Here is a 72,089-nt window from a genome sequence, read left to right as displayed (position 1 = left end):
GATTTAAGTGCCAGGATAACAGCTTTAGAAAAACCTGTTAATTTTAACAGTGAAGTTGGTTCAAGTTTGGATCATAAGGTTACAGAAAGAAAGCCTGTTTTCACACAATCATCCTTAATTTATCCTGTAACCGTACAGCAGATGCCTGATCAAATGGCTACACAAAATATCTGGGCTCCAATTGAACTGATGGATTTTAAAAGGTTTAAGGAGGCAATAGTATCTTATGGCATGCATTCCCCATATGTAAAGCAAATGTTAAACTCTTGGTCAACATATAATAGGATTATACCACAGGACTGGCGGGACCTTGCACAAGCTGTTCTGGAACCCAGCCAGAGAATTCAATTTCTGACTTGGTTTAAGGAGGAAGCTAGAAACGTAGAAACACAATGGAGGGATAAAGGAATACAAGTTTGTCAGGATCAGCTTATTGGAGAAGGCCAATATGCTTCAATACAAACACAATGTTTATATGATGTTCAAACCGTAATTTTATGTCGAATGGCAGCCTTGAATGCATGGGACAGAGTTGATGAACCAGGAAAAAAACATGAGTCATTCACAAAGGTTATGCAAGGCCCTAAAGAATCTTTCACAGATTTTTTAGAAAGACTGGCTTCAGCAGTAAACAGAATGGTCTCAGGATCAGAAGCTAGTAAGGCAATAATTGAAGCTTTGGCATTTGAGAATGCGAATGCAGCATGCAAAAGAATAATCAGGCCGTTAAGGGCAAGATCTGCACCTTTGGAAGATTGGATTAGAGAAACAATTAATGTTGAGGTTGATGAGCATGATACGTGGGTAGGAGAAGTAATTTCAAAAGGTTTGAGGAGTGTTAGATGTTTTGGGTGTGGAAAGCAAGGACATTTTAAAAGGGACTGTAAACAGGTCAATCCTAGAAGCAATGTTTCTTCAAGGAACAATGGCAACAGAATGCCCCTTCCTTCTGGAGTATGCAGAAGGTGTGGTAAGGGAAAACACTGGACCAACGAATGTAGATCAACAAAGGACAGACAGGGTAATCCTTTGCCTCAGTTTTCGGGAAACTCCCGGAGGGGCCTCATGCAGGCCCCCATAGCAAAACCAGTTCAAACCTTTCCTGCAGCTGTAGAGGAAATCCCTGCTCTGAGCGATTAAATAACCAAATGACTATTGGAATAAATCAGGCTGGTCAGGATGATGAAAAAGAGAGAATAGAAAATTCAGGAGAAAACATAAAGAAAATTTTTTGGCAAACTTCTATTAATGAACAGAGACCAAAATTGACGATAAAAATAAATGGTGTTTTGTTGTCTGGTCTGGTAGACACAGGTGCGGACATTACCATAATTGCACCAGAATTTTGGCATCCAGCTTGGCCTCTTCAGGAGGTAAACGTTCAACTGTTAGGAATTGGGACATTATCTGGAGTGAAACAGAGTGCAAGATGGCTGGAATGTATAGGTCCAGAAGGACAGAGAGGAAAATTAAAACCATATGTCGCTAACATAGCTATGAACCTGTGGGGTCGAGACTTGTTGCAACAATGGAATACTCAGATTAAAATCCCTCCAATCTCAGAAACAAATCATAAACTAGCACATGTTTCTGAGAGAAATATTAGAAGGCATTATTTTGAGTGGTCACCAGCCATCCATATTATACAGGAACAGGGCACAACAACTGATAATCTTCCAAAAATACCAACAGCTCTACCTTTAAAATGGTTAACAGACAAGCCTGTATGGGTTCAGCAATGGCCTTTAACAACAGAGAAACTCCAGGCTTTAGAAGAGCTGGTAGAAGAACAGCTAAATGCTCAGCATATTGAACAGTCAACCAGCCCTTGGAATTCTCCTGTATTTGTTATTAAAAAGAAATCTGGTAAATGGAGAATGGTAACAGACCTTAGAGCAATTAACAAAGTAATTCAGCCGATGGGCTCTCTACAATCTGGAATTCCTTTGCCTACTCTGTTACCAAAAGGATGGCCTCTCATAGTTATTGATTTAAAAGACTGTTTCTTTTCAATACCCTTACAAGAAAAAGACAAAGAAAGATTTGCTTTCACAGTGCCTACTTATAATAATTCTCAACCGGTTAAAAGATTTCAATGGAGGGTCCTCCCACAGGGAATGTTAAATAGCCCAACTCTGTGCCAATATTTTGTACAACAGCCATTGGAAGTGATACGTAAAAAATTTCCTAAATCTATAATTTATCATTATATGGATGATATTTTACTAGCTGACTCAAATGCAGATACTTTAGAAAGAATGTTTGAAGAAGTAAAGAAAATTTTGCCTTGCTGGGGATTACAAATTGCTCCTGAAAAAATACAAAGAGGAGATTCTATTAATTATTTAGGATATAAAATAGAGCTACAAAAAATTAGACCCCAAAAGGTGCAAATTCGAAGAGATAGACTACAGACTCTTAATGACTTTCAAAGATTATTTGGAGATATTTCTCATCTACGAACTATTGTTGGGGTAAAAAATGATGAACTGACTAATTTGTTCAAAACCTTAGAAGGTGACAAGGACTTAAATAGTCCAAGAGAATTATCACCTGAAGCTGAGAAAGAATTGGCCTTGGTAGAAAAGAAAGTACATGAAGGGCACGTGGATCGTATTGATCCAAAGCTGGATTGCATTTTGGTTATTTTACCTTCTAGGCATTCCCCTACTGGAATATTAATGCAGAGGGAAGATATTATATTGGAATGGATATTTTTACCAAATAAACCAAATAAAAAATTAAAAACTTATGGGGAAAAAATCTCTGACTTGATTTGGAAAGGAAAATTGAGACTTCGTCAATTAGCAGGAATAGACCCAGCAGAAATTGTCGTACCTTTAACTAAGGAGGACATTGAAAAATTATGGACAGAAAGCGAACCTTGGCAAAGAGCTTGCAGTAATTTTTTGGGAGAAATTAACAGCAAATATCCCAAAAGCAACAGAATTGATTTTATAAAGAGAGCTGATTGGATCTTGCCTCGAATTGTACGGCAAAAACCCATATCTGGAGTTCGTACATTTTATACAGATGCCAACAAACAAGGAAAGGCAGGTTACAAATCAGAAAATTTAAGTAAAGTGGTACAAAGTCCTTATAATTCAGTGCAAAAATCAGAATTGTATGCTATTCTGTTGGTATTAATGGATTTTTCAGAACCTCTCAACATAGTAACTGACTCTCAGTATGCTGAAAGAGTGGTATTACATATTGAGACTGCAGAATTTATCCCTGATGCTTCAGAATTAACTTCACTATTTATTCAATTACAAGATACAATCAGGAAAAGGAGTCATCCTTTATATATAACTCACATCCGATCTCATACTGGTCTGCCAGGCCCTCTAGCACAAGGCAATGATGAGATTGATAAATTATTGATAGGAAATGTGCTGGAGGCCTCAGAATTTCATAAAAAACATCATGTCAATAGTAAAGGTTTAAAAAAGGATTTTCCCATAACCTGGCAACAAGCCAAAGAAATAGTAAAGAAATGTCCTACTTGTTCCTTCTATAATCAAACACCATTACCAGCAGGATGTAACCCAAAGGGTACTCAGAGGAATGAAATCTGGCAGATGGACGTGTTTCACTTTGCAGAATTTGGAAAACTGAAATATGTACACCACACTATTGATACTTATTCAGGATTTCAATGGGCAACTGCTTTGAGTTCTGAAAAAGCTGATTCTGTAATCACTCATTTGCTAGAAGTTATGGCCATTATGGGTATACCTGCACAAATCAAAACTGACAATGCTCCATCATATGTCTCTGTTAAAATGAAACAGTTTTTTGCTTATTACAATATAAAGCATATTACAGGTATACCACATAATCCTACAGGTCAAGCAGTTATAGAAAGGTCAAACAGAACTCTAAAGGATATGCTAAATAAACAGAAAGGAGTAACAAAAACCCCCAGAAATAGACTGCATAATGCTCTATTAACTTTGAATTTTCTGAATGCCAATGAGAAAGGAACAACAGCTGCAGAGAGACATTGGGTAATAGAAAAAACTACAGAATTAAATCAGCCTATATACTTTAAGGATGTGCTGACCTCAGAATGGAAACCAGGGTATGTATTACGTTGGGGACGAGGTTTTGCTTTTGTTTCTATAGGAGAAGATAAGCTGTGGGTACCATCAAAATTGATAAAGGTTCGATTTGAACAAGAGAAACCTCTTAATTAGAGGAGGTGATAGTTCATCAACCAGCATGAACATCCAATTTAAACTAACTTGTACCTGTAACACATGTCTTTTCATTTAATCAGATAATAACTTGCCAAAAAGGAACATCCCCAAAATTAGTCTTGGGGGAAGGTTTTTGTTTTTGTCTTTTAGGAGAATGAAGGTTAAGGAATCTGAAGGACACAAGACAAATGAGACAACTGAAGAAAAGGGACAAATCATCTATCCCAGGAAACAGAGTATATTGGAGTATATGGCATATGGGTATATATTATCTAAAAAATTTTATGTCTTCTTAAATGTTTGTTTCTGCTTTTCTCTAAAGATTTAACACTATTGGTTTTCTAATAGTCCCAGTTCAATTAAAATTTAAAGCTGACTTTGGAGTTGGAGAATGGCTCTCTCCTTCTTTAAACTCAAGCATGTTGTTAAAATGAAAATACAAACTCCCTGTATCATGACAGAATAAAAGAGCCATTTTCTGCTATGGGACAGGACAAAAGCCAAATTAATTAAGGGACTATTCTATTACTAATCTCAACTCTTTGATTCTATTCTGATTCTTTAAACTTTTCTTAAAGTATAAATTTTATATCAAAATTTACAAGATTAATATATATATACATTTTAAACTTTGTTAAGATATGAATGGTCATATAGAGTACTAACTAATTCTAGAAAAAAGGCTTCAGTTAGCTGCATATATATGTCTTTGTGTTCGAGTCTCTTATCAGTTTTCTGCAGGAAATCACGGCCAGGCCTAACATCAACTGAAGTCTCCGGAAAGAAGATGGGGCCCCACAACAACAACAACAACAACAATTCCACGTGGACAATAATAATATCACTAAGCTGACAAACATCATCTACAGATCAGCTTTGAACTACAAGGTGCTCAGAACAATTTTGAGATGACTAGCTGAGATGATCCAGTCTCAGAGACTACTTGAATAAGGACTTGAGATAAACCCTGAACTTTGGCTTTATACACAGACTGGATAATAATGAAGGATATAGTTACCTTTCCTAGAATTTGACAATTAACCTAAATTTTTCTTTCAGGATAAAGATAACTTCACCCATACCCAGCAGGAAGCAATTTTAAGAATATGACACCCACATTGCCAAAGAAGTGGTGTGGGGCGGGTGGTTTTTTGGTTCTTTTAATGGGTTTTGGGTCTGGGATAATTTTCAATTGTTTAGGGGGGTTGGTTACAAGTTGTCAAGGGTTAGGAAAAAGGCTAAGCAAAGGAGATTAGATTTAAGGTTCTTGTTTAAAAAAAAAAAAAAAAAGAAAGAAAAGAAAAAGACAATTACTAGTTTTAAATACTTTACATTATTACCAACTATTAGGATATAAAGAAATGAAAGTTAGTAGTTAGACATTACAATAGAAATTGTAGTCATATTAGATATGTTTTAAAAATTGAGCAGATATATTTTAGACAGGTCATCTTCAAACCCTTCAGAGATCTAACGAATATGGCATTTAAAATGTTTTTTTTTTTTTTTTTTTTTTTTTTTTTTTTTTTTTTTGGTTTTTCGAGACAGGGTTTCTCTGTGTAGCTTTGCACCTTTCCTGGAACTCACTTGGTAGACCAGGCTGGCCTCGAACTCACAGAGATCCGCCTGGCTCTGCCTCCCGAGTGCTGGGATTAAAGGCGTGCGCCACCACCGCCCGGCTTAAAATGTTTTAATAACTTAGAAATTTTTCTTTTTTGAGACATGTCGGCTCCTGGCAGTACCAATCTACTTCAGAGAAAATATGGGCATTGAAGAAACTGCATATGGAGTTAATTTTCATTGTGGCAAAAGTTAGCCACTGGACAACAAAGTATCCTCAAATCAACAGAAAAAATGGACAGACAGAACACGAAACAAAGGACTACTGATTCCTGCCAAAACAAGTGTGGTTATGGCTTTATCAAAAGGCATCTTCTGAGGCCAGGACAATATGGCACCATCCCTGAAGTCGCCTTCACAATCTGGAAAAGGTACAGTACCCTTTTCTTAGAAGGCAGCTGAACAGGCAGTGGGCCGATGGCTTCTGTTGTGCAATGGAACAGCAACTGAAAGCTCACGCCTCTCAATAGTAGACTGGCATCTAATAGAGGGATGTGGAGAAGGGCATGCTTAAATGAAGCCATATATACACAGCCAAGAAGAATGGACAGCTGAATTCAAAAACCATCAACAATTTCCAGAATTTAAAATCCTGAATCATGACATGACACTAGTGGAATTCAGGTGTTTCTGGTACATGGACTGCTCTCACCCAGTGTGAGGTTGAACTGTTGACCTTGTGTACAACCTACTTCACAAATGAGTCTGTCAGATACGCTAAGCCTATAGGCTGAAGATGATGCCCCAACACTGCAGAGAAACCTCAGGTGACTGTCCAGGCAGCTGGCTGTTTCTGTCAACTCACAAAATTTTTGGAAGTTGCTTTTGTGCACTTCCTGTTTTTATTTTTGTTAGCTAATATTATTTCCTTCTTGGGTCTCTGAGGGAGTTGAAGATTAGTTAGTTATAGTTGAAGATTAATTAGGATAGAAAGTGAATTAGATACATTTTGGACTTACTAAAATAGGATAGATAAGGGAATTATTTTCTCTGATTTGTCAAATACAAATGGACTAGACATCGTTTAGGTATTTGTTACTTGTATATATTGTATATAGTTATTGTACTTTTGTATATAGTTTTTCTTTTGTTAGTTATAACCTTTTGCCTTTTTTCTTTTTATTAAAATAGAAAAGGGGAAATGTGGTGATATTTTATTTGTACTGAAATGTTGTTTTAATTTTATGTTAATAAATAAAGTTGCCCTGGGGTCAGAGCTATTAGAGCCATAGTAAGAGCGTGGTGGTTAGAAGAGCTAGGTAGATTTCTGTGTGTTCAGGGATACAGCCAGTATTGGAGACATACGCCTTTAAGACCTGGAGGGCGGTACTTACAGGCAGTGATGAGGCAGTCATGTGGTTGGGTTTACAACCAATGAGAAGGCAGAACAGAAAGATTATTTAAACAGGGACACAGGAAGTACCTCCCTCTCTCGGGGAAGCTAGGAGCACTGCAGGAGGTAAGATTTTATCTCTGAGCTCTGACCTCTCGGCTTTTCTCTTTTACCTTGGCTCTGTGTTTCTTATTTTAATAATACGATTGGTTACATCTACATCTGAGAAAATCAGTGCAGAATGTCACCATTACTTATGCTAAAGCAGATCGAGAGGAGTGCGTTTGTTGTCCTTCAGAATCATGCAGGGCTGAAGTAAAGAGACCAGAAGTGGCAAGCGTGTTCTAGTAGACGCAAACTCCTGGTCAAGAGAATAGAATCTCTGGCCTGGGTAAGACTGATGTTTTTTTTTTTTTTTTTTTTTTGTTTTGCTCTTGCCCCAAAGGAAAAGACAGAATCCACTAACAAGAGTTTTATCAAGACAAAGAAAAAGGGACAGATGTGATCAGGCCTGTGGAAGGACATGTGCGAGAAAGAGACTGAGGGAACATGGCACCCGCCTTATAAAGGCCAGGACACACCTGAGTTTACACAGGCCCATGTGCAGAGATCACTCGGTCATGTCCACATGGGTCATGCAGGACCTATGACCTGGAAATGACTAGGCAGAGGTGACTAAGTGTCCCGCGGGGCATGCCTGACCATGGGGCATGATTAGAATTCCTATCAAAGACCTCACACTGCAACTAGGCTGGTTCCGTTTCCAGGGACCGTCCCTGGAAAGGTGGGCTCACCTTAAGCCATGCTAAAGAGATGGGTGAAATAATTAGTTCTTCAATGGAATGCTGACTTTTCCTTCCCATGATACTCAGCCTTACAGCTTACCCAGACATGAAAGGCCCTTACGTCAGCCCCCTTTTCAAAGTTACCGAGAAAAGGATAACTTACCTTTTTCTATCTATCTTCCAAGCATGCCACTTTGGGCTTTCCCTCAACATTTCAGGACTCCTTACTCTTTCTCTGAAGCCCCTCGCCCTGCCATGTGGCTGTCTGTCAGCCTTGTGTTTGACCTCCACGTCAGCCAAACGGCAGAGCTTTGCCCTTCTCTCCTGCGTTGTTCTCCTCCGGGCAGCAGCTGAGCTTTTACAGCTTGCCTCTCTGGTTTTCCTGTTAAGTTGTAAGAAAGTTGCCCTGTGCTTCCGTTTGAGTCCATTCTTAAATTCTTTTCTTAATGAGACTGAGAATCCCAACAGGGGACCTCAGTTTCCCCTTACTAGCTGGAGTACCAGAGTTTGAATTGTGGCATGAGCTCTTCTTATTAAGTCATGGGATTTGGGAAAAATTATTTTGTGGCATAGTTCCCTGGTTCCTAAACAGATGATAATTGCAGTGCTGTATAATAGGGGTGATGTGATGCTTAAAGCTTTGACAAGTTCTGGTATAAAATAAAGCAGAGTAAGTGATGCATAAATATTTGGCATAAATGTTATTACATAGGTTAGCAAATTGAAAGCATAACTTCCTGGTGTTGACTGAACTCCAACTCCAAATTAGTAAGCAGCCAACCACTTGAGAAAAGGAGGAAAAATTTTAATGTAGAAAATGGGTATGTAAGAAAGAGTTTTTAGGAGAAAAACCAAACAGCAGAAGAAAGGGTTTTTGCACTTGCCTCCTTCTCATGTCATGTCTATATAACTGATTAAACATGCTTGGGGAAAGAGATGAGATGCCTGCATTTACCTTTGGAGACTTACAGTTAAGAAGTTGTAAGCGAAGTAGCTTCACTATTCAGTTGCTAAGGTTGTTAGCATGGGGTGATTGCACTTTTCTGTCCTGAGTTGCAAGACATACAGTTTCTTGTGATCGAAGAATGGAAAGGATGACTGAAGGATTGCTAGCCAGAACCAGAAGTGTGAGGCAATGATGGGAAGAGTGGCTAGCTGAGGACCACCTTGAGGATAGGACCACCTTGAGGATCGGGGGCTCAGTGAGAGAGATCCTAGGAAAAATTCCATGGATGATTAGTGTGATGACTGACATTTGGGACTTAGCAAGGACAGCCAATCAGGATTTCCAGATGGTGCACCTAGCTGGCTGGTGATGCAGAGGCACTAAACCTACTCCAGGAAAGGTTCTGTTTGCATCAGGAGGATCCAGATTAAGACTTGGGCTGTTGGCATTGGCTAATGTATCTTGAGGTTTCTCATCTTGACCTCAGAAACAAATCAATAATTAATCAATATGATTAGCATTTCCTCTTCAAAACTAAGGGGATATTTTTTTCTTTTTTCTATTTTCTTTCTTTTTTTGTTTGTTGTTTGTTTGTTTTTTAAGACAGGGTTTCTCTGTGTAGCCCTCACTGTCCTGGAACTCACTCTGTAGACCAGGTTGGCCTTGTACTTAGAGATCCACCTGCCTCTGCCTCCCAAATGCTGGGATTAAATGCATGTGCCATCACTGCCAGCCTTTTTTCCACAGAAATCTTAAGTATCTCTTTTCTAGATTAAAAAAATCTGATGGATTTAGTATTGGATATAAGTGCCAACTCTGTGGATTCATGTTTTCATTTTCACATATGTTTCATGTTTCAGATATGTTTCATTTTCAGGGTAGCAAATTCAAGGAACCTGAGAAACAGCTGTTACTGCTTCTTAGTGATTGTTTTGTGGATTTCAAGGTATTCAAGAGATCATTTTATGGCTATTTTCTAACTTGACTGTCACAGTTAATTGTTTACAGTATAACAACCCCAAACCCCATGTTAGAATGAACTCTAGACTACTGGCTTTCTCCTCTGTCACTATAAGATAAATCAAAGATAAAATAAGTCCCTTAAATAGTGAGAAGAAAGAGGTAACAAAATGTGTGTGTGTCTATTTAGAGTAAGAGCATGCCAGAGCCTATCTGTAATCTTATTTTGTCAAAGGGTTTCAGATTATTGCAGTGCACACCTATAACCCCAGCTCTCAAGAAGATGAGACAGGTGGGTCAGGTAGTCAAGTGCAGCCTTAGCTACACAATAGGTCATGGGTCATCCTGGGCTACTTGAGATCCTATCACACACACACACACACACACACACACACACACACACACACACACATCCAACAACAACAAAAAATAATAAACAAAGACAGAGAAAGGAAGGAAAGAAAGAAAAAGAAAAAGAGAAGCAGAGTAGGAAGGTTTTGGGTTTAGCTGACATTAGGTGTAGGGAAACATGTCTTGGTTGTGCTTGAACCCCCAAATGCTTTGCGACTGTTTGGAAGCTTGGATAATGTTAAGGAATTGTATGACAGAATGTTCTGTATTTTATTTCAGCTACATCTAAGTGGTACGTGGTGTTTCTAACTGTGTAAAAACATACAAATACTTAGCATTCTGAAGCAGAATGGCATAGACAGAACATTAACTGGGATGCATAGTGAACTATCATTGGACTTCATTTGTGGACTTTAATTTCTTTGTGTCTTCTCTTCATGTAGGTATGAAACTTCAGGAAGGGCTGAAACTTTAGGGAGAAGGGTGGGTGACTTAGTTGGTTGATTTTCATTCTACCAAGACATTGAATGGGAGTGGGGGTTTGTGCTATGACCCCTTAGGAAGGTACATGAAGTCCTGAGTGCAACATGATTTTAATACTTAGGCACATTAATGCTGTTATTATGGCTTTTGAAGAAGTGACAGAAATAGACAGGCCTTCCTTTAGTCTTCTTTTTAGATTCCTTTATGATAACTTGTACTTCCAATTTCTCAGTTAAAAAAAAAACATCAAAATCATAAGATTTTTTTTATGAAATTTCAATAAGATGGAAAGAATTGACTAAGGATACATGAAAGCTTATTAGTTTGTTTAAAAGGATGATTCTCTTCTGTATGTATATGTGTGGTGTGTTATGTGTTCCTGTAGGCATGTGTGTGCAGGTACAATGTGGAGGCCAGAGGTCAATGTCAGCTATCTTTCTCAGTTGCTTTTCACTTTATTTTTGAGACAAGGTCTCTCACTAAATCTAGAGCTCACTGACTAGCCCAGACTGGCTGGCCAATGAGCTCCAGGGATCCTCCTATCTCTCTACCACAGAACTGGGGTCACAGATGTGGCTGCTGAGCTGGCTTTTTATGTGGCACCAAGGGTCAGAACTCAGGTCCTTAGGCTTGCACAGCAGGGACTTTGCCAACTTAGCCATCACCTCAGCCTGACCAGGGTGATTCTCTAAGTTCCCTCAGGCAGCAGCAGCAGGACTAACCGAGAGCCTCTTAGAAATGCAAACCCTCACACCCCAACTAAACCCACCCTTCAGAAAGCCTAAAAGGGGTGCTGCTCAGTCTTGATCTGTTTTCTGAGGTCCTCCAGAGGATCCTGATTCGTGCCATGGGTTGAGAGTCACTCCCTTAACACTGCGGTGGCCAATAGGAGGGAAGCTTTTATTGAAAGACTGAGACCTTCCTAAAGTGGAACTCAAAGGAGTTAGTAGGTCTGTAGACCATCTTAAGTGGAGGCTATGTTATATGACACTATTCCTAGAGGGATATGAACAAACATCAACTCATCTCAGATAGGGAACTGATAGCAGACCACAGTATGGCTATCACTAAATTTTTACAGGAATATGGATGAGTGGTTACTTACAGGAGCAGAAATGACTCGAAGACAGCCGCATCACGGAATCCCACCCCAGCATGAGTGACAGCTCACAAAGCTGGGAACCCGGAGCACACAGCAGGGTCTGCAATGTGGGAGGGTGTCCTTACTACTGGTAGCTTAGCCAGTCTGTGCTTCTTTTAGGCAGCGGGGCTTTTCAGGGAACGGGCTTCGGCTGCCATGTGAGCCTATCGTGACAGGCTCTGCCGCACAGATCACACGGTGAAAACTCTGAAAGTAAGAACCAAACCAACTCCTACTTTTAAGTTATCTCAGGTATTTGTGACTGTGACAAGAAGCAAACATGTCTGGATTCTACTAGTTATCTTCATATCAGCTCTGCTTATAGGCATAAACACATTTCTTTCTCTCTCTCTCCTTTTGGTTTTAATTGATAACATTGATAAATAAAAACTGTATATTGGACTTTTTTTCTTTTTGGCTGTGCTGGTAATAGCACTAGAGAATGAACCTAAGTGCTCATACATGTTAAATGTATGCTCTACTGTGAGCTGTATCCTCATACACAACACTTACGTCTTTAAAAACGTTATTGTATGTGTGCAGGTGTTCTGCCTGCCATATGTTTGGACATCACCTGTGTGCCTGGTTCCCACACAGGCCAGAAGAGGGCATCTGATCCCCTAGGGCTGGGGTTACAGACAGTTGTGAGCTGCCATGTGAGTGCTTCAAATTGAATCAGGGTCCTCTGGAAAAGCAGCCACTGCTCTTAATCATTGAGCTACCACTTGAGCCCTTACAACACACTTCTTAGAGGAAAGATATGGCTAGTCTTATGCACACAGAGCTAGGGTAAGTTTCAAGTTTTTTTCTAGGTAGATGAAAAGTTGTTTGCATTAATTAACATTAATTTTGAAAATCATGACATTACTTAAATTATTGACAAAGCATGACATTGCAACTTTGAAGAGGACTGGGAAACTGTTGAGCTCCACAAGGTTGTGGAAGACACTGATGCAGCATCACAGATGTCCATGTGACCTCACTCTTTGAAGACACATAAAGAATATGCCTAGCAGAGTCCTCAGAGATTCTGAAATATGATCTCCATAGAATTTTTTTTTAAGCAGTGTGTTGGTACATCAACAATTTGCATGTGCCACATTGACAATTTTTTTTCAAACACCAAATATATTGCTTAAAACTTTGACTTGTGTCCTTAATTCTATAGTATGAGTTCCTATGCCCGTGAGATATCAAAACAACAATGTCAAACCCACACTCAATTCTCCAGGCCCCTTTTTATGCAAACACAAGTAGTTAGATGTTGGGCTAATGAGATGGCTTAGCCATGAAAGGGGCTTGCTGGGAAGCTGGACAACCTCAGTCTGATCACTAGGTTCCATATGGGAGTACTGACTTCTGTAAGTTGTCCTGTGATCTCCACATACATGCTATGACATGTTTGAACACACATGCATGCAAACACACACACACTTAAAAATTTAAAGATATTCCAGAAGGTGTGAGGAAATGTCTATAGCAAGGAGCTATTTTGTGTATAGTCCTAATACAGTCTTAATTTTAGATTGTGTGTGCGTGCACGCACGCACGTGCGTGAATACAGTGTCCTCAGAGGCCAGAAAAACAATCAGATCCCTTGAAGGTGGAGTTAAAGGCTATTGATGTGGATGCTATGAACCAAATTCTGATCCTCTGGAAGAACAGCAAATGTTCTTAACTGATGAGCCATCTCTCTAGACCCTCAGATTTATACAAAGATTACTGACAGTTAAATCATGCTTAAATAAAGCCATATAAAATAAACTGTAATGGAAACAGATGATTTATGCCCTGTTTTCTGTAAGATATCAGGTTTCAGTGTTCTTGAATTTTTCTGAATTTTGGGCTTGTTGAAGGTATTTATTTTGGGGATACAGCTTACCTGTTAGTAGAAAATGCTCATGGTGTGGAACTTGTGTTTCCTTTTTGACCACACAGCCTCTTTTTTTTTTTTTTTTTCAGAATTAACACTTTCTTCTCAAGTTGTTTATCTCTTTAAGACATTTACATTTCAATATTTAAAACATTGCATGCCAAATTCCATCAGTCATTTTCCCACTGCCTACTTCAAAAGAAGTAGAAGATAGATTCTCTGTTGTGTGATATTTTGATTGCATTCTGAAAATAAAGTTTGTTTTGAATCAGAGGGCAGAGCTAGCTACTAGCTGACCAAAATTAACCATAGAGGTTTGGGAGGACTGAGGAAGTAGTAAGGCAGGGCTTAGAGAGTATCTCGACTCTTTTTTGGAGGAAGGAATGGAAGAGATAGGAAGTCACTGGTGTCTGATCCTCTGCTTCTCCGATCTTTCAGGTTCTTACCATGATATCTGACTCCTGATTTTTTATTGATAAAGAATAATTAGATAAATGCATCACGTAGTATCCAGCTCAGGGCACAAAAGCACAGGATAGATGCTCGCCCCTGGCTCTGCAGCCAACACCACTGCCTAAGCTGCCACCAGCCGCCACCACCAGTAGCCACAGCTATAGCCACAGCCACCAGAGTCAGCTGGATTTTCCTCCCTTGCCCCAAGCCCCCTGAGCAACTCTGGGATTTTTCTGTTGCAGCCTTCCTACAACAGCTCCAGCTGCCATCCAAATTCCACAGCCCCAAACGCCACAGGCTCCTGAGCTGCCTTCAGCTCTGTGTTCTCACTTCCTGCCTGCCACTTGTGCTTCTTCCACATATTCCCCATGTCCACTTTTCAGACAGCTGGCTCCAGGGCTTCTTTTCTCCTGGGTGGAGGGTTTCCATGAAACCCCTCCTCAGGCTGCTGTCATAGGTCAGCTGCTGTGGGATGTTCTGTATGTTAAATGTGTTACTCTGATTGGTTAATAAATAAAACACTGGTTGACCAGTAGCCAGGCAGGAAGTACAGGTGGGACAAGGAGAGAGGAGAATTCTGGGAAGTGGAAGGCTGAGGCAGGAGATGCTGCTAACTGCCACCATGAGAAGCAGATGTTAAGACACCAGTAAGCCAAGAGCTACATGGCAACTTATAGATTAATAGAAATGGGTTAACTTAAGATATAAGAACAGTTAGTAAGAAGCCTGCCATGGCCATACAGTTTATAAGAAATATAAGTCTCTGTGTGTTTATTTGGTTGGGTCTGAGCAGTTGTGGGACTGGTGGGTGAGAGAGATTTGTCCTGACCTTGGGCCAGGCTGAACCAGAAAAACTCTAGCTACAGTCAGCTGCCTCAACACCTGCTCAGACTTCTATTCTTGTTGCAACCACCACACACTCTCAGCTCACAGCTATATATGAGCAGCTGTAGCTGCCTTGGCCAGGCTGTGCACTGTCTATGTTTTCTGCCCAACTGTGCTACACAGTGACAGCCAGCCTCACACTTCACTGCCATCAGCAGCAGATTGGTTGAGATAACTGGGAATTCTTAAAGGGGGAATTAGTTTTTTTAAAAAAAGGAGAGGGGAGAGGTTTTTTCCCCCATGTTAAAAATGGGAAACATTATGATGCACAGTTAGGTCTCTGTATAATTCCACAATGGATGGTTTGAAAATGGAACAATTAAATGTTTGGGATTGACAGAATGTCAATTATCATTTTGGTAATTCTTGTTTTATCCCTAAAACATAATTATTATTTTGATAATTCTTGTTTTATCCCTAAAAAAGATGTTTGATATCAATGCCAAATGTGAAAATTTGACTGGTAAGATAAAATACTTAGAAAGATATACTAATGGAACTAAGAGAAATAGTCACATGCAGACAGAGGAGTTTAGAGCAGAAGTTACAACACCATTGCATTATGAAACAGAAGAGGAGCAGCCCAAGGTTATTAGAAAACCAACCTTAATTTATCCAGCTACTGTTCAGGAATGATCACTGGATGATAGGTATCCCCAAGGCTATTCAGAACTTAACTGGGATTCTATAGAAATGTTAGATTTGAAGAAATTTAAGGAAGCAATAGTTTCATATGGTATGCATTCACCTTTTGTGAGGCAGATGTTAAGTTCATGGTCCACTCAGGACAGAATTATTCCATAAGACTGGAAAGATTTAATTACAGCAGTATTGGAAGCTGGTGCTCAGTTACAGTGGAGAACCCGGTGGAGAGATGAAGCTAGAGCCATCAAACAGCATGGTAGGATTAGAGATTATGAGATTTCCCAAGATTAAATGTTTGGTGAGATCTATTATGCTGCTGTGGAAATATGGGTTACATTTGATAATTACACCTTGCCCCTATGCCATACAGCAGCTTTGAATGCTTGGGACAAGTTTGAAGAATCAGGAAAGAGGACTGAGCCATTTACTAAAACTATACAAGGCCCAAAAGAAGCCTTCACTGATTATTTACAAAGATATACTTCAGCTGTAAATAGAATATCAGATCCAGAAGTTAGATGAATACTAATTGAATCTTTGGCTTTTGAAAATGCTGATTCAGAAGCCAGGTGGTGGAGGAGCACGCCTTTAATCTCAGCACTTGCGAGGCAGAGGCAGACAGATCTCTGTGAGTTCAAGGCCTGCCTGGTCTACAAAGGGAGTTAAGGACAGAAAGGACTACACAGAGAAACCCTGTCTTGAAACAAACAAACAAACAAACAAAAAACAAATAAATGGCATTTTAGTTAAGGGTTTGATAGACACAGGGGCAGATGTAACAATACTTGCACCAAAATCTTGGCATCCAAATTGGCCTCTTCATGAGGTAAATGTTCAGCTTATAGGGATTGGAACTTTATTTCAGGTAAAACAAAGCACAAAATGAGTCAAATGTATAGGGAGAGAAGGACAGAGAGGAAAATTAAAGCCATATGTGGCTAACATAGCAATGAATTTATGGGGACATGATTTGTTATAGCAATGGAATACCCAGATTAACATTCCTCCAATCTCACAAACAAACCATAAACTGATGTAAGTTTCTGGAAAAAATATTAAGAGGTGTTATAAAAAACAGTCACTGACCATTCAGATTGTACATAACCAGGGCACAAAAGCTGCTGATCTTTCAAAAGTATCAACAGCACTACCTTTAAAATGGTTGACTAACAAACCTGTCTGGGCGGAACAATGGCCTTTGACATCAGAAAAATTACATGCCTTAAAATAGTTGTTCCGGGAGCAGCTACATGTTCAACATATTGAAGAATTGACCAGTCCTTGGAGCTCTCCTATATTTGTTATTAAGAAGAAATCTGGAAAATGGAGAGTAGTAACAGATCTAAGAGCTCTTAATAAGGTGATTAAGCCAATGGGCTCTTTATAGCCTGGAATTCTGTTGCCTTCTTTATTATCTAAAGGATGGTCTATTATAGTGTTGATTTAAAAGACTACTTTTTACTATACCTTTACAAGAACAGGATAGAGAAAATTTGCCTTCACAATGCCTACTCATAATAATTCCCAGTCTTTTAAAAGATATCAGTGGAAAATTCTTCCCCAAGGAATGTTAAACAGCCCTATCTTATGTCAATATTCTGTATAACAGTCATTGGTAATAATCTGTAATTAGTTTCCTCCATTTACAATTTACCATTATATGAATGATATCATACTAGCTGATTCAGATACAAATACTTTAGAGAAAATGTTTGAAGAGGTAAAGAAAAATTTGCTTTGTTGGGAATTACAAATAGCTCCTGAAAAAATACAAAGAAGAAATTCCAGTAATTATCTAGGATATAAAATAGGTTTACAAAAAATTCAACCATAGAAAGTAGAAATTGGGAAAGATCAATTATGAACTCTTAATGATTTTCAAAAATTGATGGGAGATAGTAACTGGCTACAGTCCACAATTGGATTGACAACTAAAGAACTATGTAATTTATTTCAAACATTACAAGATGATAAGGACTTAAATAGTCCAAGAAAATTATCAGGTGAGGCTGAGAGAGAATTGGCTTTAATAGAAAAGAAATTACAGGATGCACACATGGATTCTTTGGATCCATAGCTTGATTGTATTCTGGTTATTTTACCTTCCATGCATTCTTCTAATGGAATTCTAATGCAGATAGAAGATAATATCTTATAATGGATATTTTTGCCACATAAACAGAGTAAAAAATTAAAGACCTATGTAAAAAAGGTTTCTCAATTGATCCCGAAAGGAAAATTAAGACTTTGTCAATTGACAGGAATGGACTCAGCAGAGATTATGATACCTTTTACTGATGCTGAAATTTCCTCATTATGAACCAAAAAATGAACAATGGCAAAGAGCTTGCAATAATTTTTTGGGAGAGATTAGAAACAAATATTCCAAAAGCAAAAGACTTCATTTTTATAAAAAGAACTCATTGGATCCTTCCTCACATGGTGTGGGGAACACCAATTTCTGGAGCCCCTACATCCTATACTTTTGCAAACAAGTCAGGAAAGGTAGATTATAAGTCATGAAGTTTAAGTAAACTGAGTCAAAGCCCTTATGATTCTGCTCAAAAGTCAGAATTATATGCTATTCTATAGTTACTGACTCCCAATATACAGAAAGAGTTATTTTACACATTGAAACTGCTGAACTTATGCCAGATGATTCAGAATTGACTTTGTTATTTATTCAATTACAAGAAATAATCAGAAATAGAAATTATCCCTTGTATATAACACATATCAGATCCCATACAGATCTACCAGACACTCTAGCCCAAGGTAATGGTGAAAATGATCAACATTGGTAGGAAATGTACTAGAAGTGTCAGAATTTCATAAGAAGCACCAGTTGATAGCAAGGGTTTGAAAAAAGATTTTTCTATCACTTGACAACAAGCCAAGGAAATTATAAGGAAATGTCTTACTTGTTCGTTTTATAACCAAACTCCACTACCTGTAGGAAGTAGCCCAAAGGGTACTCAAAGAAATTAAATTTGTCAAATGGATGTGTTTCACTTTCCAGAGTTTGGAATTAAATATGTATACCATACCATTGATATATATTCAGGATTTCAATGGGCAACTGCTTTGAGTTCTAAAAAGGCTGATTATGTAATTACATGTTTATTAGAAGTTATGGCCATCATGGGGATAACTATACATATTAAGACTGACAATGCTCCAGTTTAGTGGGTAGCTGTTCCAGCTTTGACCTTGAAACACTGCTCCTCGTGTGGCAGCAAGTAACTGTCATTACTGCCTATGACTTTCCCCTTGGGTGTGGCCAAGAGGAGACCCCTTAAGACTCAAGATGCATACATGTTCACTTTCTTAACTCCTCATGTCCTAGAGGCTGGATTTGTAGACCAAGTCAGAGTTTCCCAGAGAACTGCACTGGACTGTACCTCATCTCTCCCAGATCCTTTAATCAACCCTTTATTGGTTGTAAGTTACCCCTGAAATAAATCTCTTTTAATTACCAGATAAACTACATGGAATTGCCTTGTTAATTATAGCAAAACTCCAGCATATGTTTCTAGTAAAATAAAAAAGTTTTTTTTTTTGCATATTACAACATAAAGCATATTACAGGTATACCACACAGTCCTACAGGGAAAGCAGTTGTAGGAAGACCTAATCACACTCTAAAAGATATGCTTAATAAATAGGAAAAAGTAACAAAGACCCCTAAAGATAGATTATACAATGCTTCATTAACTTTAAATTTTTTAAATGCCAATGAGAAAGGAACAACAGCTGCAAAGGGACATTGGATAACAGAAAAGGCTGCTGAATTAAATTAGCCTGTATACTTTAAAGATGTGTTGACTTCAGAATGGAAACCAGGATATGTGTTACATTGAGGAAGAGATTTTGCTTTTTTTCCACAGAAGAGAAAAAGCTCTGGATACCATCAAAACTGATAAAGATTACATTAAAACAGGAAAGATCTCTTGATTACAGTTTTACCAGCATGACCATTCAATCTAAACTAACATAAAACTGACAAATGCTTTTAATTTGATCAGATAAAATCTACCAAAAAGGAAGCTCCCCAAAGTTAGGGTTGAGGACAGGGTTTTGTTTTTGTCTTTCCAGGAGAATGAAGGCATCCAACTAAGGAATCTAAAGAACACTGGACAAATGAGACAGCTGAAGAAAAAGAACGAATCATCCAGAGAAAATGTCCCAAGAAAAAGAGTAAATTGGCCTAATTGTCTAGCACATTTTCAATAGGACAAAATTTCATAAATCTTCCTAAATGTTTGTTTTTGCTGTTCTCTACAGACATATAAAGCAAATGGTCTTTTTGTAGTGCCAGGTAAATCTGGCTTTGGAGTTGGAGCGTGTCTCTCTTCTTCTCTAAACCCAAACATGTTTGTCAAAGGAAAAATCCAAAATTTCTTTCTCATATCAGAAGAGCAACCTGATGTGGGACAAAAAACAAAACAAAATTAAGAGATTATTCTATTGCCACTAATCTCATAATCTTTTATTTTGACTCTTTAAAAGTTTTCCTAAGGTATAAATATTATCTCAAAATTTATAAGATATATATTCATATATGTATATATATACATATATATATTCTGTTGTGATATTAATGGTCACATAGAGTAATAATTCTAGAAAAAAGCTTAATCTAGCTTCTTGTACATCATTTGGGTTTGAGTGTCAGGTAACTAGGAATTAAATTTTTGTACTCTGGATGTATTTAACAAATTGTGGTCCTTAATCCTCTCCAAGATCTGCTGCACGTGACATTTAAAATGTTTAAGTTTTCTACAACAAATCATGACCATTTCTAACAGTGACCTTTGAAGTCTCCAAGAGGATGATGGGGCCCCATAACAATAATTCCACCTGGATTGTGGTAATGTCACTGAGCTGACAGACACCACCCAAGGATCAATTTTGGACTACAAACTGCTCAGGACAAGTTCAAGATGGCTAACTGAGATGGTCCAGCCTCATGCACTACAATAGCCAGGACTTCAGAGAAGCCCTACACTTCCCCATTGCACAAAGACTGGCAACAAATGACACAGCTAGCTCTCCCCAGACTTCACCATTATTTCAATTTTATCAGAGTCTCCTAGAGATGCAGTCATACCCACAGACAGCAGGAAGCAGTCTGGAGAATACAATACCCACATTCCCAAGAGGTGGGTTGGATGGTGTTTGGTAATTCAGTGGGTTATGAACCTTTGTCATTGTTTAGGGAAGTTTGGTTACAAGCTGTTATTGAGAATAGTCAGGGAAAAAGCTGAACACAGAAGATTAGATTCAGGGATCTTGTTTTGAAAAGAAAAAAGGGGAATATAGAAATGATGAGAAAAAAGCATGGATTATTAAATCTACCTTCAAACCAAAAAAGCAACACTAGTCAAATACTTTCCATTGGTATGGATTTTTGTATATTGATACAAATTTGAGGTTATTTTTGCTATACTGTATATATGTTTCTACTCTTGTTTAAAATATTTTTGTATATTGATACAAATTTAAGGTTATTTTTATTAGAATATACTGTACATACATTTTAACTCTTGTTTAAGGTATTGTACTTAGGCAGTTCATTTAATAATGTAATGTAAATTTCTAGCCCTTGAAAGTTATTATTACAAACTATTTAAGATAATAAAGAAACTCGGGTTAGTAGCTAGTCACCTATTACAACCAAATTTGTAGTCATGCTAAGTATGTTTTCAAGGTCAAACAGATATATTTTAGATTGACAGGTGGCCTTCAAACACTTCAGAGATCTATAGAATATGGCACTTAAAATGTTTTATAATATAATGTCATAAAAAATATGACAATCAGACATGTCTGCTCCTGGCAATACTAATCTACTAAAGAGAGGATGGTAGGCATCAAAGAACATCTATATGGAGTTTGCTCTCTTTGTGGCAAAAGTTAGGCACTGGGTAAGAAACTGCCCTTGCCTTGACTGCTGATAAAGTACTGTCCAGGTTGGACAAGCAGGACGCAAAAGAAAGCAACTACTGAAATTTGCCAAGACTAAATTCTGCTTCACATAAATGTCTGTCAGATGTTCTAGGCTTGTAGGACAAAGATGGATACCCCAACATTTCAGAGAAATCTTGGGTGACTGTTCGGGTAGCCAGCTGTTTCTGTAATTTCTTAGTTTTGGAAGTGGTTTGCTCTGCACTTCCTGTTTACTCAACTAATATTATATCCTTCTCAGGTCTCTGATGGAGCTGAAGAGTAGATAGTTATAGTTTTCCTTGTTACCAAATTCAGAAAAGAAATTCACAAAAGAGGTATAAAGTGTATAAAGTTGAGAGACATGAAAGGATAGTTTTGGGTTAGAGTAATACAAATCAGGATGGAAAGTGAATTAGGTACAATACTTTGGACTCATCAAGATAGGATGGATAATGGAATATTTTCTCTGAACTTGCCAAATACAAATGGACTGGACATTTGTTAATGTAATTCTTATATGTTTATATTCATATATATATTTATTATACTTTATATATATACTATATATATATAGTTTTACTATGTTAGAGTTAAAATCTTCATTTTTTTATTTAGACAAAAAGGGGAAATGTGATATTTTGATTGCATTCTGACAATCAAGTTTGTTTGGATCAGAGGGCAGAGCTAGCCACTAGCTGACAAAAATTAACCATAGAGGTTTTGGAGGACTGAGGAAGTAGTAAGGCGGGGCTTAGAGAGGATCTTGACCCTTTTTTGGAGGAAGGAATGGAAGAGGTAGGTAGAAAGTCACTGGCGTCTGCTCTGTTGCTTCTCCGATCTTTCAGGTTCTTACCCCTAATAGCTGACCCCTGATTTTTTATTGATAAAGATTAATTAGAAAAAATGCATCAATTATCTTCTTTTGAAAATTGTATATGCCATTTAGGAAAGTAGAAAGAAAATAAAGTAATGCACTGGCAGGTGCTGAAGAATAGTTTGTACACATGAAGAATGTTTAAGAGAAACAATAGAGGGCCCGGGGAGATGGCTCAGTGCTTGGGAGCGATGTCTGCGTTTCCAGACGTGATTCAGTTCCCAGCACCCACATGGCAACTCACACCTGTCTGTAACTCTAGTTTCAGGGGACTTGACACCCATGGCAAAACACACCAATGCACATAAAAATAAAAAAAATTGCAGAGAGAGAGGGAGAAAGAGAAGAGAAGGCACAGATTCAACAGATTCAGATAAGTGCATACAAGGAAAGGAAATTCATCTTTGGTTTTAGTAAAGACAAATGTGGACTTAAAAAAAAATTGTGAGTGTCAGGTATTTTGGCGAATGCCTTTGATCCTAGCACTTGGGAGGCAGAGCCAGGCGGATCCCTGTGAGTTCAAGGCTAGCTTGGTCTGTATAGTGAGTTCTAGGACAGCCAGAGCTATATAGTGAGACCCTGTTTCCAAAACCAAAACAGAGAGAGAGAGAGAGAGAGAGAGAGAGAGAGAGAGAGAGAGAGAGAGAGAGAGAGAGAGAGAGAGAGAGAGAGAGAGAGAGAGATTGATTGTAGGAGGATTTGCTGGACAAAGGGATGGCTGACTGAAGCAAAGGAGCACAGACCTTGTGTCAGTGTGGATCATTCAAACACTCGGCTCATTTCTTCTCCCAAGAGATTTGAGATGAACAGAAACCATGTTTAACAACCTATCATGTTCACCATTCACCTTCAAATTTATCACAAATTCCTCCTATATTTTCTTTACCCAGTAAAGCCCCCAAATATTCTAATGTTGACTGTTTATAAACCTCTCCCCCACCCAAATGTTTTGTTTGTGCTTCTTCATTTTTTATTGAAATCATTTTATATAACTTTTGGCTCTTTTTTATATGACACCAAAATAATTGCCAACCAGGAGTAATTTATTTATTAATTAAATGGTGCCCTAGCTGCCATCTGTTGTTGATTTCCTATGAAGTGGACACACTTCCTCCTGAAAACACTGAAGTCACAGACCGCTGTTAATGATCATTTTTAGAGATAAAAATTCCATAAACTCAAGTCTGCCACACTGACTGACGTTCCCTAAGTGCCATTGGGCCAGTGCAGGGGTTAATTCCGTCTCCCACTGTGTGCTCTCAGAAGTGGAGGCCGACTTTCTCTGCCTAATATTGACAGCGGAGAAAGGCTGTCGGACTGTGTTGTAGGTTTTGCCTCAGCACCCGCTGTCTTCCTACACTGCAGTCCCTCTGCTCAAGGATTTCCCTCTGAAGGGGCACAGTGGTTGGGCCTCCGCAGGACTTCCCACATACAATGCTGTGAAAGCCAAGGGGGGCAGCCAGGGTGGAAACGGGAGACTTCTGGAAGGCGTAGCTTGTGGGGGATCTGTTTTCTATTTTCTCCTCCGGATTCAACTCATCTGGATGAGAACCATTTTCCTGTTTACTATTATTATTACCTGTGTGGGGTAGTTTGTCTGCACCGTTTATTTCCTGTTATATGAAACGCCCGTGAGAAGACTTAGATAATAAATGCATTTTTCAGTGAGAAAACTCGGGGCGCGGGGGATGGGGGGGAGGGCGAGGGCGGGATCCAAGTGCTTTAAAGCAGTCTCCACTCTTATGCTTTAAAAAAGAAAAATTCACAAGTTCCGATGCTACAGGGCAAAGAAAAACTCGGAAGGAAGGAAGAAAATTCCGGGTTTTTTTCCTGTGGGTTTATTTGTATTCGTGCACATTTTCTCCCCTTTTTGAGAGTCAATTTCTTCACAGTTACTCCAATCACAGACCCCTGGAGTCACTAGCTCTCGCTGGATGGGGCCCCACCACAGCTCTCAGGGGGCTGCGGTCTCTGCGACCGGGACATTTAAAGTGACTCTGCTCGCGCCTTCCGGACTCGGGGCAGGCGGAGATAGTCTCGGGTTTTCAGTGAGAAAATAGCTGCAAGGAGAGAAGGGCAGAGTGGGGTCCCGGGCCAAGGCAGAGGGGACTCATCCGTGGGTGCATTGAGACCGATTCTCCCGTGGGGACCAAAGGGTTCGTCTCTGGAGCCAGAGCCCGGAGTGGAGTGGCAAAGGTTCGCGGCTCCTGTCGGGAGCTGCCTAGGATTACAGCATCCTCACTGTTAGGCAAGGTCCCACCCATCGGCCAGTCCCCTGAAAACTCACTGCCTTCCGGGAAGGAGGAGCCGGAGGGCAGGGGACCACGGGGTGGAGCTCTTGTCAGCCGAGGTTGGAAGGAGCAGCTGCAAGCCAAGACGCACTGACCTCCCCTGAGCTCCTCCGGCGGCTTGCAGGATCTTCCCGACCCTGCAAGACTTGGCAAACTCCTACCTCCGCTCCCCATTAGTGTCTCCCCCCCCCCCCCCCCGCAACCCCAGGCTCCTCCCTCCGGGTCTCTCATCCTTCTCACTTTGCAGAATTCATCGCTTCTTCCAACACCTTTTTGTAACACCCCAGAGCTCCGAGTCCCTTAGCTGAATTCGACTTTTGTTTTTATTTCTCTCTCGCTTCCTTTTTCTGCCTCTCTCATCTGATTGATGTGCGGAGGTTGATGCCTCTGCCAGAGTGAGAGGAATAAATAGATGCTGCCTCGCCCAGAGGCTTAGACGCCTGGGAAGAGCAGCCAGCGCAGCAAAGCACCGGGCTCCGCCAAGTGTGTGGACCGGACCGGAGGACTCGGATCCAAGAGAGCTGTGATTGATTGTCGGAGGGGACAGCTCCCAGGTCGTTGTGCTCACCCCCGGAGTGCAGGAGACCGCGGAACGCGCCTTTCGCGTCCGCCGCCCGGCTGCGCCCTATCCCACCCTCCCGGGATCATGGTTTGCAGCGGCCCGGGACCGATGCTGCTGTTACGGGCTGGGCTGCTAGTCCTGGCTGCTCTCTGCCTGCTCCAGATCCCCGGAGCCCGGGCAGCAGCCTGTGAGCCCGTCCGCATCCCCTTGTGCAAGTCCTTGCCCTGGAACATGACCAAGATGCCCAACCACCTGCACCACAGCACCCAGGCTAACGCCATCCTGGCCATCGAACAATTCGAAGGTCTGCTGGGCACCCATTGCAGCCCGGATCTGCTCTTCTTCCTCTGCGCCATGTATGCACCCATCTGCACCATCGACTTCCAGCACGAGCCCATCAAGCCCTGCAAGTCTGTGTGTGAGCGCGCCCGGCAGGGCTGCGAGCCTATCCTCATCAAGTACCGTCACTCGTGGCCAGAGAGCCTGGCCTGCGAGGAGTTGCCTGTGTACGACCGTGGCGTGTGCATCTCTCCCGAGGCCATCGTCACCGCTGACGGAGCGGGTGAGTCCTGAACTCTGCCCGACCTCTGAGGAGGAGTTAATTAGTTGCCTTTATCTTCTAGCTCGCTCTTTGCTCTTCAGATCACTTAATCTGCCCTTTACCACTGAATCCTGTTGTTTTACTTAAAAAGAAAACAAAAAATTCACTTTATCATCTTTCCAAACAAACTCTTCCAACAGATGATCTGAATCATCCATTCGTCCCCTGCTCTTCACATTGAACCTCCAAAAGCTACACTTAATTTTCTTTGTTTCTTGGTGGATTCTTTGCAATCTCAATCAAGGTTGCTTTATCATTAGTGTTTTCACCGCTTAAAACTGTATGGAGACCTCAGAAAAAAAGGAAACCTTTGTTTTTTCCTAATCGTTAAAAATGCTAAGATAATGCTAATAAACTTCTTCTAACACAGAGATCTGTTAGTGACATGTATTTACGCAAAATCCAACTTCATCAATACTACCACCTTAAATTTTCCCTTCCTTTCGACGAAATAAATGATAATTCCAGTCAGACACAGCGATGAAATGTTATTGCTATGCACTGCTTATGAGCTTCTGTGGCTCACTTCAGCCAGACAGCCAGGGAACTGAAATAACAGGTCCTTTTCACATGCCCACATGTCTTCAAGTCATTTTGTAAATGGCATGTGGACAAATGGAGTTACATTTTAAGCATGTTATCTTCTTAGCCTTGTATAACTCTATTTTTAACCTCACCCTTTATCCCATCCATACTCTGTGTATTCACTACCCACACATTCACACTTTCCCCACTATAAAACTGAATTATAGTTCTATGTTTAATGGGTTTAATCACCATTTGTTTCATCACTGATGTTTGGTCTCATCGTGGCATTCACCATTTTAAGGCCCCCAACTCAGTCTAGTTCAGTATGGTCTATTTTCAGTAAAGTCAATATTTCTCTACCGATTAGCCGGAATCTCCGCTTTTCCCCTTCATGTACTTTAAAGATAAAGCTTTAGCAAACCAGTGGTCCTTCTCAGAATCTCCTAGGACCAGCTGTTGTCAGATGTGTTTCATTTGGTTGTATCATCTCCGTTCACTTCTTCAACATCAGCGTTTCCTTCTGCTTTTCAGCTTGCTCAGGCTGGGCTCACATCCTCAGTTCATAGTTAATGAATCAGTTATTAGGGGGCTGATTCAGAAAAATTACGTTCACTAAGAGAGGGTGAAAGGGAGAAAAAAGTACAGAGAGCTGAAAATCGAAGACAGAACAGAAAGATCTCACAGCTTTCTGGCGATTACTTTACTTAGCTTAGCACCATGAATATAGGAACTGTCTTCTGAAGGTCAATTAACAATCGAGAGCTAGTCGCATAAGGTAATCCAAAAGAAACATTCTTTTTACTGTTTGGCTAAAGGAGAACTCTTGAGCCCCTGCACTGACTGAAGTCGCAGGCTTGCAGACACTGTTAGAGCTCAATGCAGTTGCTATCCTGGCTGGACAAACACTGTTAAAGTCGGTTAAAGGATAGCACTCTTCTCAGGCCAACTACTAGGAATGATGTGTTTCACTCTGAAATGCATGCTCCCCTGAGAAGACAAACTTTGCTCCTAAGCCTAAGCCTAGAGAAGGACCTGGAAGGAGTGAGGTTTGGCAAGTCTACATGCTCTCAAAGGCCATGGTCAGTGCGGATGAGAAGCAGTTTCATTAAGCGTTCAGAGTTACCTATCACCAAAGACCAGACATGGCACAATGGCCACACTGAAACACTCACACGGGTCATGCATAGGGACAATTTGTCAGTCCAGGAGATATGATTGTTGAAATGCTTTAAAGTTCCATAGTATTTGTTTTACTGACAGCATCTTTGGAGGGCAGGGGGTACAGTTATGATGCTCCCATGCCTCAATTTCCATATGAAGCAGTGACCAGGAGATGAGGACAGGGTTAGAGAGATACATGCTGGCCTGAAGGGGCCCCTGGCTTCCAGTCTGTTGAAAATTACACAGTTCCTCTGTTGGGTGAAACTGTCAGATGCCTGGCATTATTTAATACTGCCGCATGGAGCTGGAGAGATGGTACTATGATTAAGAGCACTGTGGTTAACCAGCTCCTCCAGAGGACCTGGGTTTGACTCCTAGTACCCACATGGTAGCTTAACGGTCTGTAACTCTAGTTCTGGGAGACTTAATGCCCTCTTCTGGCCTCCATGAGTACTGCATACAAATGGTGTGTAGACATACATACATACAAGCTTACAGTGCAGAACCAGGTGCTGAATATGGGCACTGCACACATGTGGTGCGCAGACATACATGCAGGCAAAACACCCATATACATAAAATAAAAAAAAACTACCAAATGTCACAATTTTAATTAATTTATTCTTTGGTTTATTGGGATACAATAGTTTACAATTTTTTTTTTTATTTTCCTTCCTTCAGGAATAAGCAGAATCCCTGTGTTTTAGGACTAGATCCTATCTAACCAGATATGAAAATGAGATCTCTCTTTAAGGAGTTGTACAAACCTTCACATTCCTGTATCAAGAGGATTTTGGTTCATTCATACCATTCATGATTCTCTGTTTATACCTAACATATCGTGACTCAACAAATAAGCTTAGGGCATTCAACAAAAAAAATGAAATCTGAATGGAGCAGACTGATGCTTCAAACTACTTTCACTTCCAAAACACTATGAATGAGCGTTTTTTGTTTGTTTGTTTGTTTTTTGTTTTTTTGTTTTGTTTTGTTTTATAAAGAACATGAGACTTGTTGGCCATAGCTAATAATTTCATGTTAAGTTTATTGTATATTTCAGGTTAACTGTAAAGTAGGACTTAACACTACTATTTGAGAGCTCAGCTCAGTTTGTCCATTCTACTTGTTATTTGAGACATTTAGGCAAATCTTCAAGATGGCACAATGAGTGAGGCTTAGGAACCAGGTACACGGGCCCATGACATTCTGGCTATAGGGAAATGATATGATATTTCTTTAACCCTTACATGTCATTAAAGGTAAATGTGTCTGTATCCTAAGGGCAAGGTGGGGACTAGACAGCATGTGAGCCGTTGAGTCTTGAACCTGGTGCCAAGAGATCACTGAACACATCGCTGCTGCTGTTTTTCTGTTTTTATGGCTGTTGTATCAAGTGGACTCACTTTTCCTTTTCATTGGTTTATTTGAACTTGATCAATGCACACAACAGTCTCGAATTCTTAGCAGGATTTACTCTGGGGTCCGATTGGAGAAGCAGGTTTTACTTCTTCTGAATACAGAAAATTAATGTTTCCTTTCATACAAATCAAGCTAGAACTCAGGCTAAGGAGTAAATTCCTAGGGGAATAATAGGAAAAATAAAGAGTGAGTTTGACTGATGTCTGTTAACTAGAAATAGTTTATTGGAGGAGAGACTTACAAGCCTCTGCCCCTCCCTGAGGAGCTACAAGCAGTTAACAGTTGCGGGGAGCCGGGGTAGGGGTGAGGGGTGGAGGTTGACCTGGAGGCTCCGCCCCTTCTTGTGTATCTATAGGCAGGTTGTGGTTGCAGGGAATAGAAAGACATTTTCTTCAGTAGTGTGGCCACTGGTGAGTGGCCCATCCTCATGTGAGTAATGCTCACCCATGCTCCTATAACTAACTAATCCTGATCAAAGTCACTAGGTCACCAAAAAGAAAAAGAGAATGAACTTATGTAAAAACACGTGAATGATAGGGTATTGCACACCTCTTTCTAAACCACCAATGGCTTTGCTGTGCCAAGAGCTTCATAATCACCCTTTGCAAACATCTGGTTATTGCTGCCTTCCAGCGTGCTCCCCCAGCTCTTGCACAATGTATTCTTCAGGCCCTGGCCTGGCAGCGCCCCGCCACCTTTCCCATGCGATGACGGCTGTTAATCATCTCTTCACTTTCCGAGGAACAGGCAGCCTTTTCTTCAGCGTTCGCCCTGGTCTACAAATATTTGAGGGGCCAAATACCAAGAAGGAAGGATGTGAACAAGAACATGGGATGGAAAGAAGTAAAAATTTTAAATTAGGACTAGAAAGGAAAAAACATGATTCGAAGGCTCCTTCATCATGTTGATACCAAAAGGCATTCTGCCTGGCTTGGGGAGAGAGTCTGTACTGTTAATTTTATTTAGCCATAACCTAATTGTCAGTGCTAGTGGAACCCTAGGTTGTCCCTAACTTATTTTAATCAGTCACCTTTTGTCTCCCTTTTTACCAAACTTTGAAATAATTGTTGGAAGAGAAAAACTGACCATGTTGTCTTTGGCCTTTGTCTTTCTGCTAGGTGTTTAGAAAGCACGTAAGAGCTACTGCGTAGATGTGTAATTTTGAGTAATGAAGCACCAGCTTCGGTCTAGACCTTTAGAGACAATCACAGTTTCACAGATGCAAACCCTTAGCTGAGTGTCATTCATTTTCAGCAAGTCACCTGACTGACATTGGTCAGCATTGGTGTCTAAGAAGGGGAATGAATGATTGGTAAAGCACAGAATGCATGCTGAACGACAACCACACCAGGGAGAGGACCCGCTGTCTCAGGACAAGGATCCTTAGTGGTGACCGAATAAAAGCTGATGACACATACTGTGTTCTAGGCTTTGTCACAGGCATTGTGCGTATGAGTTTTCACAACAGCTCCATGTTGCTCCGAGTTTACTGGAAAGACTGCAAGGTACGTAGAGAAGTGACTCGTCAAGTTAATTGAGTGTGTGAGAAAGCAAAGGTTCAGACCAGAAGCTGTTCAACACTACCCATCTTCCCTTGCTAAGAAAAACAATTTTTGATCTTTTTGGAGAACCTGTGTCTTTTGTTCTTTAGGTTAAAGTTCAAGGAGCAAAGTATTTCCATTGTGTTGACTTATGGCTTAAAAGGATAAAAGGGCGCCCAGGACAGTGGGTTCCGAGAGATAAGGAATGACTGTTTGGCCACGTTGTTGAGATAGGAGAGAATGTCCATGCCACACTCTTCTAACCAAGTCCCTCAGGCTCAGCGTGCTGCGGAACTCACGCTTCCCTGTCCTCCCCACTTATTCTCCAGCATGCTTTGTGCTGTTTCCAGGCTTTAATACTGTAGTCATTTAGGCTTAGGATTCTGCCTTGCCTCAGCCTGGTGTTCCATAGGTATCAAGTACTACTCCTCTATTCAGAATCAGATTTCTTGCCTTCTCTCCGGGCTCACCAGGGACAGGGATTATGATCCTGCACCCATGACCGTCTCTTTTATCTGCAGTATTCCTCATTCATCTTCTGGTAAGAGGATTTTTCTGAAATGTCTGTCTATTGCTCCCATCCTTTGCGTCTCCTCCTTAGATTCACTCCCTTCTTCCCCTCTGTTTAGAGTCACCCTTTGCTTGCCCCAGTCTCTCTCTATCCATGCCGGGGGACATTCGAGTCCCATAAAGAGTGCTGGATCTGCCACCTTTGTGGCACTGTTCTCACACAGGCAGGCTCTTTTTCACAGGAATCCCTCAAGATACAAAATCTAGCAATCACACAGTATTGACAATTTCAATTCAGGATAATTTTGATGGTAGAATTTCAAATTTTGACTATCTGGAAAAAATGATCAGGAAGTTCTGGTTTTCTCTAACAGTTCTAACAGCTGAATCCTTCAAATTTTAAAAAGCATAGAAACATCTCTGGTGATGAGAATATGAAATAAGGAAAACATTAACCTTGGCTTAACTGTTTCAAAGGAGCACCCCACCCCCAGAAGCTTTATTTTTTTCATCTCATATAAACAGTAAATGCTAAATGTTTTAAATGTAGACCGATACAATTCATTCATCTACAGGGAGATTATTTTATATAAACCATATGCATTGTATCTCATCATTCTTCAGGAATAGAAACATTGGCATTTTACCTTAAAATTTGGGTACATTATCACGAATAAAGTTTGAATAGCATGAAAGTCATTAAGTTAATGGTTTATGTCAAATGCTTGTAAAACTAGTATTTGTTGTTTATTCATGTATCTGGAGACCTCTCTCTTTCCTTCGATACAGCTTTTTGCATGTTAGTTATGGCCATGTGTGTAGCTCAGTGGTAGAGCCCATGTTTAGCATGCATGAAGCCCTGGGTTTGATACCCAGCACCTTAAACCCTTTTCCATTTTATGTTTTATGTGACCTCTGAAGAAAAGAGGCAGAGGAAGAATGCTGGTTCTGTTGAGCTAAGTAGAGTTATTTAGCACTGAACTTGTTTAGCATTAAGTGTTAATACAAGGACACAACTCTAGCTTGAAAGTGTGAGCTGAGTGTCAGCGTGAATCCATGGTCAGCTACTGTGTCTCTCCGCATGGCACTCTGTAGGGGCACGCAGCACAAATCATTAGAGGCTGCTCTCCTAATTAGAACACAGAAAGCCATTATCATTACTGTTTTCTGGGATCACAGCATCATGAAAAGAACCAAGGGCAAATCCTAATTATTGCCACATCTATTAATTGTACTGGCTTGAGCATCTACGAGTGCTAGGCTTCCTTTCTGCTGAACTGTTTAGTCTGCGTTTAACAAAGGGCCTGGAGTTCCTTCTGGATTTCCCATAGACACTGTGCCTGAAGAGTATGGCACAACCATTCACTGACACGCTGTATTGGTTCTATCTATCACAGAGTCACACATGTTGAGTTAGTGCCTAATATTTATGTGGGCTTTACTGAGATAGAATACTCATTCACAGTGTTTATGAAATTCAAGAACACCTTATTTATTAAATGCTAAAATGTTATGGTCAGGTGATGGGGATTCATGAGCAACAACTTTCAATCACATCCAAGTAAGGACCTCATCCTTATTCAACCCCCAATAGTGGGGCTACTTCACAGCACTAATGAAGGATCATTTCCTGGAGACATTTGGTTCTGACCCAAGTCAAGCTGTCACAGAATTACATTTTGTAGGTGAATTCCTGAAGTAATAACTCTGTTATCATTCTTTCTGTATTCTGTCGCCTTTCAGATTTTCCTATGGATTCTAGTACTGGTCACTGCAGAGGGGCGAGCAGCGGTGAGTACATTGCTGTTCCTGGCTTTCATTCGTGGGGTAATTTATCTTTGATATGGTCTTAATACTTACATTTTATTTGCAGATATTTGTGTCCCACTTTAAAAATAAACATAAAAATGATTTCCTTATCTATACTGACTTTATTTTTAGTGTTAGTATATTAAAATTGACCTCTTGGCTTACAGTTTAGTATACAAATATGTTATTAAGTGTATAGATTCATGTAGTCACAGTTCAGGATAATTCACAGATTATTCACACAGAGAATAATTCTATCACCCATCACCATACTCCTTTATGTTTTTTTTTTTTTTTAAATTAGTGCAAGTTTCACCTGCTTTTAAGCACTAGCTATTCTCTGGCACTATAATGTCTTTGGGGATTGTCAGCTAGATGGGATCTAGGAATGTAGCTTCCATGGTAGGGTATATAATCTTTCAAGATTATTATTTTTTTCCAGAGCTGAGGACCGAACCCAGGGCCTTGCACTTGCTAGGCAAGCGCTCTACCACTGAGCTAAATCCCCAACCCCTCAAGATTATTTTTTGTCACTCAGAATAATGCCTCTGAGAATTACTGAAGTTATTACATGTATCAACAATTCACCCCTTTTGTTGAGGAATAACTCATTATTTGGGTGTATACAATTGATTTATGTGTTTACTACATGAATAATAGGTTGTTTTAGCTGGGGGCATGCATAAAAAGAGGTGCTATAACTATTTGTGTGCTTTTGTATGAATGTTAATGTTCATTTCTCACGAATAAATATCCAGGGATAGGATTGCTGCTGGTCATGGGGTAAGTATTTATTGAACTTGGTTAAAAAATGCAAAGCTGTTTTTAAAATAACTGTTCAGGGTAGGGGCACAGCTCAGTTTGTAGAGTACTTGCTTAGTATGTGTGAAGCCCTGGCTTTGGTTCCCATTACCACAAGCTGGTGCATGCGTATAATCCTAGCACTCAAGAGTCAGAAAAGAAATATCAGAAATTTGAGTCCAGCCTGGGCTACATGACATCCTGTCTCAAGGCAAAACAAAACCACAAATAGGTCTATTCAGTTTTGTACTACCAACATCCAAGAACTGCAGGGTTTCTATAGTCTCGTCAGTGTGCAGTATTGTCTGATTTTTGCTTTGTTGAACTATTTTTGGTATCTTGGTTATCTGATTGTCTCTTTCATGAAAGTTGAGATTTTTTTTTTTCTAGTTCTTTATGTGGACAGTTATTTAGGACTGGGTTCTGGGCATTTTAAAGCATAGGTCACTCAAAAAGCCAAACCAAACCGAACCACACAAAGAGATAGGTAATAGGACTTGAGGTTGCATTCAAAGTCTTTTAGAGAGGTTGGTCCTCCGTCTTCCCAGGGGTCAGCTGTGTTAGGTTAGGTTCTAAAGTAGTCTTCTGCAGGTGATGATGTCAGCCTCCGGTCTCTTTCCAGTCTCTGCAGTATCTTTTAGATTCAATCCAGGTGTGTCATCAAGGTGATCTATAATCCACAGTTACTTTTTCAGTTTGTAGAACATTGTTTAGTCAAATTCACACACAGCCAGGGGAGAGTCCAGCAGTTTGCAATCACTGATGCAGGGCCACTTCCCAAGCTCTTTCCACTCTGGGATCTCCTCAGTACTTTTCAGTTCCTTGGAGCAAGCACCCCATTTTGACCCCTGATAGAAAGCCAGGACCTTATTCTTCCCACTCTGCCATCATTTCTTGTGATTGCTCCGGCATCTGGGGCCAAGAAGTGGATGGATGTAAACAAAACAACAGGATCTCCTGATCTTTTAGCACCATTGGTCCCCTAATCAAAGAGGAAGGGGCTCCTCCATCAGGGTTTTAGGCTCATTTGACACAGTTGATACTGTTACCTCTGCCCTGGGATGGGTTACAAGAGACTGGATCTCTACTTTTGGAGCCAGACCTACAATGCCCACTTCCAGATTGCAGGTTGTACAGAAACAGATTGGCAGGTGATAGAGAAAGAAATATGATGAGCCCACTGTCCTGTGATGGGCCTGGTTTCCTTCCCTAATCTTTCTGCTGTTTATGTTTGAGCATTCCTAAGAAGCTGCTTCGTGCATTCTACTCAGGGTATGTTCTGTGAGGGAGAAAGAATGGGCCTTATTATTGCATCTTACGACACAATAAACCTTTTAATAAAGTGCAAAAAAGCACAAATAAACCAAATAAGTTAGTGCATTTTTGTAGGCACTGTCTTGTAAGGACCACACACCAGGATAGTTAATGTTAGCAGTGTTCTAGATGCTTCTGAGTCATTGCTACTTGCACATTCCTTTACAATGGTAGCTTCTAGTCAGCACTCTAATACTGCAGTTTAATTTTGCCTGGTCTTGAATTTTCTATGAATAAAGGTTGCCTTTGGTTGTACAGTGGCTTTCTTTGGTCTTCGTGATAACACAATAGCTTTCATTTGCATTGCTAACACTGTCCATCATTAAACATACCAGGCATAATTCTTCCTAATGTTACTGGGTATTTGGGTTGTTTCTTATTTCTGCTACTGTGTCTAAAGGCTGCATAGTTTCTACATAGCATTTTTTTTTCTGGTACTTCTCACTGATTTTGGTCAGTATGCTATATTTTGTCACGTACCTTGTAAGTGAAAGGGAAACATTTGTCAATTCATGAGTAGGATTGAAATACAGATTTTCACTCATCAGTGACATCTATTGAGTATTATCGTCAGGTTGGCCGGAAGTACTGTAAGGTAGCCCTAATAACCATTGACCTTCTGTAAAAGTAACCGATTTAAAATTATTTCGAATTTTTGAAAATGAAAACTTGGTTTTGGTGTAATGCAAGGGTGGAGGGGGATGGGAGAGTGTGGATGGAGCAGGCAGCCATTGTTCTGATTAGCTCTGGGTGCTCATTTCAATGGCCATGGCTGAGCCAAAGGTACCAACACTGCATCCATGATTTCAGGCCTCACATCAACTCCCAGGCCCTCCCCATGATCCCGAGACAGGAAAAGGTGCTGAAGAGTACCCCATCCGTACCCACAAAAGACTCCATGACAAAGCTGGTTCTCACCCTGCTAAAGCAGCTAGGCTGCAGATGCCCGGTAGAGACCCACAGTGAAATAAATCCTGCTTTCCAGAGCGTGCTCATCCTGGGCGCTATTTAAAGTATTTTAAGTTCTGGTGATACAATTTTCAGTCACATAAAAGCAGCCAGACACTGTTGGTGCCTATGCTACTCGGAGGCTCACTCGTTTTGTTGTATTTGTGTAAAACAAACTAGAAAGCTCACTTGTTCGGTGACACAATTGATCAGTCAGAATTTCCGGCCAAATTCTGTGTGTGTGTTTGAGTTGTCAATTTGTCTGAAAGTTCTGGTTAGAGCTTCAGTGTGTCAATGAGCAAAGACATCAAAAACACAATATACAAAAATGGATCCACTTGGAGTAGGGTGTGGTGGCGCATGCCTTTAATTTCAGCACTCTGGAGGCAGAGACAGGCAGATATCTGAGTTCAAGGAAGCTGGTCTACATACAGAGTGAGTTCCAGGACAGCTAGGGCTACACGGAGAAACCCTGTGTAAATGTAACAACAAAACCCAAACAAAAGAACAGCCCCAAACAATAACAGCAACAACGTAATAAAAACAGATGCACTTAGAAAACTACAGCGTGAAGGCTGTGTTTCTGGGATCAGCGTTTTTTCTTTTCCCAAATGTTTCCTTTTCCCTGGTATAACCCCGGGCAAGGAAAACAACAGGGAAGCCGAGTCCGTTCTGTGTGTGTGTGTGTGTGTGTGTGTGTGTGTGTGTGTGTGTGTGTGTGTGTGTGTAGGGGGGAACATTGACATGGTACATGTTTTCAAAAGTAAATGCAATTTGTTCATGCTACTTTTTATTCTTTGGAGAAAGGTAGCAGCTGAAAAGGCTCATGATGAAACAGGAAATGAGGAAGACACAAAACCATTCTAGCCCACATCGTGACCCCTTTCCAAAATGTCAAGCGTTTGTGTCCGGAATTTAGGAAAGAGTTACTTCCCTCCAATTAGTTTATTTGTTGCCTTAACACTTGACATATTTTCCCTTCTTCTTTGGAGACTGTGACTCTGAACAGCTTCCAATTTGTGAGTGTATTTCACTCTTGTAAATCTACTATCATAAAAGTAATAGATGTTCTGTATTTACATAGTATGGGGTGTGGAAAACAATTCAGTTCCATTCCACAGAGTCACTTTGTCAAATTACCATGGAAAATTAAGAGGGATGTTTAATTCATTCAACAAAAGGGTACAGTTTTGTTTGTATCTTGGTTCATTTTGTTTGTTTTTTTGAGGTAGGGTCTGTGTAACCCAGGCTGGCTTTGAACTCCCTGTGCAGCTGAAGATGAGCATGAACTTCTGATCCTCTTGCCTCCACCTCCCAAGCACTGGGATTGCAGCTGGCACCACCACACTTTGTTTTAAGCATGGCTGGAGAGGAATCCAGGCTTCGTGTAGGCTAGCAAACACTCCCACAACTAAGCTACAGTCCCAGGCCAAGGTGTCAGCTAAACTGAAATAAACCAAAAATAATTCTAGTTTTGTACGTGTGATGACAACTTATGAGCATTAACATTAAAAAATACACAAAATTTTCCAGGGAGGCGATAGTTGATGAGTTCTGATGTACTGTGCATGTGTGACCAAATTACTTCACTGGTCTTTCCCAATATGCCTATCGGGTTGCATTGGCCTCTGCCCTCCTTTCTGCAAATGCTTGCTGACAACAGAGGCTGAATTAACCATGTGCAACTGGGGGAAATTAGCACGGGTAAATAGTACTTTATGTGATTGTACTGTAGTTTACAATTACAGGTCTTTCCCCAACCCACCCATTACGTATGGAAACTGCCACTTCAATTTTCTTTCTTTCATGTTCTCTTCCTTGAACTGTTGGCAAAACTGCCTTAGTTCTTCTGCCCCAGGCACAGCACTTCCCAAGGCTCTCTTGCTTGTGCCCCTTTCCTCCCTCTGCATAACGGGTGTGTGTGTGTGTGTGTGTGTGTGTGTGTGTGTGTGTGTGTGTGTGTGTCACTCCTGTGGATTCATTTGCTCACAGAGGGTCTTCATTACGTCTCTGACTGGGGTTCTGCTTGCTCTCCCAGGAAGAATAGTGTATTTCTATTTCCTATCTCCCTTTCCTATTTACGTTTCAGATACAACGTATTTAACAACAAAAACAATCTCTTAATAAATAATTTCCATCTTGAGTGATGTGGCATCATCTCTTTCCTAAGCTCCCAGCACGAGAGTTTCAGAGTTGGCTTGAATCCATCCATCTTCCCATTTTTCAGAATGTAATGGTAACAGGTTTCTCTCAGACCTCCCGTACATCAAGGGCCTATCAGAAGACAAAGCAGTCGACAGAGTGGCATGTCTCCTTTCTTCCCCCTCTCTTATGTAGGTGGCATTGGGCAGATGTGACACTGTAAGTTAGGCCAGTGGAGCCCATTTTGTCTCTTTGGTTTTTGATTTTAAGGACATCACAAAACAGTTAAAGGGAACACAAAATTGCCTTGACTCTTAGACTCCAAAACAGTGTAGAGAGCAATTGATTTAAATATTTCTAAAAATCTAATCTTGAAGAAATAAATGCAGTTTCCTATTCTTGGTGATGCAATATTCGTCTTTGCAATCTTAAGCGATTTCCTCGTACAAAGCACAAATCATTATGAATTGAGACCTTTATTACAAAATTTGAGGTTTATTTTTATAGCTGTGCTGAGCCCATGTTACTTTTGGTTTTCAAAACTTTTTTCTGTTACCTAGGTTCACCAGTCAACTTCGTCATATTTTTCTTTAACCCAAAATAAAACTTCACATAAACACACACACACACACACACACACACACACACACAAACACAAAATTTGCCTTATGAAGAAAATAAATGTTATTTTAAATATCCAATGAATAGCTGCTAAGTCACTTCATTTTATGGGAAAAAAATGAAGGAATGTCTTGTGATTTTTAGGTTAATGGTGTTTTACTGAAGTTTAGTTAAGAGTAAAATGAACAAATATCAAGTGAGTGCTGCCTTGAGTTTTGACAATGTCTGCACGTGTGTGTGTGTGTGTGTGTGTGTGTGTGTGTGTGTGTGTGTGTGTGTGTGTAGCCATCTTTGGGAGAGTAGGATAAAGAGTATTTTTGTCATCCTTAGAGATTTCCCAGCCTACACCAGCAGGGTTCTAATTCTCATTAGCATGGATTAGTGCTGCCGCCATTAAATCTTCAGCTTTGTGCAAACAGATCCACCTCCCAGGGTGTCCTTTGTCACTGGCAGCTTTTGCTTAGATTTATCTATTAAGTTGTATTTCACTGGTCTCTGTGTATGATCGTACACCTTCAAATGGCCGAAATACCAGTGACATTAGAAACTTCTGGCTTTTGAAATATTGTCCCCAGCTCAAGGGAGTTACTGGTTTCTGATTCTTCAGGAATGGTTTTTACGACACCCTCCCCCACTCCCTTCTCCTACTTCCCGTTTTATCACTGAGCTCAGACAACTAGGATTCTGATGGCTTTTGTTCTTAACATCCCAGGAACAACAAGACTCTGGAGATTTTCCATAAGGTATCCTTTTGATGACTTTAATGTCAGGGCGAGGGAGGGTGGTTGGCCCTAGGGGTGGACTCTCCAGATGTTTTCCCAGCTCCTTGTTTCTAGAAGGGTAGTGGAACGAACCTTATGGAATGCACGTTGTCTTTGGCCATTCTCCATCAGAAAGTTGCCAGAACAAGCCTGGCATCCGCCCTGTTGCTGTTTGGATGCTCTGTGATCCTGCAGATGGACCGACATCCTAACTTCTGCTCACTCACCTGCGGCCTTGCTCTGCTGCAGCTAGCCGTTCTCTTTCATGGGCAGGCTTCCCTTTGCCATGTAGTGACGGTGCTGGCTTTATACTCTTAATTTCAAGCATCCCGCACTGTACCTACGTCTGCTCTTCCAGATGATTCAGTCTGGAACTGCAGCTGATCTTCCTTACTCCTCTAAGACTGCCTGCCCATCAGCTACCATTTACTCTCTGCCCAGCCTCTGACTTCTTCATTTATGTGAGATTTTTATTGTTGATGGGGAGAAGTGGTTTTCTTGAAACTCTCTTTAATTCCCCCTTTTTCTCTTTTTGTGGCAAATTCTTAGCAAGATTCAATGGAGTAAGTCACTCAAATGTGTGACTGACACGCTTTCGGAAAGAAACTTTAGGGGAGAAGCCGTTTGTGTGACGGTTTTACCTGCACCAGGTTTGCCTTTCATTTACAACGTCGGTCTCCTTCCTCTTTCTCCGTACTTTGCACAGCTGTGCGCCTGATCCTCATGCTTCACAGGGACACCGTCGCTTCCTCCTTCAATGAGAGAGTCAAAGCTGTTGACTAAACGGCTCTCATCCACCCCCAACGAATTCATCATCCTGTCAGCGTCGGGACCCTCTGTCCTTATCTCTTGTGTAGTGGATAAGTGTCCTGGCTTTCAAAGCCCCATTCTCCTTGTTTTTTTTTTTTTTTTTTTTTTTTTTTTTTTTTTTTCAGGGCCCTGTCATCTCCTTGCCAATTAAATTCAATGGACCCTTTTATTTTTTAACCAACTTCAGCTTGGAGGGTCATTTGACAAAGAGATTGCCCTTCGTTCCCCCCTTAGAATTTCCTGTTTTTCCAGCTTTTGTGACTCCATGCCCTCCTGCGTTTCCTCCCACGTCTCTGGATGCTCCTCCGCAGCCTCCTTTGTGTACTTTTTCTTCTCTGTTTTTTTTTTTTTTTTTTTTAAATCAAGTTAGCAAGAAGTTGTTCTTGACTGGGCGACCATAACTCACCTTTCCAGATTTATATTTGAAGAGCACTTCCACAGAGGACTCTGAAAGCCGGAGTGGTTTAGGCCATCAGGTTATGCATTGCACATACACAATATGCTTCTTTTTCATAACACACACGGAGTTGGCTGTGTGTCATTAGTTTGTACCTTTTGCTCTGGCCATGTTGTCCATCAGCTGTCCCACAGTCCTGGGACGGAGCCTAGAATGTGGCACATGGCAAGTAAATATTAGTACAGCGGATGAATGAGCACACTGCTGACTGGAAGGCTTCAACAAGTGTTCTCTTTTCCTTTCCCACCTGATATTTAGAGAAGCTTGGCTGTCCCAGGGTTATGAGAGAGAGGACACTATCTTTTCTGCAGCAGGGAGACACAGGCGTGGTGTGGAATATATTCACTGATGTCTAAAACTACTTAAGGACAGATGAACACTATTATGAACTGCTATTAGGCAGTTGAAAAGATGTCAAGGTCAAAGTTGAGGGTGTAGATATTCACTTTGTATGAATTTACTTCGTGAATCTTTAAAAGTTTGCCATGGCCTGCTCCTCAGTGTCTTAGAGTGGAAGGAAGGAGACAAATGGATCTTGGGTCAGATGCAATGGTATGCACTTTTGGCACAAGTTAAAATGCTCTCTGATCTCATCAGAATGGTCATTCATGAGAGGGCAATGGGAATGTAATACATAGAATTGTACTTTCTCCTTTTCCCCTTACCTTTTGTCCATATGTCCTAAGTATAGACTGTTGCTGGAGGGCTTCTCTCCAGGTTCCACCAAGCCCTGCAGTCCCACAATCCACATATAAAATAATCACTCAGACGCTTATATTACTTATAAACTGTATGGCTGTGGCAGGCTTCTTGCTAACTGTTCTTATATCTTAAATTAACCCATTTCTATAAATCTATACCTTGTCACGTGGCTGGTGGCTTACCGGCGTCTTTACATGCTGCTTGTCCTGGTGGTAGCTGCAGTGTCTCACCCCCCTTCTTCCTGTTTCCCCAATTCTCCTCTCTCCTTGTCCCACCTATACTTCCTGTCTGGTCACTGGCCATCAGTGTTTTATTTATATAGAGTGATATCCACAGCAATAGACTGGAGATATTTTCTTAGAAAAATATCTACTCCATCTTCCAAAGTCAAAATCTGTCTATGGGCTGTTGACATCTGGTAAAGTTAATTATAGTCTTACAGCTGTGAGTGAGATCAAAATGAGTTCAAACAAAGGTCAGAACTAGTTGGAAAGTTGTATCACACTTGAGCTTGGTCTCAGACAAGATTGTATTAAACAGCAAGAACCCAGTCAATAACAAATTTTATAATTGTAATCAGGTCTTTAGAATTGTCTCGATCTTTTAAACCTATATAAAAATAATGTTCTATGGGTTTCTAATAAATGACACTATATCATGATCAAACCTAGGTGTAGAAGGGTGTGATCATTGGCCCAGTGGCTTATGCTTATCAGAAGTCTCGCTGTAGAGACAGTAGGCTGTGAATTAGCTCAAATTCTGTGGAGTAACTTGGGGCATCTCAGGGCTGGGAATGCAATCCAAGGCCTTACACATGCTAGCTTTGTCAACTGAGCTATGCCCCTGCAGGTCTGGTTCTGGTGTTAGTTTCCCTCATTTGTAGGAGGGTGATAAACTCTTCTTTATATTAGCATAATAAACAATATTTCCAGCAGAGTGGCTGAAAGAATTGAGTGAAAAGGTGAGATAACATCAAGAGTAGCCTAAGGCAGAGTTTTAGTCATGACCGCTCATAAGATGAGTACTGCTCTCTGCTCCACAATCCAGGGAATTGTGTTTAATTCTAGACTTTGAAGGGAATCAAAATGGTCCACATTTAAAGACTTTTCTCATCACTCCATTAAAAAAAAATCAGCTCCTTTAATTAAAAGTTCTCCTAAAATAAACCACCAAGGCAGCCTCGAATTCTTTTATAGGATTTTATTCTCAATATATGCTTTTATGCAAATTTGAGTAATATATTTCATTTTGCCATCACAGAACCAAATCTTAAAGTCCTTGTCTCACCAGGAAACTGGGAGGGGAAGAATACTACCAATTACACTAGTAATAATGGTAATTCTATTGGCTCAATTAGAAGTCCAAGCATCAGGAAATCAAACTGTTGGTAGGAAAGAAAAATAAACTGTTAACAACAGACACACAGATTGCAACAGATGATGCATGCCGTTTCTCTTTCCGGGGCTTTTTATCTCTTCCTAGTTCTTAGACTTTGTGGACAGTGTGTGTGTGTGTGTGTGTGTGTGTGTGTGTGTGTGTGAGAGAGAGAGAGAGAGAGAGAGAGAGAGAGAGAGAGAGAGAGAGAGAGAGAGAGAGAGAAAGAGAGAGAGAGAGAGACACTTAGGAGGAAGATAATGCTTTAGGTTTATCAAGGTAAGGTATATTTTTGGATTAAATAATCAGGAGTAAGTGGAAGGAAGTTCTACTTTTGTACTTAGTGGATATAAAATTCTACTTATACTGTTGCTAATATAGTGAACTACTAGATAATCAAATTAGGTGGAATTTTGCATCTATAGCAAGATCTAAGATATATGGCAAATGGGTCATTTTTTTTTAACTGATTCTTTGGGAATTTCACATCATGCACCCAATCCCACTCATTACTCAGTCTCTCTGTATCTTCTCTTCACCCTTGTAGTGACCCCCAAAAGGAAAACTAAAAGAGAAATGATAAAAATGAGGTAAAAAATAAAAAAATTAAAAATACAAATAAGTATATTAAAACACAAACAACAACAAAATAAAACAACAAACAAACAAACAGATCCACTTGGCTTGTCCATCTTCCCTGCCCCTCCATCACCTCTTCATCGATCTCAGTGGCACTGGGAGCTGCGGTGTGGTGTATCACACCATCTACTCTTGTCCAAACAGCTTTCCTTGCAAGTGTTCATTGTGTAATGACTTGTTGGTCAGGTTCAAGGCCTCTGGTTTCTGGTACACCATCAACACTGGACCCTCACCGAAGCTCCTCAAGGAGATCCTGCTGTTGCCTGGAGTCATGGAGATCCTGCAGCCGTGGTTCTGCAGGACCAGTCCCTTCACTCTCCAGCAGGTCATAGATGGGGCAGATGTTGGGGAGTGCCAACTCAAAGCCCTGGATGTGTGCCTGGGTGGTAGCTAACTGGGCCACTTTAACCACTCCCTTAGGCCAGAGGGCCATAACCAGCTCTCCCAAGTGTGGTGAGAAGTGGGGTCAGCTTTCCCGTGTGTGTGTGTGTGTGTGTGTGTGTGTGTGTGTGTGTGTGTGTGTGTGTGTAGGGGGCAGCTCTTCTATGAGGGGCGGGGCCCACTCTCCTGTGCTGGGGCCATGGGAATCTGCTATCTCAGGGTCAGAGAGGAGCAGGCTCAGCTCTCAGGTGAGGGGGTGGGGTCAGCTCAGCATGGCCCTTGCACCTCAACACATGGTCCAACACATGGTTCAACACCTGGGTCACATGGGCCTCTGTGGCAACATGGGCAACGGACATCAACGCAGACAAAGGGTCATATTTTGACACAGTGTGACAATATTCCCTTGGTGACCAGTAAGAATAATGAGTGCATTGCAGGGGAGCAACCTCTGGTCCCAAGATCAGCTCATTAGTTCTTAGGGAATAGTCTATGTAGAGGGGATTGTACATACCACTATGCAAACGCCTTCTTGAAATATTCCTAAATCACTTTATAATACAATTAAAAAGAATCTCTGCCTGGGAAGTTTGATGTAATACATTTGTTTATGCTTCAGGCAAAGTTATATGGGTAACAATATCAAATTAGATTCAATTTAGTGACAGTTGCCTAAACTGTTTTTTTGACTAAACTTTTTTTTTACTTAAAATATAGGCAATTTCTGAAGATTAGAAATGTACAGCTAATTTATCAACATGTGTTATTTTTATGTTATTTTTGCAAGGCTGAGGACAAACCCCAGACCTGTCACAGCTTGATAAGCTTTGTAGCTTTCAGCTAAAATCTTAGTCCTTGAAAACATTGTGTTGACACATATATATTCCTATGTAGAGAAATAACAATGCTATATCTTTGTGAGGATAGTTTTAAAATTCAAGCTATTGCCTTTATTTCTTCAGAAGTATTCTCATTTTTAGGAGACCTTTATAAAAATGTATAAGATTATAACACATTAGTACAAAATCAAATAGCTAACAAGGCAAGACCTGGGTAGCTTTCCGTTTTCTTTAAAAGGGAATACAAATATTTTAGAAACAGAAACATTTTTGAAGTAGTTCACTTTATGAAATTATATTTTTTGGGGCTGGAGAGGTGGCTCAGTAGTTAAAAGCACTGACTGCTCTTCCAGAGGATCCCGGTTCAATTCCCAGCACCCACATGGCAGCTCACAACTGTCTGTAACTCCAAGATCTGACACCCTCACTCAGACACACATGCAGGCAAAACTGCAATGCACAGTAAGTAAATGAGTCATTTAAAAAAATTATATTGTTAGCCAGGTGTGACAGTGTATGCCTTTAATCCCAGCACTTGGGATGCAGAGGCAGGTGGGCCTCTGTGAGTTCAAGGCCAGCCTGGTCGACAGAGTGAGTTTCAGATTAGCCAGGGCTACACAGAGAAACTCTGTCTTGAAAAACCAAAAAAAAAAAAAAATCATATTGTTGTCAGTGTGTGTGTGTGTGTGTGTGTGTGTGTGTGTGTCCATGCATGCACACGTGTGTACATGTGTGTGAGCGAGGTCAGAGGACAACCTTTTGAGAGTTGGTTCTCTCCTTCCAACTTTTTCTGGGTTCCATCATCGAACTCAGCTCCTTTTGCTCACTGAGCCATCTTGTCTTCCTGGAGTGGTCCTTTTCAGCGTGTCCACAGACACTGATAAATATCCATTGTTTACTGGACTGAGCTCCCACAGAAGTCTGCTGAAATCCTCTTACAGAACAAAGGAGGAAGATGCTCCGTGAGACATTCCCATTACCACCACGGCAGGAACGATTACTTCTGTGACGGACTGACCCAGGAGAGATGCTTATTTCTAAATATGAACATGAATTTACATGTTCAAAGAAAGAAAAGCTGATTTTTATTAGAATGTACAAGGGGCTGGCAAGATGGCTTATCAGGCAAAGGCCCCAGCTGCCGAGCATAATGACTTGAATTCCATGCCCTGCGCCCACAGAGTAGAGAGAACTGATTCCTACAAGTTTTCCTTTGACTTCCACTCATGCACTGTGGCATGTATATGCTCTCCTGTCCCTCCCCCCATATACACACATACCTGAATATTAAATAAGTAAATATGTAATTAAAAATGTTAAGACGGGGGCTGGAAGGACGGCCCACCATTGAGAACACTGGCTGCTTTCCTAGAGGACCTGGGTTTGACTCCCCACACCTACATGGCAACTCACAAGCATTTGTAACTTTGGTTCCAGAGGATCCAATGCCTCCACAGACAATGCACATGCATGGTGCACAGACAGACAGACACTCAAGCAAAATACCCAGGCACATAAAATAATAAATATAACAGCAAATGGTCAACATGAGAGTCTGCTTTTTATTGCCCCCATACTAACACAAAACACTTTTTAAACAGAACTAAAAAAAAAATTAGCTTCTTTTCTCCGATTCCTGGGCTCTGGGTCACCATATGGGAAGCACCTATTATTTAATTTTCAGTGGAGCTGTCTCAGGGGTACTAACTTGAAGAAACCTTTACACATAATCAAATTTCTTCCAAGAAAATTGTGCGTTATATTCTTTTTATATTGACTTTACTGACTATTCACCATGCTTACAGTGTGTGAGTGCATGCATATGTGTGTGTGTGTGTTACTATGGATAGACCTCATGGCCTCATCAATCTGAGCATATATGTTATAACTGAGCTACATCACCAACTCCAGTTCCTCAACTAAGTAATCTTGGTAGTACAGCTTTTCCATAACAGGTTTAAAAATATATGCTCAAAGATGTAAAATTATCTACAGATAAAAATTTTTGAGCTAGTCAGATTTTTATGACACACATTTCTACTAGGTAAAATGGGATCAGGTCACTACTCACAGGTACCTTTTATGATTTTTCTATTAATGATTTTGACCTTTTGAAATCAGAATGTAATTACATCATTTTCCTCTTCCCTTTTCTTCTTCCACCCCTCTCATACACTTATATACCCTCCTGGCTCTTTCTCAAATTCATGGCTTCTTTTTCTTTAATTGCTGTCATATGTATATATATATATATATATATATATATATATATATATATATATATATAACATACATATCACACACATGAACACAAATTCCTAAATATAGGAATACAACCTGCTCAATCTGTATAATGTTACTTATATGCATATTATTTCAATGCTGACTATTAGCATATATTTTTAATATATGGGATTTATACTTTCAAAAGATGTGTGTTCTCTCCAACAAGTACAGAAATACCATTGCATGTAATGGCAGCTATTTTACCTGTGGAAGGGACTATTGGCTTATTGCAATTTTTGTTTATCTTGAGTGGCTTTCTCATTCAGGACCTCATATGTGGAGGAATGCCATGCAGTCTGTAAAAAGCGTACATATACCAAGAGGTCTTCCACAGGGCCACACTAGCTGTCTACACATATGAGAAGATTGCCTCGTGGTGTGCTGACATTCTACTTCTGAGAAGTAGTACCAAGTCTACCTCTTAGCCTGGGTCTGGGAGTCTGGGCTCCTGGTTAGCTCAAGCAGGATGATGAGCAGTGGTACCTTAGTATTAGATGGGAGAGACTGGGAACTTGAGAACCCCCTGCCACTGGGTAACAGGCTGTGTAGACAGAAGGAGCAGCAAGCTGGTTCCAGGAGAAAGTGATCAGATGCATAGTGCATCGACTTCTCCCCACCAAGTTCACAGGGTCTTTCTTAAAGCACGCGGGTGAGCAAAGACAGTTAATACCGAAGAGTCACTTACCACTACCTGTTTTTCAGAACGCTGCAAATGTAAGCCTGTCAGAGCTACACAGAAGACGTATTTCCGGAACAACTACAACTATGGTAAGGATACCTTCGCGGTCCACTCAGAGACTGCTGTGTTGGGAAACCTGTGTGTATGTTACATGCACACGCTTGCGAGGCCATAAATGGGTAGTTTAAACACAAGGCTTGAAAACAGAGAAGGACACTTGCAAGGGTCGTCCCCAGCTTCAGCTAATTAAAATGTTACCATGGTGGCAACATTCTTGTCAAATGCCTGATGTGTCTACAATTTTTTTTAAACCTTAAACCATAGCACTGAGTACCCAGAGATCTGTTCCAAAGTAGAAGGTCTCGTCTCTGGGTTGGTACCTGGGTGGAGGCTGTGCTCCACCTGGAGTGAATTGAAGGATGCTGGAAAGCAATACTTAATAGTTCTTGATACCCATCTAAGGGGATGTTTTGCTATTTAGCTTGACCAAACATAGTATTTAAATAGGCTAAAGGCTAACTGAAGGGGCCCCTTTACAAATGGGCTGAAGGGGAGGATGCTATCTCTATAGGGGACTACTTTGGGTGCTTCTCATGAGGATACTATGCTATTTAATTTTCCCAGCTGTTCATGAACACTCTTCTTATCCTGGCTTTATGAGTGACTATTGAGCCAAAGCTGTCCCTTCTTTCATTATGCATAATGTACTATTGGGTACTGTTATCCTTCACGAAACGTCACTGTCATGTCAATAAAAATCACTGCTGTGTTTAAAAGAGGCAGTCACTCGAGGTCTTCAGCTGGTAAGATGTAGGTCTGCTCAGTGTTACTGTATTCCACAGGTTTTTACTATAACAGCTTTTGAGTCGAGGTTGAATAGCCCTTATCCAAAATACTTGGGACCAGAAGTATTTAGGATTTTAGACTTTTCATTTTGTATTTTGGAATATTTGTGGATATGTAATAATCTTTGTAATGGGACTGAAGTTTAAGCATGAAATTTGTGTTTCATAGACAACATTTCCTGAAGGTAATTATATACATCTTCAAATTTGACCGTGACCTCTCACATGAAGTCAGGTGCAGAATTTTCTATTTGTAGTGTTGTGCTGGATTTGGCAATAGGGATGTTCAGCCTGTCAATGGGACTGACCAGGTCATGCCATTCTCTGATGCTGAGTTAATGTGTGAACATGAATTACAGAGACTTCCAAAGTGAACTGTGTTATTAAAATAAGAATTTTGTCTTTGTAGGACTTATTTTAGAGGACATAGGGCATGTAGAGATTTATTTCAACTTCTACAGTTTGGGGACCTGGAAGGAGAGAAATGTAAAAGACCATGACAGTAGTATCTTTTAAAGAGCGTAAAAGAAACTCCTGGCGGGTAGGAGAATATGAGTGCAACTTCTTTCCCAAGTGTTTCTTCAGTAGAGTCAGTTTTTATCTTTTGCTTATAATTTATTTCTTTTTAAATTGGGACTCTGGACTTCAAAGGCTAGCCTAGAAATTGCTGTATAGCCCAAGCTGCCCCTGAACTTACATTCTCAGCCTCTCTAGAGCTCGAGTTATGGGCATGTGCTACCAGGGCCAGCTGACAGCTTATCTTCAGACTGTTAGTGACTCTTGGTTAGTGAGGAATAGACATCCCAGGGAGGGACAGACATCCCAGGGAGGGACAGACATCCTAGGGCTGAAGGTTTACTTTATGTAGGCATCAAATGCCGGGCCACTTATCTGAAGACCCCTGCGCTTATGCAAATGGATGTGACTGCAGGGAAAAGAGATCTTTGTTTTCAGAAAGCTAGCCTTTTAAGATTGATAAAGGCTTCGTGAACTTTGAAATGTAGTTATTATAAAAATAAAAACATTTCATATTAGGGCTCAGCAGTGTTGATTAAGTGCTTGCTAGACATGCGTGGAACCCTGGATTAGATCATCAGCCCCACATAAAACTGATTATGTAGTTCAATGTCATCCTCTGCTATGTAGCAAGTTGGAGTCCAGCCTGGGATACATGAGAGTCTTTTTCCAAACACACACACACACACACACACACACACACACACACACACACACACCAGCAGCAGCAACACACACACCAAAAAACATTAGCAATAAAAAATTTATTCCGAGGCCAGCCTGGGCTACCAAGTGAGTTCCAGGAAAGGCACAAAGCTACACAGAGAAATCCTGTCTCGAAAAAACCAAAAAAAAAAAAAAAAAATTTATTCCAAAGAGATAGAGTCACTTTTATTTATCTTAACGTACTACTTTTAACTTTACCCAGCTTCCTTGTGACTACAATTGTTGTATTTTAGAAATGGCGGGAAGGAGTGACACCATACATCAGGGTCCACGTGGGAGGTTTATTGAGTGGAAGGGAGAGAAGGGGCAGAGAAGGGAGCAGAGACTGGTCGCTGGGGATGAGAGAGAAGAAAGAGAAAGAGACAGGAGGTACGCAAGGCCTGCCTTTTATAAGGAAACATAATGAATGCACACAGGAGGTGCTCTTAATGGCCAAGGTGATGATATATCCTGTCAGGACCCTAAGGGCAGGCCTGTACAGATGCCTAAATGCTAGCAACAATAGCTGGTGGTACTCTTATCATTAAAAGTTAAAATACTAATCATTAAAAATCATTAAAAAGACATCTTAGAGAAGATAGCTGAATGAGTATTATGATATAAGATTGGCTGTGGGTCACAAGTGATGAAAAGGAGGAGCCTTGTATGGTTGCTTACATCTGTGGTCCATCCCAACACTTGGGAATAAAGCCAAGAGGATCAAGAGTTCAAGGCCAGCCTCAACTGCATTGCAAGTTCAAAGCCAACCTAGGTCTTTCCAATCACAACTGGAGGGGAAAAAAAACGGAGGTTTTTTTTTTTTTTTTTTTTTTTTCATAGTCAGATACTAACCAGGCCACCCATGATTTAAAGATTTGCTTTTGGGTCGGACTTAGAGATTCTTAAGGGAAAAGAGGCACTCTAATGCTTGGCTAGAAGGTAAACTAATGGACGGGAAATATTTCTTTTTAAATATATTGATTTTCCCTTTATGTATTTGCACATATCTATTGAGAAAACAAAGTACAGGCAGGAACAATGGGCAATTCCTATAAAACCTCTGCCACATTCTTGACTAATTCAGTAAAAATTTAGCAAAATTGCTTAAATAATAAAGTAGGTGTTGCAGAGAGGTATTTTTTTTGGAGTGGGTACATGTGCTAAAAATTTCTAATGAAAATAGTAGGTGCCCTGGGTAAATAAATCATTAGCTTGAGAACATTTGCACAGCTCACTGATCGCTAATGGCTGGTGGATACTGTGAAGCTCATTCATTTAAGTCGGGGCTCACACAAATGTCTGCTAGCTAGCTGGCCTTCAGAACTTATCGTCTGGAAGGAAAACTTTATCTCTTGTCAAAATACAGGGCTAAGAAAACAGAAATAGAAAGGGACCCTGCTTGCCAATTGAGCCAGGCAGGGCCAGCTGGGCAGTAAGACCTTGTGGGGCACAAATTCTCATACTTGCATTGCAACAAATTCTCTGAAGACTGAACTATTCATGAAGCAAAATAAGACTTGGATTTACAAATTTTGGAAACCGACTCTCTGTCCTGTGCATCGCTGTACTGGTAGACCATTAAGTTCCTGTGATAAAGTTCAAACATTGGTGGAGGAATGGATTGCCAGCTTGTTGTATGTTTTTATGGAGGTATTTTATCAATCCTGTGTAGTCCTGAACACCTAGAATAATGGGAGGGTCTGCAAGGAGGAATTGCTGTTGACTTCTTATTAATTGAGATTTTTCACATCTTTCTTAAAAAAAAAAATAAAACTTTCCTGTAAAAATGCTTCTGGACCAGAAGTAGAGGTCTACACAATGTAGCTCTTCAAAAGGAGAGACCCGGAAAAGACAAGCACTTTCTAGATTCTGGGTGTGGTGATATTGTGTTCCTCAAAATATTGTGCACCCTAATAAACTTATCTGGGGTCAGAGAACAGAACAGCCACTAGATACAGAGGCTAGAAAATGGTGGCACTCATGCCTTTAATCCTAGCATTCCAGAGGCAGAGATCCACCTGGATCTCTGAGTTCAAGGCCACACTAGAAACAGGCATGGTGACTCACGCCTTTAATCCCAGGAAGTGAGCCTTTAATCCCAGGGAGTGATGGCAGAAAGCAGAAAGATATATAAGGCATGAAGACCTGGAACTAGAAGCATTTGGCTGGTTAAGCTTTTAGGCTTGGAGCAGCAGTTCAGCTGAGATCCATTTGGATGAGGACTCAGGCTTCCAGTCTGAGGAAACAAGACCAGCTGAGGATCCCGTGAGATGAGGTAGCTGTGGCTTATTTTGCTTCTCTGATCATCCAGCATTCACCCCAATACCTGGCTCCAAGGTTTGTTTTTATTAACAAGACCTGTAAAGATTCTTGCTACAACATAGACTTTACAGTGGAGGGCAATTTGTCTTTGTGTTGAGAGGTGAAGCCAAGTCCTGTAACATAGAGCAAGTGCTAGTACTCACATTGTGAGAGGCAGACTGATGCAGTTGGCATGATAGACCATTCTCCATAATGCAGCAGGGACATGGAGGGGCAGAGTAGCTAAGCACAAAGCAGAGGAGGAGATGGGGTCTAACAGACCTCAAGAAGAAAGTTGAGTATACCTAAGGGACATACAAAACATGACACGGCCATGAAGGAGGAAAATGCTGATGTCTGAATGCTGAGCAGAGATGAAGAAAGTAAAAACACAGGAACTCATTTGGGAACACTACCAAGCAGGATGGTGATGTAGCCCTGAAGAGATCCCGCCTTGAGAAAACTGAGCAGGTGCAGAATGCTGATGAAGAAACCAAGTATAGAGCTGAGGCTAGCCCTTTACATAGGGTGAAATTAGTGTAAGTTAACTCCTCTTGGCAGCAATCGGTCCTGCACACATGCATATTTACACATCCAAGATGAAACTTTAGAAGGAAATTATAACAGATTACTCAATCGACTCTGATGATCTAAACGGGCTTTTGAAAACCAAATGCTTGTACACACACATGCATTTACAAACACCAATGTATGCATACACAGATACATACACAAATTGGCAGGGATTGGGACTCTGCATGGAATAGGCAGGTATTGTGTTTAATTTCACTAAAGAAAAATGTCTGCCTAACTTCTCCTTTCTAACTATCGAGTATGAAATTGAGAAGAACTGACTAGAAAAAGTCCTCCTGGCTTTTTTGGGCATGGTGTTCCTACAGTGTGTCATCATATAAATCAGATCGGTTTTCTTTTCTAAAATCCTCCCGGCTTTTTTGGGCATGGTGTACCTACTATGTGCCATCATACAAATTAGATCGGTTTTCTTTTCTCCAGTCATCCGGGCCAAAGTTAAAGAGGTAAAGGCCAAGTGCCATGATGTGACTGCTGTTGTGGAGGTGAAAGAGATTGTAAAGTCATCTCTGGTGAACATCCCAAAGGACACCATCAACCTCCACACCACCTCTGGCTGCCTCTGCCCCCGACTCCACGTCAATGAGGAATACCTCATCATGGGCTATGAAGATGAGGAACGCTCCAGGTAAGTTCCCCTAAGAATTCAGGGTAATGTGTTTCCTTCTTAGCCATTACGTTTCTCTTTACACATCTTGCTGTGATGTGCTTGTCTTCTCTGCTTTCTTGGGAACTGTGGCTGACTGTTAATTTTATACATTGGAGAGAAAAAGATGGAAGCACAATTTATGGGTATGGATTTTTCTGGAAAGAGGGATCATAGCATCATTTATTTCCAAAAGGAGTCTATGAGTCCTAAATAGTTAAGACTCTTTTCAACTCTGGCTTCCCTAATTCTAGAATAAACATATTTAGCTTTTCTTGCCACCGATTCCTCGACTTTTTCAATAATATAATTTGGTTTTTCAAAAGTTGTTATTTGATTTTAAAAATGCAGGTTACTCTTGGTGGAAGGCTCTATAGCTGAGAAGTGGAAGGACCGGCTTGGGAAGAAAGTCAAGGTAAGCTTAGATTTTTTTTTTTTTAATTAAGAAAATTTTTATTCATTTTACATACCAATCACAGATCCCCCTCTTCCCTCCTCCCGCTCCTCCAGCCTATCTCCCCATTCCCTCCTACAGGAAGGTAAGGTCTCCCATGGATAGTCAGCAGAGCCTGGTACATTCAGTTGAGGCAGGTCCAAGCCCCTTCCCCCACCTCAAGGCAGGTAGTGGGCTCCAAAAAACCAGCTCATGTACCAGCCATGTATCCTGAGCCTATTGCCAGGGGGCTCCTTAAGCAGATCAAGCTATACAACTGTCTCGCTTATGAAAAAAAAGGATTAGATTTTATGTTCAAAGTAGTAAAGTACTGGGGCTGGAGACTTAGCTCTGTGGTAGAATGCTTACCTAGCAAGGACACACCAGGTTTAGTCTCCCGCACCAGAAAAAAAAAATCCTGTCTGCTGATTAAGTCCATAGAAAACCATCTCTTGTATAGATTAATTACTTGCTCTCAACTACATGAGAATATTAAGACCTGATACACATACATATACACATGCATAGACATATACACATATATTGAATATTCTAAGAACTGAAATTGTCTTTAATGAGAATATTAAGACCTGATATACATACATATACACATGCATAGATATATACACACATACTGAATATTCTAAGAACTGAAATTGTCTTTAATGTCTATTCATTTAAGGAATGAATTCTCTGTACATGTATCAGAGCTCTAACTACAGTTGCCCTACTTTCCTGTGAGACTGCCTGTAGTTAGCCAATCACAACAGGCTGGCTTCACACTCACTTTTGAACACCAGTCTCCTGCCAGTTTATTATTCTGCCATTGGTAGGGTATCACTTCCATTTTCATGTTCTATAGAAGTCACAGAGGACTGTTCTAATGCCAACATCATACTTCATTTCAGGCAGGAAGAAAGGAGGAGGTAAACACAGTTTTCCAAGAATTCTAGCCAGAAGCTTTATCTTAGAACTTTTGATCAAGACTGGTGCTGTGTCGATCTCTAGTTGGGAGAGCAGGGAATAGAGGATTTTCTTGCTTCTAAACAAATTGCTCTTCTCCAAGAAGGGGAAAATCAATGATGACTAGAAAAATACCACAGTTTCTAATGTACAGACAATTTCTATGAACAAGGTGCTGCCACAGTCATCAGTGGAGAAAGGATATGACCAAACTAGGTCTTGAGAACTGTAATGTGGCTTTAATATTTTATATTAAGATCCTAGAATTTATATATCAAAAAATCAAGTAATGAATTACTTAGTAATTCTTTGTTTCTTATTATTGAACTAGCATGTCTTCTTTAAAGATTAGAATGAGTGGGGGAAATGCATAAGAGGCCAAAGAATCTCCTAGGATGGGTGCTGGGTTGGGGATGGGGAATGGGATGTATACCAAACATAATACATCCTGCTCTTTCTGAGAGCTGGAAGGCTTGGGAAGCATTTAGAGGGTAAGCTAAAAACCCTTAGGCAGTTGATCTTACACATCTGGCACTCAGCACAGCAGACACATGTGAATCAAAGTGACCTACAAACTGTGGAGGGCATGATCTCATAGAAACTACCAAGTCCCTTTTGTCCTGGGTGTTTTTGTCAGAAGTGGGGTGCATTTTAAATGCAGACTGTGAGCGCTCTCTGTTTTCATCTCTCATCAATTAACCTGGGGTTTAATTATTAGTGGAGAAATGGCTCTTCTTCAGAATACTGGGGTCTCTTTTCATCCTTTCAAGTCTGTTTTCTGCTTCCCAATGCAGAACAAGAATTTGTCCTGAATTCCTGTCCCAGTTGGAAGAGCTTCTGCACCTCTGTAGCATGTGTCTCAAACCTGGCTGGTTATGTTTTCACGGGGATGCATGGCTTGTCCTGTTTTATAGCATGGTGCATTTACTCCCCATTGCTTCCTGCAGGGAACTCACAGTTTTTATGAGATCATTGATGTTCTCAGATTGAATTTAAACACACTAATGGAAAACAATAAAACAGTAACTTAAATCTTTTTTTTTTTTTTTTTTGAGACAGTGACTTGCTCTATAGCCCTAGCTGGACTGACACTTTCAATTTAGCACAGGCTGTATTGGTACCTGTGATGTAGCACAGGCTGGACTGGTAGTCGCAATATAGCGCAGGCTGGCCTCGAACTCTCTGTAGTTCTCCTGCATTGGCATTTGTATTATAGCAGAGTATCATTGCACCACGCTCTTTTCTATTGTTTTTCCTTTTTAAAAGATTTTTAATTTTTTATTTCATATGTCTGAGTATTTGTGCGTATGTCTATGCCTGAGTTCCTGGTGCCCAAGAAGGCCAGAAGAGGGTGTGGGATCCCTGGAATTGGAGTTATAGATGTTTGTGAGCTGTGTCTTAGGTGCTGGGAACCTTTGGTCCTCTGCAAGATCAGCAAGTATTCTTAACCACTGAGCCATCCCTTCAGACCCAGTGGGCCAATTTCTAATTCATGTTTATGCTATGAGCCAGAAGTTTGGGGTAGGAAAAACTCTTCCAACTAGAATTATTAGGATCCTTATTATAGGTTTCTAGTTAACTCAGGAATGTAAAAAAGACTTTTATGGAGGACATTATTTTTTTTGTAATCCAATCAAAGTTGCTCTTTACAGCTGATTTTTCTTTGAGAAGAAGCCCATTTAAAAATATCTCTTACCATCCTCCTAAATACATGATTGTTTGTTGAGTTCCACAACAGCAAGTAGTCCAAATCAAGATATTTGAATTACCTTGGGAAGAGTTAAAGATTCTTTCTTAAATATGAAAGCAATAATATTGTGGAATAAAGTCAGCCAAGACAACTTAATAGAAAAATAGTAATAACCAACTTACTGTTTGCCATTCACTTTGTACATAGTTCAATCTTCAGAATAATCCTATATTAATGTTATTAGTCTCCATATAGAAATGATAAAAATGCCATCAATCAAGTTAAAAAGCTTTGCATGCTAAGTAGTGATTTAGATCAGAATTTGTGCCAACTAGCATTAACTTCTTGCTACTTAAAGTGAGGTCTCTGAATCTGCAGCTCAAGGGTCACTGGAGGGCTCCTGGTGTGGACATCATGGACCCCATTTCAGAGCTGCTAACCAAGAACCTGTTCTCAGCAGGACCCTCTGATGATTTCTATGTTCCCTGAAGTTTGTCAAGTACAGATGTTCTTAGCGCTTCCCATACTTTCAAAATGTAGCCTCCATTCAACTCCTTATATTATAAGTAAACACTACTGACATTGTTCATATGAAATACAAGTAAATGTGACTTTTCTTATTAAAAACAATGCAGACAGCAACAACCACAAACAAACAAAAATCCTACAACACGTGCATTGTAAAACCCGAGGCAGAGGCAGGATCTTGTGGTTTTGCTGTAATTGGTGAATATTAGAAAATCATTCTAGCGATCTGCATATTTTTACTATCTGTGTGTACATGTTCGTGTACACGCACACGGTGGCTGGAGGTCATAGTGAGGTGTCTTCCTCAATTGCCCTCTACCTTACTGTTTGACACAAGGTCTTTCCCTGATGCTGATGCTCAACTGATTAAGCTAGACACACTGACCATGAAGCTCCAGGGCCCCACCTATCTTTGCCCACCTACCACCCACCCGCCCGCCCTCGCTGCTTCCTCAGCACTGAGATGGTAGACTTGCACCACTCCATCACTCCACTTGGCTTTTCTCCAGACATTGGGTACCAAACAGTAGGTTTTTACACTTGTACCATCTCCCCAACCACTTAGTTAGCTTTTAAAATGTTACGTTGCTTTGGTCTTAAGAGGATGAAAAATAGCTCCTCTTTCAAAATTATCAACATAAATCTTCCACTTGAATATAAATTTGGAAAGTACAGAGACTGCTGACATTTGCATCATTTACAGACACGGAAATTTTAGTCCTAACTTTTGGTATGATGGCCTTACTGGATGTCTTGTAGATGAGGTGGTCTCTGTTGTGACTTTTGAAATCAGAGTGTTGAGGTGATGCAGTATCAGTTTCATCGTTATCCTGGGATAGAGATTTTATGCTTTTGGAAAAGCAGTAAACCACGTTAGAGACCAGACTTTGCAATCTCCCTTAGCTGCTAACGTCATAGAAATGATGCTCCGTGTGCTGTGTCCACGTGACTGTTTTCTCTTTTACATTTCACAGCGCTGGGATATAAAACTCCGCCATCTTGGACTGGGTAAAACGGATGCTAGTGATGCCACTCAGAGTCAGAAGTCTGGCAGGAACTCTAATCCCCGGCCAGCGCGAAGCTGAGTCCTGAAACGCAAAAGGCCACACCCATGGACTCCCTACTAAGACTTGCATTGCTGGACTAGCAAAGGCAAATTGCACCATTGCACTCACGACCTATTGTTTACTACAGATACTGTGTGTGTGGCAACTGAAGTTACTTCCGCGTCCTCTGCTCCCGCTTCTTAATGGCCTGGGCTAGATCCTCAACTATGTCATGCATTCTATTTTACTAACCACGGGGAAACCGCTCTTTCACAACAGTCGCGATGCATTCACCATGTTGATACGAAGGTCTCTGTACCAGAGTTCCCCAGGTATTAACTTTGTCTTCTGTACCCAGATTGAGGATGCAATATTGGATGTAAAGAGAAATTTCTGGCAATATCTCGAAAACTAGATACGGCTGTAAAACAGGCCCTGCTGGTGTACGTCCAGCCTTGTTTCTGTATGCCTTTTGGGCATTTTCCCTCATGCTATGAAAGTCCTACATGTTTATTAAAGGTAGAATGGCAGTCTGGAATTAAATACGGCACACGCAGAGCAATGCAGCACCAGGAAGCATTCATGAGGAAATGCCACACAGCATGAATACTTTTCAAGATTGGCAGGAAGCAAAATAAATAGTGGTAGGGGCCAAGAAGAGAACATTTCGCCCGACTAAGGAGCATGCTGGAACCAGGAGCCCTTGAGCCATTAACAGCGGTGTTCTCCTGACAATGGATTTGATTTATTCATAAAGATATTAACGGGCATTAGAGAAAGACTTAGAGCGAGACATCACTATAGCTCTGCTTTCTTATAAATAAAACCCACTATGAGATGCCCCCCCCCACTTCCATTCATAATAAATTTGGCCTGCTGTATTGACCAGAAAAAGAAAGTATTCAAGTAGCATGCATGTGCACCAGGGTGTAATTTTAAAGAGGTATGCAACTCTATAAAGTATTGTAGTTTACAGGACAGTGAAATATGCAAATTTGTTTTTTTTTAATTATTATTTTTGCTTTGGGCTTGTGATTTTGTTTTCTGGTGTGTGTACGTCTGTATTTGTGTAGGGGGTGGGTCTAAACCATCACACACCCAAGTTGGACTAGATTGTAGGTCTGCTCTTGGCCTAGACGGTTTCATTTGCATTTGTACTGTTTAATGCTCAGTCAAAATATCTAATAAAAGGAAGCATGGTTGTCAGGAGAGGGATTATTCTGACTTTTAAACAACAACAACAAAATGCTTTTATTATTCAAGCTGCAGGGAGACCCCTGTAGACCATGGGAAACCCGTGATGTCGATTCTTCCTTCCTGCAGCAGGGCTCTGTAGAGCATGTGCCAGTCACTTGAAGGCCTCGTTCCCTGCAGTTTACATATGTCATAGTAATAGATCCAGATTTCTAAGCGATGGTGTGCTGAAAATAAAACATGTATGAAGCAAACGATTCTGTGTTTCCTTCTGTAAGAAGAACCATGCAAGGATGAAATTCATTCCTGAGCGGACACTTCCTATGTTGGTAATTAATAACTTATCCAATTTCTTTCTTTTAGAAGCAAAAAAGCATCCTTGCCTTCCAATGAGCCCTAAACACCAAAATTTCCCCCAATTCCAGAAGCAGAGTCCCACGTTTGCCTATAGGTGGACAGCCCAGGCTTGGATCTACCTGTGACTGCTTTCAGGTACCTTGTACTATGTATTCTCTGATGCTGGCGTAGAGGCATCTCTTCCTAGATGCTGTTGTTATCCTTTTAAGATGAATTTCGTGTCACTAAGTAGTGGTGAAGTGCTGTGCTAGGGATGCTGGCCTCCAGCTTCTCCTCAGGGAATCTGTTGTGGCTTTGGGTTCCCAGGCTGAATGCACCCATCCTGCTCTGTTTTTCTCAGGGCTTCCACAGCAACCTTGGGGAAAGAAGAGGACTTGGTTGTAGGAGACTTGAAAGATCTGGCCTCTGTAATCCCTAACATGCCATTAGTGTTTCCAGGGCATAGTTGAAACTATTTTAAGTGACAGAAATTCTACTGTTTATTTATTTACTTTTTTTTTTTTTTTTTTAAGATTTATTTATTTCTTATGTATACAGCATGTATCCCTGCAGGCCAGAAGAGGGCACCAGATCTCATTACAGATGGTTGTGAGTCACCATGTGGTTGCTGGGAATTGAACTCAGGACCTCTGGAAGAGCAGTCAGTGCTCTTAACCTCTGAGCCATCTTTCCAGCCCTTATTTACTTTTTTTATGGTCCTGAAGATGGAACCAGGTCCTAGGAAGGCTATATAGGTTTTCTACCACCAAGCTACCAGCCAGTGAGGAAGTATTTGGATATGAATGAAAACCTGCAGCTGTTTCATTTAGGTGCATTGACTGGAAAACGTAATGGTTTTCAGTGGAGGACTTTCACATATAATAGATTTAATTCATACACAATTGCATTTATAGACGAAAGGAGGCAATCTCTCAGATTAAGCAAGTGTTTTTGCTACCTTCCATTTTAGTCATCTATGGTAATGTCCTGTCTTGTTTGTCTGCATGAGACTTGCCATTTCTGTGAACATTTTTAATGTGACAACACCCATGAACAATATCTGTGCCATTTTTCAGTTGGTTAGCTGCAACATCTTCACTAACAAACTGGGCAGACATCTTGGAGGGCGGCATGATTTCATCATAAGTCAGGTTTCTAAGCAGACTGCAAAGCCATATCTCTTTGGCTGTTGTCATATATGTCTCATTCATGCCTGTCTACAGGCCCTTTATGCTCACTGGGAAAGTCACTAAAAGCCGGGCAGTAGTGGCACATGCCTTTAATACCAGCACCCGGGAGGCAGAGGCAGGCAGATCTCTGAGTTCAAGGCCAACCAGGTTTTTTCCAGGGCCAACCAGAGAGAGTTCCAGGATAGCCAGGGCTACACACTGTCTTGAAAAACAAACAAACCAAAGCTGCTAAAAATTTAACCTACATGTCTGTTTCTTAGTAAACTTTAAGGCCTTTAAAGTCAACTGAAATTTTCTTCAGAAAAATTTGCTCACTTTCAGGGTTTTAGTCTTCATAGCCAGACTACAACAAAACAGTCATGCGCATGCTCAGAGAATCAGTGACAAGTGAGTAGGAACTTGTCTTCCCTTTCCCATGGATCCCTGAGTATTTTACTGTGTTGTGTATGGGGTAATCTGACTCTCTGCCATATGGTCCACTGTGCCTTGGGGGTGGGGTGGGACAAGCCTGTGTCTTTCCACATCTGTTACCTATTAGGAAGTCAAACACAAAAGTTACAATCACTGTGAGTAAATAGCTCTCCTTATTGCCTTCTGCAAGAAATTATTTGCTATTACATTTCAATAGTAAAATGACTTTCTAAAAAGCATTTCAAGATTGGTAATTGTTTAGCCCTATGGATTTTAACATTTTAGTACAGAAAAAGCATTAAGGAAGATGGTAAAAAAAAAAAAAAAAAAAAAAAAAAAAAAAAAAAAAAAAAAAAAAAAAAAACACGAAGCAGAGATTTTTAGTAGTGTGTCACTGAAATGCAACGTAGAGAATTAAAATATATGGTTCCCAGCTGCATTCATGTTAACAAAAATAATGCACTCAGACCTTTGATGGGAATCTCTTTGGAGTCCTGTCTAGCAGTGGCGAGAAGTTATATAAAACACTTACACATGTCCTATTGGTGCCTTAAAAGTTGATGGTGTGATTTTTCACTTCATAGATGAGTTGAGGATTTAGGACTTCAGACATCCTAAGTGGCAGAGAGGGGCTTTAGAATCTCTTAGTCTTATATTTCCCAAGTTGTATGTTTTCTGCTATAATTACTAATAAAAATACAAATGCCCCTTGATATTGTTTTCAAAAAGCACAGTATAAAGCAAATGGAAGGTCTATTGGCAGTGTCAGAAAACCTACACCATGTTGTCCAACACTATCCCAAATGCTGTCATTTTACTCATCCGGTTGTTCCCCCACCCTGAAGTCAAAATTTCAGGGGAATTGTTCTAGTTCTGGATACTTGGATAAATAAGCCAAGTGATTCTTTTCACATTGGTAGCTTAAAGATACATGATTTTGAAATGGAAAATGGTTATTTTTCTGTCTTCCCTTGAATTTGGAAAAGGTCTGAAGTTCCTAGTGTTTGGCAAGTCTTGGATGAAGGTGAAATCGAAGGTTGGTGGCTGTACACAGAAAACTCGGTGGCTGTTTTCCAAAAGGGAGGGACTGTCATGTCATGTTCTAGGTAGATCATTACCTTTATCTCTTGAAACATCAGGGGCATCACAATCAAAAAAGAAACTATTCCACATGGCTGGTTTTTCCAGCTTGTCATTCTTGAAGTATTTTTATTATGACAGATTCAACATGTCATTGTAAGACAAGTTTTTTGCTGGATAAAATGCAAACATTAGGTTTCTGCTTGGTGGATGGTGCAAACTTCAACTGTTGGCCCACAAAGAAGGAAAGGGTGTGATACTTCAGGTCAGTTTGTCTAAAAGAAAAGGAAGTGTGGACTGCTGAGGAGGCTGATGCAGAAATGAAAGGAATTGTCGATAAGGTCTTTTCAATAACCACAGGGTATGAGGGTGAGAGAGCACCCACTATACAGTGGCACTCTGGTCACATGTTTGCATAGAGATGTTGGATGGATGCTAACACTGTAGGCCAGGCTAGGTGCTTCTGGAGGATGAGTGAGGTGGGAAGCATGAGATAGCTCCAAGATGTTAGTCTGTGAGATGGAAGAGCAGAGTATTTCATCATACTGAATGGTAGATAAAGCTCATAAGTAAAGCCCAATGGATTCATTCTAATGTCTATTTCTACATCATTTGGCTGTTTCTATGGAAACCATAGCTTCTTGGAGGTTGCATCCCTGTGTATTGGTGTAACTGTAACCAAAATTTCTGAGGGAAGAATTGAAAAGGCGTAAAGATTTATTTTAGCTTCTTTTCAGATATTTGGTCCCTGTTCTTGGCTTCGTTGACTTTGGGTCCATTTGAGGCAGAACATCATGGTGGGATCATGTGAGGGAGGAGGCTGTTCCCTTCATGGTAGACAGGAAGCACAGAGTATAACCATCAAAGGCACACCTCTAGTGATCCACCTCCTCCAGCTAGCCCCAACCTCCTAAAGTCTTCAGAATTTCTCAAAATGGTGTCATCAGCTAGGGGCATGAACCACACAGACATGTGGGGGACATTTTATAGTCAAACCATAGCTGAAAAGCAATATATGAGGTAAAAAAAAAATTCTAGAAGAACTCAGCAAAAGAAGAAATGAGCACAAACAAAATCTCAGCTGAAAACCTTTCCCTAGGACATAGAATTTGAGGGAAAGTCAAAGCCTTAATGTGGACCATGAAGGTCAGAGGACGGCATGCCAGTCAAGACCACATTGTCCTGTCAGGGTGCTCATCTCTCCCTGCCAGGCTGCCTGTACCTCTGCTTTTCCACCTACTACTTGGTTGATAAAGTCAAATAAATGGCTTTGTCTATATATTAAGAACTGCTAGAAGATCAATCATGAAGCAAATATTAAAAACTAATATTCTTTAAATTCATTGATCAATATTCATCTAGCTCATTTAAACTTCTTTCAGATCCCCAAATCTAGCAGTCTGGGTCTAGCTACACAGTTCCAGAACGGAAAACCGCCAACCCTCTTCTTTGTTTGGAGACAGCACTTGACATTTAATCAAAACCTTTATACTACAACCTGAGAAAGCTTTAGGGTCAGGTGCCTATAGTTAAGCTCCTGGTTTGCTACTGCCCGGCGATAGCCGCCTTGTGAATTATGGTCAGGAGAGAATAGCTGAGCAGAGTAGGAACATGGTAGATGCTTAGTAAGTATTGAGATCATTCTATCTGTGCCTCCCAAATACTGAGAGGTTCACAGCTCCCAAACAGGCTCTAGCAAATGCTTACTAAGTCTGGAAGAAAATTAAATGCCCCGAAGATGTTACCCTGTTGCCCAGAGCGCTCTCCTACATCTTTAGACGCCAGACTAAAATAAAATCCACAGCTCACCCTCAAGCTGATTACTGGAAGTCTTTTCCTTTCCTTGAAGCCAGGAAGATGTGCTTAAAAGGCAGCAACAAGAGCTGTGGTGGCGGCACACTCGCACCTTTAATCCCAGCACTCGGGAGGCAGTGGCAGATGGGTCTCTGAGTTCCAGGCCAGCCTGGTCTACAGAGCGAGTTCCAGGACAGCCTGTGCTATACAGAGAAACCTTGTCTGGAACACCAAACCAAAAAAGCAGCAACAGGAGAGTGCTGCATACCTATGCAAGGGGCTGGGGAGATGGTTCAGTCCTCGGCACCCACATGGCAGCTCGCAATCTCCTCGAAACTCCAGTTCCAGGGTGTCTGACCTTCTCTTCCAGCCTCAGGAGGCTTCTGTTTGCACAGGGTGCTCAGAAACTCACAAAAACACACATGCATAAGCATAAAAAAAATCTTAAAAAGGAGAAAAACAAGTGTTTTGGCTAGTTTGCTGTAGTCAATTCCACAGAAATCATAGTCATCCGAGGAGAGGGATTCTCAATTGAGAAAATGCCTCCATAAGATCTGGCAAGCCTGTAGGGCATTTTCTTAATTACTAATGTGGGCGGGGCCAGCCCATTGCATGTAGTACCACCTTGAGCACATGGTCCTTGGTTCCATGAGAAAGCAGGCCTGAGCAAGCCCTAATTAGCACTCCTCCATGGCCTCTGCATCAGCTCCTGCCTCCAGGTTTGAGTTTCTGCCTTGATTTCAGTGGACTGTGATTCAAATATGTAAGTCAAACCAACTCTTTCCTCTTCAAGTTGCTTTTGCTCATGGTGTTTCACCACAGCAATAGAAACCCTAATAAGACAACAAGCAAAACCACTTTCTCAATGTTATTGTTAAATGTTTGGCTTTCCCTGAGAGTCACTGTGTGTACCCTGAGGCAGCAACCAGCGACCACTTAGAAAGATACGTGTTCCCAAGAAGAGCTGAATTTTTGTGGAGTTCTTTCTAGATGTTTTTCATTTCCTAGGGAGTTGCAGAAGTACTAAAGTATATTGACACAAAGTGTTTATGTTCAAAAAAGTACAGGCTCTGCATTCCAAGCTGCACACGGAAGAAGGGTCTCAAGACACAGGCTGCTTTTACTGCATTGGGAAATAAAACTAACTCATAAAGGGCTTGAGCTAGTCTATATTGGAAAAACAGATGACAGCCGAAGATTGAGCAGAAACAGGGACGACCTAATCTAGAGGTGGCAAATTTTTCTATACAGAGTCCCCTGGAAAATATCGAAGGTTGTGTAGGTCATCAAGTCTGTTGTTGGAACGATCAACTCTGCCATGATGGCTCAAAGCCAGACACTGATAACAAAAGCAGAGCTGTGTTCCAATAAAAGTTATTTTCAAGAATGGCAGGGGCCAGGATTTAGCAGACAAGCTTTGGTTTGTTTACTTTGTGGGTCTTTTGCATAATTTTTTTATCATTCTTTGGATTTAATGAAATTAATGGTTTGGGTGGCATTAAAAAAAAATAGCCCATGGTGGTGCCCGCCTTTAATCCCAGCACTCGGGAGGCAGAGCCAGGCGGATCTTTGTGAGTTTGAGGCCAGCCTGGTCTACAGAGCAAGATCCAGGAAAGGTGTAAAGCTACACAGAGAAACCCTGTCTTGAAAAACAAAAACAAACAACAACAACAATAACAAAATCGCTACTGGGGGAAAAACACTACTGTGCATAAGTGAGGCTTTGCCTAAAGTTTTAGCGTTATTGACTCAGTCTTCTGGGTTAAACATTGTTCACTTCATAGATCTGCTGAAAATGGAGGGTTTGTGGACTGTATCAAGTCATTGTTTCCTTTGTATCTGTTGTCTTACTGAATAAGGAGCTGAAGGAATAGAAGGCTCCCTACAGTAGGCAGTTCCTCGAGGAGAAAAATGAGATTGAAGAAAATAAAATGGGAAGTGTTTAGTCCCCCACCTACTTAAGAAATTATTCATAGTAACCATTTGCCACACAATTATATTTTCTTCCTGGGGGGGGGGGGATGTTGCTTTGTTTTCAGTGCTTGGGGATGGAACCAGCTAGGCTAGTTGCAAAGCTAGGGAAGACATGTCACTGAGTCACACCCCAGGCAGAAAGCACTTAAGTACTTTCTTTCTTCTTCTTTTTTTTTTCTTTTTCTTTCTTTTTTTTTTTTTTTTTTTTTTTTGTTCTTCCAGACAGGGTTTCTCTGTCTAGTTTTGGTGCCTGTCCTGGATCTCACTCTGTAGACCAGAGTGACCTCAAACTCACAGAAATCTGTCTGGCTCTGCCTCCCAAGTGCTGGAATTAAAAGTGTGTCCCACTGACGCCTGGCTAAGATCATACTTTCTTTAGGGATAAAGTTTTATAGCAACAAGACTCATGTCCTGAGTACCACACAGGCTGCCAGATGATGGAGTCTACACAATAGACAGGAACAAAGCTTATTTTTGTTGTTGTTGTCCCTAAAGTTCCTGGTCTCCTTTCATTCTTGTGGTCCCTCCCATTCGCTCTACTTTGATTTAGGTCTGGTATCCATTTTCTTTTTTCTTTTCTTTTTGGTTTTTTGAGACAGGGTTTCTCGGTGTAGCTTTGCGCCTTTCCTGGAACTCGCTTTGGAGACCAGGCTGGCCTTGAACTCACAGAGATCCACCTGGCTCTGCCTCCTGAGTGCTGGGATTAAAGGCGTGCGCCACCACCGCCCGGCTCCCATTTTCTTATACTGAGTACTGGTGTTGGAATGTTTGTGTAATCCAGATGTGTGCATCAGTGCTCACAGAAGCCAGAGGAGGACATTAGGTGACCTGTGCTGTCTCTGTCTACTTTATTCCCTTAAGACAGGGTCTCTCGCTGAGCCTGAAGCTAGGCTGTTGGTCTGCACACTTTAGAGATCTTGTCTCTTTCCCCATGGTCTCGGTGTTACAATCACGTGTGCGGCCAGAGGATCCAAGCTTAGGTTCTCCTGCACGCTGACCCACTGAACCATCTGTCTAGCCTCCCACCCCTCATTTTTAAAGCTGGCATGCCAGGGATATTAAAAAATGATAATAATTATATCAGTTATCATTTTCATTATTTTTTTTGTTTTTGCAGTGCTGGGAATCAAACCCAGGTCCCTATGCATGCTGGGTGTTGTCAGTTTTTAAAACTTCTTGTGCTCTCTGCCCTTCTGTGAGCTGCTGGAGTTGGAAAGAGAACTCAGGACATCCCTGGAGCACTCTGCCACTCTGTGTGTTGAACCCATTCACTGTGAGCTTGATTTACAACTGCCGTTCTTGCTTGATGGATCCCACATGCCCTGTGATTTAAACATCTTAATTTGCTCTCACTGGAGTGCCCTTTTATTTGGATGTAAATTGATCCTGAAACAGCTCCCAATCAGAAGTTTGTGTTTGATATATTGTAGCTTGGAGTTAAGTATGGTCATTCCAGGGTTCACTCTGTCAGGGGTAGAACTGAAGTTTCGTTCCTGCTCTAATTCACCTAGCTCAGGTTAATTTAACCATAAAATATACATTTTGACTGAGTGTTTAAACTTCTCACAAATAAATAAATGGTAAAAAAACCCGAACTACTCAATAGTGAAATCCAGTCTGTATGTGCAAATACAGAAGGATCTGAGTTTGTAACTATTAATTTCTTAAGAATTTTAACGGAATTTCAATGAAAATCGAACAAGATTTTTGTAGCTTGCTAGGCCTAAAATACCACTAATGTCTTCTCTTTCAAGTTAGCCAGCCACACAGCATATAGAATCAGAGTTTACCTGTCTCACTGAGAAAGAATATGAAGGGAGATAATTACCAGAATATGATAGGAGATAATTACCATTTGTAGATAATTCTAGAATTTAATAATTACCCCTCCTACAAGCTATACACACTGCAAATTGTAGTACAAAAAAATGTCAAATTACATGAAAAATTGCTGAAGTTATAAAAGTTAAAATTTTCTGTTGCTTTTGTTTTGTTTTGTTTTGTGTTTTGAGACAGATTCACACTATGTGTGCTATACTCAAATTTGTGGTCCTCTGTCTCAACTTCCTAAGTGCTGGGAGAAAAAAAATTATTGTTGTTGTTTGGGTTTCTGTCTGTTTTATCTATCTATCTATCTATCTATCTATCTATCTATCTATCTATCTATCTATCTATCTATCTATCTATCCATCCATCCATCCATCCATCCATCCATCCATTTATTTTGAGGTCTCACGCAACCTCGACTGGCCTCAAACTTAAGTTTGACTTGGACTTCCACTCTTTCTCTCCTGAGAGAATTCCTACTCACGTGAGAGGGCATGTGAGAGTCAGTGTTTGAAACCAGGTCCTCAGTCCTGATAGGACTATTAGAATCAGTTAAGAAGTTAATATAGTAGGGACCTCAGGACTGGTATGAGCCTTTAGTTGTGGTGAGCCACAAGAGTATATTATAGAGATTTTGCTGTGTATTAAAGCTATACTTTGACTGGCCAAGGGTCTGTCAAAAGGCAAGCCATTTATTATGAATATTTGGTGTTATCCAGCCTTTAATATTTCAGCTGTCTTCTGCTATGAAATTCTTGCATGCCCAAACATTCCCAGACCATTTGGCAAGCAGGTAACTAACTCCCTCACTGAGCCTAGGAGCTGCATAGCTTTGTTTCTAGTGCAAATGATACCTTGAGGCCTAGTGACTCTCCAGAGCAACTGACTGAGTACAAAAGAGGTTTTTACATATCAAGGTGGAAGGCAGAGCAACTTTCCTGAGGAGGCAGAGAACCACGTGGCCAGGGAAAGAAAGACAGGCATTTTTCTGTAGAGCAGACAGAACGGCATGACTGGGAGAAGAGAAAAACACGGAGGTAATGTAGATGGCAAGGCCAGAGTATAGAGCAAGTAGAGATGGAGGGCGAAGAAACAGAGGATGAAGATGAGGTGGGAAGCATAAGGGCTTAGTGAAGGGTTCACAACACGCCCCCACGGTCACATATACCAGGCGGACACTTCCGCCTAGCCAATTCCAGGTCAGGATAGGCATTTCCGGGTCAGGGCGTCTCTCGTAACCAGGATACCTGGCGGACCTGGACACCTCCGCCTAGCCAGTTCCAGGTCAGGATAGCCATTTCCAGGTCAAGGCGTCTCGCATAACCAGGATCCGTGATGCTACATGGCCACATAAGCGTACAACGTGACCATGTGATCTACGCACACGCGTGGAGTAGTGACGTGACCTGGCCACGCCCCCAGCTGGTTTTAAAAGCGGAGCACCATGTTCCCAGTTCTCTCTTCTCCACACACGTGTCTCTCCCACAGGCCTGCGCACTCTCTATCCCTTTAACTCTAATAAACTCTTATAAGCGGATTCTGTCGTGTTTCGTGACACTTCCTTGCAGGGTAAGAACACAACAAAGCTAAATAAATAACACTTAGTTGTTAGCAGGACTATGAGAGGGAACCGGATGGAACTGAAGCCATGTAGACAGGATTTCACCCCAGAGAAATAAAGTAGACAAAGAGCTTGGTGTATCTAGACTTATTCCTGCCCTGAATGCCTGACAGAGCTGTAGCTGAATTGATAGAATTTTGTCTTAGAGGAATAAAGTTAATAGACATAAGAACATAGTGTATGTAGATTTTTTTTCCCCCTCAGATATCCCACGCCAGACTTGGAAATCCCCGGAACCCCTGGGTAAGCCATATTTAATGGCTTTGCTGAGTACTGTGGTGAGGCATGGAAGTGTATTGGAGGCTGAGATTGCCTGCAGAAGGTGTGGCCACAGGACTGGCTTGGAACCTGTCAGAACCAAGAAACCGATTTGAACAGTGGGAATGAATGTAAGTGACCCCAAACTGTTATCTCTGAAACGGCCTGAGCAGCAGTGAGCTGGGCCCACCAAGCCTGTCAGGGCTGTGAAAACAGATAATGGCCTCACAGCAGGACCCCAAGGACGCAGGATGGCTCATGGGGAATGACCTCGGATTACAAAAAGCTGTACTGATGCCACTGCACCCAAAATTGCTTTTTTGAGGGAACAACTGATACAAGTGATGAGCTCTTTTGGTGCAATATTGGACTTTGTTAACTTTTGAAGAGAAATATTCCCGTTACGTTATTTACCCTACCTGCTACACTACCCGTGTGCTTGGCAAGGTGTGCGAGCTGAGGCAATAGTGTTTTAATTACCATGAGTGGGGCCGTTTGCTTTCTGATTGACCCTAAGACTTGCTCCACAGGAGGGAACCCCGTGTTTGGTACTGTAAGCCAGGACAGAGACCTATGGCTGGGGGCAGTGTGTGTGTGTGTGTGTGTGTGTGTGTGTGTGTGTGTGTGTGTGTGTGTGTGACAGGCCCTGGTGGAGGAGCCATTGTTTTCATTTTGCTAAGCAGAACACATGTTTACATTGGTAACAATGTAACACATTGCCGTCTAAACACCCATAGATGCTACAGAAGGGAGGCTCCGAAGACCTAGGGAGCTCCAAAACTTATGGCCCAAAAGGCCCCTCCCCAAGGCGTTATAAGCTGAGAACAATGTCTAGGAAGAGGAGACTCCTGGGTAAAACTGTATGACGTTGTTCAGGGGATTCCAGCGAGCTGTCTTTTATGCTGGCGTGGGCTTTAATGATGCCGTGGCATTTGCCTTATCCATGCTCCAGGAGGATACCCGTCTCCAATTATATTAGTTACTTTTTAAATCCTGTGACAGCTCCCCGATATAAAGCAATATAAGGGAGAAGAGATGACTCTGTTTCCCAGTTTCAAGAGGCTAGAATGCCTCCTGGCACCAAAAGCCGTGGTGGGAATGTGAGGTGACTGATTGTGAGGAATCAGAGGGAGGTGAATCGGGATGCCCTATCGACTCTCTTCCTTTTCCTCCTTTTAGTCCAAGACCTTAGCCAATGGGCTTGTGCCAGTAAAAGTGTAATCTGCGTCTAATTTTTTTCATTGCGAACAGAAAATTCTGGTTTGGTTGTGATAAGCTTGAGAGGCTTAGTAGGCGGATGGAAATGGTTGATTAGAGTAGCCTAGTAGCATTTTGTGTGAAGGGAGCTAGACATGTTAGGGTAGACCTTCTCTCCTCAGTTCCGGCTCTCTGTAAATGCCTTCAGGGCCATGCTGAGAGGTATGTCTCTTTGAGGACTCTAAACCCAGAAAGACAACAATGAAGATAATCCTCAGACCCATGCCCATGTTCAGTAACCTAATGGTTTCGCCAAACTTGACTTAAATGAAGCAGTTTCTTTGGTCTCTCTGGTGCCCTGTCTTGGTTGAAAAGACATTTTATTCATGTCTCCCCAAGAAAAGTCATGCTAGAGTTGGCTACTTGGAGGAGCTGTAGATGCAGTAGGTGGGACTTGGGGGAGAGAGATGGGAGATACAAGGACAGGCATAAAGGGCCATGTTGTTAGGGAGTTGCTTTTTATGTCAAAATAGGGTAGAGTGAGCTCAGCAGCAGAGGGATAGGATTAGGTTTATGTTTTTGCAAGTTTATCTCATCCCCACAGGGGGTGAAGGCAGGATTAGATAAAGGAGGCTGCTGTGGTATTTCAAGGGAGAGGTGGTGGTGGGGGGGGGGGTTGCTGAGCAGCAGTGCTTGTGGAGGGAGATAGACTGAAATAAGCCAGATGTAGACTGTGATCAGAGGACTAGCTGATGGCTGGTATAACCTGCTGAGAAGAGAGAAGAGTGAGCCCCCTTTTACAGATGGAGCTACCTCCATCTGTAGTGAGGAAGACCTAGGGAAAGAAAAAACTGAGCTCCAGGGAAAAAACTTAATCTGCCTTCCTGGTTTCCTTCAAGTTTAACTGAAAATTCTAGTGCAGTTGTGATAACTTTGAAAGACTTAGTTGTTCTGCAGGATTAGATGTGGGCAGTCAGATATACAAATATGTAACTTGGAAACTGCAAAAATTTAGAAACCAGCCGTTAGCATCTCTAAAATATCTACAGTTTTTACTGATCTGACTCTTGGAGCCTCACCCTGCAGTTGGAGTCTGAACAACGCCTGTAAACGGAGGAAGTAGCAAACTGAACTGGAAGCAAAGTTTCAGTGGACCTGCGGGACTCCTGAAAAATGATGGGGGTTGGGCAAAGCCGTACCGGGAATATGTAGGAGGGCATTTATTAATATTATATTGATCTGGATTTATATCAGTGACATGTCTTTG

The 72,089-nt window shown here is 41.0% G+C and overlaps 1 protein-coding gene across 1 annotated transcript; it reads left to right on the top strand.

Moving 5' to 3' along the window:
- Window positions 1–24,843: 24,843 nt before the first annotated feature.
- Window positions 24,844–59,388, top strand: Frzb (frizzled related protein). The gene is made up of 6 exons (XM_042275553.2): window positions 24,844–25,915; window positions 32,857–32,904; window positions 47,700–47,765; window positions 53,058–53,262; window positions 53,632–53,695; window positions 57,869–59,388. Exons 1-6 carry the CDS (start codon window positions 25,438–25,440, stop codon window positions 57,977–57,979), a joined length of 972 nt encoding a protein of 323 aa, XP_042131487.2. The 5' UTR covers window positions 24,844–25,437; the 3' UTR covers window positions 57,980–59,388.
- Window positions 59,389–72,089: the final 12,701 nt, after the last annotated feature.

The sequence above is a fragment of the Peromyscus maniculatus genome, chromosome 4, assembly GCF_049852395.1.
Source record: "Peromyscus maniculatus bairdii isolate BWxNUB_F1_BW_parent chromosome 4, HU_Pman_BW_mat_3.1, whole genome shotgun sequence".
Taxonomy (NCBI): Eukaryota; Metazoa; Chordata; class Mammalia; order Rodentia; family Cricetidae; genus Peromyscus; species Peromyscus maniculatus.
Note: the sequence above shows the minus strand (reverse complement) of the source record. Positions and strands in the feature narration are given on the sequence as shown.

Coding starts and splice junctions, on each gene's coding strand:
- Frzb (XM_042275553.2), top strand. CDS start 25,438: ATGGTTTGCAGCGGCCCGGGACCGATGCTGCTGTTACGGGCTGGGCTG. Junction 47,766..53,057: donor CCGGAACAACTACAACTATG/GTAAGGATACCT, acceptor TCTTTTCTCCAG/TCATCCGGGCCAAAGTTAAA. Junction 53,696..57,868: donor GGCTTGGGAAGAAAGTCAAG/GTAAGCTTAGAT, acceptor TACATTTCACAG/CGCTGGGATATAAAACTCCG.